The 72,089-nt window shown below is 40.4% G+C and overlaps 1 protein-coding gene across 1 annotated transcript; it reads left to right on the forward strand.

Moving 5' to 3' along the window:
* Positions 1 to 34,614: 34,614 nt before the first annotated feature.
* LINGO2 (leucine rich repeat and Ig domain containing 2) lies at positions 34,615 to 36,459 on the forward strand. The gene has a single exon (XM_042874119.1). The coding sequence runs from the start codon at positions 34,615 to 34,617 to the stop codon at positions 36,433 to 36,435; it is 1,821 nt and encodes a 606-aa protein (XP_042730053.1). The 3' UTR covers positions 36,436 to 36,459.
* The last annotated feature ends 35,630 nt before the right edge of the window (positions 36,460 to 72,089 follow it).

Here is a 72,089-nt window from a genome sequence, read left to right on the forward strand (position 1 = left end):
GGCAGGGGTTTGGAACATGGTGATCCTTTAGGTCTCTTCCAACTCAAGCCATTCTGTGATTCTGTAAAATTAGTGTAACAAAACTGACCATCTGAAAATGTGTCCCTGTTTTCCACACTCGAGTAGAATTTAAAAATCTAGGAATTTCTTATCACAGTTTTTCTTTTTTAATCATGTTTCAGCTTTTCTTGGAAAACTACTCTTCCAGGCACTGGAATCAGACACTCATAAGCTTTTAGCTGAGTACAGCAGTTAACAGAGGCTCACACTTGTAGCCATTTGTTATGTTCATGAAGCCCTAATAGGCATTAGTGTAATGTAGGTTTATTTTCTTTTTAAGAAGGATAAACAAGTTATCAAATATGAATCAAAGGGTGTGTTTCATCTTCTCCTCCCCTACCCTCATCTCCTGTTTTGAAACTGTATTTTTTCAAAATTGCTGTTCAAGGGGTGCCCCAATTTCTTCCTCTCATTCATCTAGTGTAGTCTGATACTCATGCTTGAAGTGAATTCCTTATTTAATGTGCTTGTTGATTTGCTCACAAATATGGAGCACGTATTTGTATGAATTTTTCAGGGAACCGTGCAATCTAAATCTCTTACCAGCAGAATTTAGAGTAACTGGGATATGGGTAGAACCTGTCCATCCCATTGTTGCTGTGCTGTGACGCAGAAATGCCAGTGCCTGCCAATTGAGCAGTTCTACCTGCTGTTTCACCTGATCTTGTACAGCAGTTACAGGACCCTCCAGCTTTCTGCTTACATGACACAGGTGCCTCAGACGTCACAACCAACATACTTTGTGTTGGACCTACTGCAAGTGTAATACATCTGAGATGGTTATGCTGTGGTTTCAAATATGTATGCTGAGGACAAAGGCTTCTTTCTTTTCCTGTAACACGTTAGGAACATTCCGAGCCCTATTTTATCAAGGCTAAGTACTCATAAATAATGATAATTTATTTAAATAAAATAAATCAGCTCCCTCAGTTAAGCTCATTTTGCTGTTTCTCCTTTCCTCCTCATGATTCCATGCTCATCATGCATTCTTTTCAGTCAGTGGATGTTCACCAGGCTGTGCCATTACAGGTTCCACATGAGCAGTCTCTTTCCATGTGTGCAGCACCAGAAGGTTGTTTCAGATGTGCCTTAAATGCTGCATCATAAACAAGATAGACATGGTTGTGCGTCTCTTTCAGGAAAAGAAGAGAACTTGAGGGGATGGCACTGAGCTGTGTCAGTCAGGAGAGTCAGAGGGGTTAAGGAAAGGCTCTGCCTCAGAGGGTGATGGGCATGGAGGAGCTCCCCAGGGCAATGGCACAGCCCCAAGTGTCGGAGGCCAAGAAGCATCTGGACAGTGCTCTGAGATATAGTTTTGCATTTTGGGTGTTCCTGTGCGGAGCCAGGGGTCGGACTTGATGGTCCTTGTGGGTCCCTTCCAACCCAGGATGTTCTGTGATTCTGTGAAAAAGAAATTTGTTATGCTTGAGCAAGGACAGGCTCCCAGAAAATGTCTTTTACATGCCTACTTAGCTGAAAAAACTGTTAATAGTACCCTGTAGTGTGTGTGAAATAGGAGTGACTTTGAAAACTACCACTGAGCATTTTGACTAACAGCTGCATGCAAAGAAACTCGTGACAGAAGGAAGGAGATTCAAAGAGTGTGTTTGTGCCTCAGGTGGCATCTGGGCCCAATCTTTGTGTCAGACCCCAGGGGAGGGAGGCTGGCCATTAGCTGTGCTGTATTGGAGGTGGACATCATATGGAGCTTTTTGTAATCTGAAAAGAAAGATGCCTCAAAACAACATGCAAAGCTTGAGTCAGTACTGTGGAAAAAACTCTTTCTTGCTTCTTTATTTTGCTTTCTTGAAACTGTCTGCAAAAATGTCTGAGAAGCAAGCAGTGAGTTTGCTTGCAAACCAGCTCTAGCCCAGACACTGGGTACAGATACAGCCACAGCTGGTAGAAAAGATCTTTGTACACAGAATCACAGAATCACAAAATGGCCTGGATTGGAAAGGATCTCAAGGATCATGAATCTCCAACCCCCCTGCCAAAGGCAGGGCCACCAACCTCCCCATTTAATGCTAGACGTGGCTGCCCAGGGCCCCATCCAACCTGGCCTTGAACACCTCCAGGGATGGGGCATCCACAACCTCTCTGGGCAGCCTGTGCCAGCATCTCACCACTCATAGTAAAGTACTTCCCCCTGACATCCAACCTAAATCTTCCCTCCCTCAACTTAAAACCATTTACCCTTGTTCTGCTGTTATCAACCCTTTCAAAGAGTTGATTCCCCTCCTGTTTGTAGGCTCACTTTAGATACTGAAAGGCTGCAATCAGGTCACCCCACTGCCTTCTCTTCCTCTGACTGAACATGCACCACATTACAGTCGGTTGGTGAATTTTTAGAGCTGTCCTTTCATAAAGAACTGGCAAAATCCAGTTCTTCTCTTTATGTCCCAAGCATCACAGGACAATATTACAGATGGATAAGCATCTTTTCCATAACAGAGGTGCTGCCAGCGTGGATGAATAAGTATTTATGGAGTCTCTTCTTCTTCAGATAGGTTTCTCAGGGTTTGCAAATAGCTTGCATAGCATGTCTTCAGGAGCGTGGGATGTTAGAGGGAGTACCTGTGAGTAAAAGGGAGCAGATTAGAAATATGCATATAATTCAAGGGAGAATTTACTGCTGGTCATTGCTCTGCAAGAACTGGAAGACAAAAGGTTGCTTGTTACCTGCAGTCAGTAGCAGGCAAGGCACTGAGTTACAACTGATGGCTATGCTACAAACACAGAAGTTGGTCCACAAACCAGGATATAAAGAGGGTTGCTATGTTCCTTTAGCCAAAGTCCATTAAAATTAATGTGGATCTCAAATAAAATCAAAATATTGAATCTTGTGTACAGTTTATGACTGAAATTATGCCTTCTAATAATTACCCATACCAGAGCTCTAAAGTGACTGTTCTACAGTTGTTCCTACCTCTTTATTGTTGATAAGAAATACTATTAATGTCCGAGAGCGTGAATGAACCAATACTCCTGAAAATTATTCAACCCTCTAGAGCAAATCATGGAATCATAGAATGGTTTGGGTTGGAACAGGCCCTTAACAACATCTAGTTCCAACTATGCTTGATGTTAAAAGCAGGAGGGAAAAATATTTGTCTTTCACCTGTCAAGAATTTGAATGAATCAAAGAGCAGCAGAGAGAAAGAAGACCAACACTGAACAGACAGCATAATGTACGACCTGAGCATTTTCATGCAACTGCTTTGTATTAAATTAGGGAATTGGGTGGGAAATGGCTGTATTAGCCAAAATGACTGATGTTTCTCAGGGTAAGAAAACACTTTTTTGCCAGGCATCCAAGTTTCAGCTTTGCTAAAACAGTTTCTTTTTTGGTTTTTTTTTGTTTGTTTTTTTTAATGGCTCTCACAAAGCGTGAAACAGGAAACAAAATTCCAGTGGGACCTCCTAGAGCTGCATTCCAAATTACCATTAAAATTCCTAATTGGTAGAAAACCCCTGGCTTTGTAGAGTAAAGAAGCAGGCTGCTTTGTGCTGATGAAATCCCTCCAGAATTCTGAAGGGCACCACCTCATTTTTTTGAATACATATTATGTCCTCCTACTTATTCAATTAGTGATTCATGGAAATTATACCTACTAAACACAAAAACATCCATGGATCTGATTGCTGACATGAATATATTGGTTACAAAGATAGGGATAGTAGCTGTAAATTGAATGACCCTTATTGCTTGAAGGTAAAACATGGTAATAGGGTGACATTTTCTTTGGACTTCTGGATCCCTGCAAGATAATATCATTTATTTTAGAAAACAGAACACGCTGATTTAGTATATATTTTGTTGTGATAGTAGATAGCAGAGGAGCTTTTTTCCTATCTAGTGTAGACAGCATAGTTCTATGGGATGCAGTGCATCTCCATTATTTTACATAAGCTGGGAATAATGTTCCTTGAATTTGTGTCAGTGCAGGCAGATATCTCCACTCATAGAATCATAGAATCATAGAATGGTTTGGGTTGGAAAGGACCTTTAAGATCATTTAGTTCCAACCCCCTGCTATAGTCAGGGACACCTCCCTCTAGACCAGCTTGCTCACAGCCCCATCCAACCTGGCCTTGAATGCTTCCAGGGAGGGGGCATCCACAGCCTCTCTGGGCAACCTGTTTCACTGTCTCACCACTCTCGCAGTAAAGAATTTCTTCCTAATATCTAGTCTAAATTTTGCACTCTTTCATCTGCAGCCTATGCTCTGAGCAGAATAGCAGCAGCAGCTCTTGTTTGCAGACTGGCACAAAAGGCATGGGAGAGAATGAGTGAAGGGAGGGGAAGCAAGCATTGAAGTATTGTTACAGTAAGGTTTTGTCAGGCACAGTAAAAATTGATGGAGGGTAAGTGAGACTATAACATAAAGCTTGAGTAGGCAGCATCATGCATTGAATGTAAAAGACAACTGCATGACAGGGAACCATGGCTGACACCCCCTTTTTCCATCTCCTCTTTGAGTGTGTGTGTTGGTGCTAGCAGCACTACTCCAGCTCCCCATCTTGACTGGATAACTGCATCTGGGATTTCAAACACAGCACACTCCTGATTTGTCATTTTTGGGACTTGATTTCATCACTGAAGTGCAGATTCACAGAGAGTGCTGTGTTTTTACTATTCACTGACTGGGTAATTTCAGCTCTGTCATTTTCTCTGATCTAAAGATGGCATGGGACAGATTCTGCTAGCACCGAGAAAAACTGGTTTTGTGCTGTCCTACAGTTAGACTCAAGACACTTACCCAACCTGAAAAAGCTCAATTTTGCAAAGCTCCAAACAAGCATTTGTGTGAGTATTGGAACAGATGAGAGCCTCCTGATGAATTAGGCATTTCTTTATATAGCACATAACACCTTCTGTGGACTTAATTTTATGAACCCAACTGAAATAGTGAAAGTGATACAGAAAGAGATCTGTATTAAGTGTCACAGCAATAAATCTAAGCCTATCACGTGTGACAGCTGAGCAGAGGGTGGATGCTGGGATACCTGCTTTCCATGATCATACACCCCCACATGTGCCTGTAGCTTTCAGTTCTGCTGACCTTGCTTGTAAGGAAATGCTTCCGGAACTGCAGATTTTCTGGCAGTACATATCAAGAGCAAGTCTTTAACTAGATTGTACTAACTCATTAACTTCAATCAAAGGTGTAATCATTTTTTCTGAACTAAGCATATTATTCCTTCAGGAAAGGAAGGTGGCTAGAGTAAAGTCCTGTAGTTCTTTACGATGGCTGTAAATGCAAACTGGTAGATATGGACTCTGCATGTCTTGACTTACCCCATTCAGAAGGACACTTAGTCCATCTGTAACACCTGTTAGCTACAGTTGACTGCCAGTGCCTAAATTTTGATTATATTTAACATTTTTACTCAAGAGAGGGGGTGTGAGGACAACTTTTTAGAGCTTCCCTGTCTTTGAAGTTACCTGTGGGAAAACAGTTTTTAGCTGCGGGTTTGGGATGTCCTGTTTTATTTTATTTTGGGGTTAGTTTGGGCAGGGGTTTTCTGGTTTATTTTTCCCTCCTTCATTTGGTGGAGATGACTGGTGTTTGTAATTGGACTTGGGCATTTTTATTCTGAAGAGAATGGAGATTAAGTGTGGCGATATCTTGTGTATGCTCCATGGTGAAGTCCCTCTGGAGGAATTACAGAGAATTAAATGCAAGAAAACGAAACATTTTAAACAGTAGGAAAATGAGTATGCACTAATGACGTCACTTCAATGTCTCTGATTGTAATTATGCATTTACTAGAATTATAGAACCATAGCATCACCAAGGTTGGAAAAGACCTCCAAGAGCATCCGACAGTGTTCCTTGAACACCTCCGGGGACACTAACTCCACCACCTCCCTGGGCAGCCCATTCCAGCACCTGACCACTCTTTCAGAGAGGAATTTTTTTCCTAATACCCAACCTAAACCTCCCCTGCCCTGAGGCAACACTTCATGTCTTAAATTTTATCTTGAAAATCTTTCTGAGTTGAGGACTTTTCTGTTTGACATAGTTTTGATATAATCCAAATCTCCAGAGGCAATTCTATAAGCTTCCTAGCTTGCTGTTGTTTTTGAAGTATGAGCTTTATAAAGTATTTCATTGTGAATATACTGTATGAGTACTTTTCTTCATCCACATAGATTTTTTTTGTATTTTTTTTCTATGTCCATTCTTTTTATTAACCTGTTCCATGTGTTCAGAGTGTTTTTGTTCCAAAAAATCTGAAGTTTGACTCTACTTTCAGAAAGCTCAGAGGACTTTTGTTATTATAGCTCATGAAAATGTGACAGTGCATTCCCTTCTTTATGGATGTGCTTTAATTTGCATTCAGGCTCCTTATTATATTAGACAAATATGTTCAAGCTATGTAATTTCTCATGTGTTTGCTCCTCAGAAGTAACTACTCTGATAGCACTGGGAGTGAATGGCGCTATCTTTCTGTTTGATAGACCAAGACCTTATCTTCCCTCTTTTCATTCCGATTGCTTATAACAGAAACGGGCTTCTCAGTGAGACTCGGAAACCAACAAGCTTTCACCAAGAGTTGGGTCCAGTGTGTCAGTTCTAGTGGTTTTAGTGGAAGCTGTGTGATGATGAGGTATAGTGTGTGGTTGAATGTGGTGTCTGTAGATGATAAGCCCCTTCTGTGCATTTCTTTCTCACTGCTCACCCTTGCCCACTCTGACTCTGACCTGTTCATGGCCAACATGATGAGAAACAATGAGAAATATTTTCAGTATATGTTCAGATGAGAAACAAACAATAAATATTGCATTGCTTACTTTTCCCATAAGAATGCTTCTGGCTGCAGTGCCGCTTTCACACTCTCGCAAGATCAAAGAGATAAAGATAAGAAACATCTGACTACATGCAGTTCTTGCTAATAAAAAAGGCCTTACAGCATTATGTGTAGCAAAAGCAAAAGTAGCACTGGATTTTTTCTTACTGCCCAAACAAAATAACAGACTTCTGGGCTTCCCTTTGCCTGAGCAGGCAGCACTGCACCATTGGCATGTGCGTGGTTGTTGGTGCTGTGAGGCTCTTACTGCGCCCATACTGCAGTAACGGTGCTGAGCAGAGAGAAGAAGGCTGTGGCCAGGTGTGTCCCCAAATCCCCTCCTGAGCTGTAAAACCTTCCTAAACAAGCCAGTGGCCTTGCTTCATCTCTTTCTTCCTCTAAACTTGAAAGTTTAATGAAAAGGATTAACATATTCCTCCTGCTGTCTAAATTATGGATTTTGCCTCAAAAACTGCCATTAAGAGAGAGTTTTCTTCCTATCTTTGTTTAATTTAGCTATTGTATGCATGGGCTACTATTGAGTTGTATACAGTAGGAATAGTTTCCCCAGCAGAGTAATAACTTAAGTGTTTAGCCTGGGAAAATGCAGTATTTTGCATCTTTCATCTCTTCTGCCTGTTTTTCTTTTAAGAAAAACAGAGAATCTTGTTGCTTTTTTTCCCCCAGTCCCTCTATTTTTTTTGTTATAGTTTCTCCCATGTCACTATGATTTTGCTTTTATCTTTTTCCCCCCTCTCAGTTGCTTTCCTTTTTCTTCTCTTTGCTATTTTGTTCTCCTGTTGCTTAGCATACAGCTTCATTCTTAGATTGCCTCCTGCAGGCAGTGACCTGTCCTTTGCTGGAGCTTGATCCCTTCCCACAGCTCTGCTCCATTGAGGGCTATGGAAATCTGCCTGATCTTTGAAACACAGCACCTTGAGAGGCTGTCAATCATGCCTTGCTGTGTGCCTGTTGACAGGAGCAGCAAAGAAAAACTAAAAAGAATAAATAAATGAAGAAGAAAAAAAAATAATGCTGGGAACTATGCTTCTGAGCCTGATGGTTGTTAAACTAATTGCTCTATATTGGTCTAACAGTTTTCTTTGCAATGTTAAAGTTGACTCCCAGAGAGGCTACTTGTTGGTCTGTTGATTTCTGGATGCATGATACATTGGTAGCTGTGAGGCTTTGTGCTATCCTTTGTGCTCATCCATGTGTTGAGACTTTATCCTATTCTTCATCACACGATATTATTCTTTTTAAATGCTGTGTCTTGAATTTTAATTGCATTTGATAGTACAGTTAAATGGTTCTTCCTAAATGTCTCAGTATTACTGATGAGGGAATGTCAACAATGAAATGAGATGGCAACTCTGGCAGGATGGGAGGCTGCCTAGCTTGTTTGGTACGATCATTATACATTGGACACAGGGTCTTAAACAATGGAGAGACTCACAGCAGCATACTGTTACAAATATCATTAGGATCAGCAGTTTTAACTGGCCATCGCTCTGTGTTAACCACTGTTAACTGGAGTGAGTAATGCAGTTTTGCATAATATTAATTTTAAGTCCATCCAAAAGAGGATAAGGAATTAATGGAGGGAAGAGTACTGTAAGAGTGAAGAAGATTTGTAGCATGTGGGCTTTTCAAGAATATTATTGAAAAGAATTTACAGTAGTTCTGAGGTAATGGTTAAAATTGTTAAATTTATGATGACGAAAAGTTTGCTTTCATCAAGATTTGTCAGTAGAATCCCTCTCTGCATTCACAGAAAGAAGATAATGACTGTGGGTGAGTAATGCATCCTCTCTGTGTCCTTGTTTTAGCAACTTAAAGAATTCAAGGTCACGATGAGCTCAAAAGAGTGTGTTCCCCATTCTTCCCTTCTTTTCTCTGACAGGGGTTGAAAAATTTCTCAAGTAATAGTGATTTCTTAAATATTTCAGTATTCCTCTTTTGCCTGAGAACTGTGTACTGCAAAAAGTCAGTACTGAAAATCTTAAGGCATTAACCACTTACTTATTTCCAATGTGTTTCACTCTTATGCGTGCATTATAGATCAAGACCAAGAGGGCAACAAAAAGCACCAAATAAAAATCTATTGTTATTTACTTTTATAGCCATGGCACTAAACTGTTCTGCTTTGCTGATTTTAAGGGTTGTAATGTCTCAAGAAAAGCCTGTTGTTGAATCTTGACAAATTCAAATGGTATTGCACAGAACGAAGAGTAAAAATACAGGACTTTGCTAGTACAAATTTAAAGGCTTTTCCATTGGATGAAGTGAGGTATACAAGTAAGAATTATCACTTGTAAGGGAAAATGAACTGAATATCTTCCCAGGCCTGATATTAAAGACCAGACCTTGCAGCCAAATGACAATATACATGTGAAACTGTGTCCTTGTCACGTGTATTTTGAAATGCCCTGCAGGGAGAAAACTTGAAGCAAAACTTCCAATTGCTGATATCTTTTGTTTCTCTGTGGGAGCGACAGTTCTGTTGTGTCATATTGCAATGCCTTTCTGTGTCTTCATCTTTCTGGCACAGCTATTTCTATCACAATGTACTGTGATTTATTATTCTTATAAAATAAGCTGTCGCTTTTCACCAAGGTAGAGATAATGATGCATCACAGAGGGAAGCAGTCCAAGTTGTAGAAATCCCAGCTCAGAGAAGCAGGATATAGGAAGATTCCAATTCCAAAATGAGGCAGTGCTTAGACATTTTGGGCATCAGTCAAAATGCCACAGAATTTGGAGTTGTTTTTACTTCTTTTTTTCCTTTTTTTTTTTTTTTTTTTTTTTTGTTTTGTTTTCTTTTCTTTTCTTTTCTTTTCTTTTGTATTTCAGAAAGGAAAGAAGTAGTTCTTTCCTAGGGCAAAAATAGACCCAATGCAATCTGAGAATAAAATACTTGTTTTTGTGAAGCTCTAGTTTATAAAAAGCAATCTAGAGAGAAGCAACTGCTATTGCAATATTGTCAGAAAAATAATCATTATTTTTCTTACTGTACTAGAAGAACAGTAGTCCTATCGAATGGCAGGGGTGGCATTGTGGCATTCCTGTTCTGTGGAAGTAGACTGGAGCACTGGCTGAGCTCTGCTCCCAGTAATGCCAGAAATAAAAATATAGTTTGTCTGAAAGTGGAAACAGGGTCTTTGAAAGTTACATGGTTCATGATTTTTACAGTTTCTTTTCGGGTTCCTTGGTATATTCATCTTAGCAGGCAGTACTAAAAGTACCGCATCTCTGCCCTTTTCAATAAATGTTGCATTATTCAGCTTGTTGCACCAGTGTGATGGAAACCACAGAAAACTTCCCGGCTTTTGATTGAGGACTGTGTGGTCTCAGAAAGCCTGCAGTCTCAAGAAGCATTTGCCAAGGACATATCTGGTTTATTTAATGAGCAGGAAGCAGTGCAGTTGACTAGCACTGACCTTGCCTGCAGGTACCGCATCCCTGAATGACTGCAGGGGAAAAGTGATGGACGGGGGGCTGAAGTGATGCACAGCTGGGCAGGTGATGCTGTGAAGTGCAGTTGTCTGATTTGGTAGCACCGTATTTTCTTTGGGCAGGTTTATGAAGCTGCAGGAGCACGCTGCTGCCGCAGGTTAGCAGGGACACCTAGTGGCTCTCCTAAATTAAACGGGGATTGCTTCTGCCCTTCGTTATAAACTCGGTAGGATTTCTGAGGAACAGCTAGCTCTCAATGGCTGTCTGTTTCAGTGTTACATCTCAAAGCTTTTTGCAGCATTGCCTTTTTACCTCGGTTCTATGAAGCAGGAAAAATACCATGTGTTTTAAGTACTGTGATTGATTTTCAGGAGAAGAAAGACTGCAGTTGACTGTTTTGACTGCTTGCATGACTACAATCAGGATTTGCAGGAACAAACAAACAGGAGGTCACTTGAGGTCATGAATTCCACAAATCAACTTAGTTATTTCATCAAAATTAAAGGAAGGCAATCTGTCTGTGCCTGTAATTCTCATTGTTTAATGTTACCCATCTTAAATGCAATGCAAATCGTGAATTTCTTTTGTCACATAGAAATTGCGCATGATCTCACTTTTCTGTCTTCTGGGACTGAAGAATTTCCACAAAATCAATAATGCTTATGAGTCTGAGACACTTAAACATCTCCTGAGAAATCTGTACATATAAAATGCCTTTCCTGTCAAGCCACAAACTCAGCTTGTGGGTGAAATTTAGACTGGTGCACAACCACTTGTACAAGGTCACCTTGTCCTACAGAAGATGAAAGCAGCACAGTACAGATTGGGCAGGGATCCATCCAGTCCAATGCTATCTCATTTGGTAGCAGCACCTAAACATGTCCTAGGGATAAATGTCAGTAAGTTGGAGCCTACCAGGCTCCTGAATGTGGCCTAAAGAAACTGGGACAAGTAAAGTTGTCAGGAGGTTAGCACAGTTCTCCAGTTTGAGTTGTGCAAGGGAATGCTCCACATGTGGTGTTACCCAGCCTCCTTCAGCAAAGCTCCTCGAGACCAAACCCAAGGTGAAAAAACAAGACTGGGAGCACAGACCCATTGGTGGCAATTTTGGGATCCAGCAGCAGGGCACCTTTGGTCCTCAGCTTTAAAGTGAAAGGTGTGCCATAAGAGAGTCTCATTCACTGGCTTTTAAACCAAAAAGGAAATGAAGTGTCTGATCCCATTTGGTTGGATCAGGACTTGGTTAAGTCCTGCCCAGACCCTACGGCAAAATTTCAAACCACGTCTTTCTCATTAGGTAGTACAGATGATTTGGGTTTTGCTTCTGTGTATCCATACAGAATGTGATTTATGCATTGCTAGAGAAGTCTGAGGCCATTATTTTCTTGCAAAAAAGATCTTTTCTCAAAACAGAAGTCAAGTCTGTGGAAGTTATCTTCCCATTATTTCACTGGTAAAAAAACAATGATTGCACAGACTGTAGTTGGTGGCAAATTGATGCCTCTGATGACATCAGTTCTGATTTAACCCTGTCAGTTGCTGACCTTCTAGGCTGTATTCTCAGCTCCATTGAACTGTGTGTAGAGTGACGAAAGGCTCCACGTGTCAACTAAAGACTGAGGATGCAGAAGCTCTGGTCCGCAGGAGCAGCCAAAGTGCTGGTGTTGTACCTCTAATAGGGGACCTGAGAACTATGCTTGGGAATGAAAGAAGTTCTGTGCTCTCATTTTTTGCTCTACTTACCCCCAGAGCAGGGTTTTTTTCAAACTACAATGAACACATTTCTTTCCTTACATATCATGCAGCTAGCAGCGTTTTGTTCCCTTCTTCATTAATATTTTAAATACTAACAAGGTTCATTATGTTACCCCACCACTACTGTTCATGAAATTCTGGATTTTCATGTTTGAGTTTTACTTTAGGGTATTGTGTATTTATTAACATTATGAAAAGTTACTATTGTCAAGTTTTAGAAAAAGGAATGTATTCAATTCTTCTTGGCAGCATCTCTCTTCCTTATGCAGCCATTACTTATGCCTCCATTACTGACGCCATTTTTTGCTGAAGTTATTATTGCCAGTGCGGTTTAATTCTGGCATTGTGCCTCTGTTTTAGATACCAATTCCAAATAATGAATGGGTTCTCTGTGTTAAGAATTTTATTTGCTAGACTTGAATTGGAGGAAGCAGTCCAACATCGTAGATGTTTTGAGATTTCTTTATTCTACTCAGCCTGAAGGGCTCAATGACTTGCTTGCTTTTCTCTCTTTTTTTCATTTCCTTTAAAAGTATTCAGTCTCACCAGAGGTGTAAAGGGATTTTGAATTCACATGGGAAGCAGGCAGAGTGTATGTATCAAAATACTTACTCATCGATGTCTAGGTAAGTTAAAGATACTTCAAGCAGTACAGCAGCTGTTTAGAGGAATAGGATCTAAATCAGAGCTGAGAATGATGTCTTCAGCACTGTATACTTTCATGCATAGAGAAGTGTGTATTTCCAGAGGATTTGTCATGTGACTGAATTATCCAAATATATTGAAGATTTTCTTGCATCAGTTCTGGAATTTATAATCCTCATTTTCACGTAAGGTAGCAGGTATTCCTGTTAGCATATTAACAGGATGTTTTGAGCGAAATGTGATAGAAGGAAAGGTTTATAAATTATGTGCCAGTATTATCCAGCAGGGAATGAAGCGCTGAAAAAGCCAATGAAATGGAAGAGCAAAGTGCTGACCTCTAATGCTTTCTTAATTAAAAATTTTCTCAGTTAAAGTCCTTGTAGTTCCAGGAGCTGATTGATGCTTCCCACTTCATACCGTGTGAGTGTAACTTCAAATTCGAAACAGGAAAGTGAAGCTTTCACTGCAAAAGCTGCTAATCACACAGAAACAGAAAAAATAGTATATCACCTTGTCATATTAAGGTGGTAGCATGCAAGATCGGCTTTTTGGTTCTTTGTTACAGATGCTTAGTCAATTTTATTGATCATACTTCAGACTAGCAAGTGCAGCACATCCTCTACCTGTCTAAGAGCAGTTCCTGAATACATGGTAAGTGCTCTGCCTGAACAAAGAGCTAGCACCAGATGGCATGGCAGGACACTGCCTAAAATCTTTATGCACCAAAGCTGCAAAGATTTACTTTTCTGTGAAGAAGGGCATATCTGAAACTGCTTCAGCAAGTTCAGACAAACACATGAACTGCTCCTTAGCAATGGAAATCTTTTTCAGACTGTGGCATGTACAGTTTTGTCCTTCGCTGCTTAGATCATCATGCTTAGTTAAGCTTTTAACTACCTTACTAGGTTCTGATAACCCTATGCATTTGAAATGGATTACAGATCACTTACAGATTTATTTTGTATTTAAGGGGATTCACTGTGGGATTTTTTCATTTTTTTTCCTTCTCCTTCAGTTCCTAGACTCACTGAATAAGTTTCAATTACTTGTGTTCCAAGATTTTTATAAGGCTTATTATTTATTCAGGCACAATACATTTCACATTTATATTACCAGCAGTATTTACCAGCAATAAAATACTTTTGGATCTCCTTTTGAGAGATGACAGAGGCAATGTTTCCTGACCAGATGCTGTTGTGTACGTGCAGCTGTGCCATGCTGGGCTTGCTCCTGAAATGGCATCATCAGGTCTTTTGACTATATTGTGAATGTTAGAGGCCATTCAGTCAGCTCGAGTCTGAGTGCTCCTGAAATGTAACTGAACACGACAACTTTGCTGTCTAGACTCATTTGCTCAGATGGTATTGTGGTTTCTCTCCATAGCTAAATAAAACATAAGCATTGTTATGAAGTTAATAATACAGGGAGAGTCACTGAAAGGGAGGGAGTGCACTGATGTGATTGAAGTGGTGATTCAGAGAAGCAGACAGATTCGGGGAGGATGCACCAGACGACAAAAGCTCTCGACCAGAAGGTCCTCCCACCAGCACCACCAGATTGTGAGAAGGGGTGCAGAGGACACACATGCTATCCAGGCAGTGGGAAGTGGAAAAGACTGGTACACTTAAACTACTCTCCACTCACCTCCCCTGTGCTTTTTAAGGATATGAAGCCTTTCCAAGTTGCAGTCATTAGCCAAATTGCTGTTTGGAACTGTTTGGGGGAATTTCAGGTCTGTGCTAAGATTATCATTCCTCTCTCCTTTTCGCCTTCATCCTACTCCATGTGGAGTCAGTGATTCATTCTCTGTTCTTCCCTCCATATGGCAGGATGTATTAGGAAAGAGGGAGAAATGTTCAGCATATTCTTTCAATCTCAGTGGAAAAAACAGCACTTGCAGCTTATTTTCCCCTCTTCATATCTGCACATAAACCAGAAGGTTTTCTGCCTTCCATGACAAGGGCTGGTCACTGACTCCTGACGGTACACTTATTTGAGTGATAAGCAGATAGCGGCACTCTTTGCAACCACCAAAAATCCTCTCTTGTGTTGTTGATACAATGTAGAATTCAGTAAAATGTTGATCAAATTCCAAGTTGCATTCACTTAACATCTGCTTGGTGCTAACTTCATCCTATAAACTCTAGTTCATGAGATCTTCACAGTCAGTGGTTGCACATCGGTATTTGGATGTAGTTACCATCCAGAAAATGAGAGAAATTAGTTAGTCTGAGCATTTCTTAAAGGAAAACACAACAAAGGATGTGAAATATCAATAAAAATCAGCTTAGCCAAAGTTAGAGCTGAGCTAGAAAGGAAAGGACCTCCCTCTCTATTGACTGCAAAAATATACCAAGCCACAGAACCAATGAAAATTTACCAGCATAATTTCTTTTCACTAAAACAGCAAGGAAGATATTGACAAACTGTCTTAATTGCCTTGTGGTTCAGCTTCTCAGGCATCAGACTTCCTCACTGTGAATGGAGCAGGCAGCCAAGTAACTCTTGTTTAAAACGTGCTTTTGCTAAAAATAATATGGAGATATGCCAGTATGCAAAAAGGCTATGCTCACATATGTGTGGATAGATAATGCAGTTTCTTCAGCAATAGCTTTTCAAGAATTTGAGTCAGAACTTCACAGTAGAAACATTACCATTGCCGGTCCTTATGTATAGGCAGTGTTTTCATAGCACCATGGTGCCACGTAACTGAAAATCCCGATCTCGCAGAATCTTACAGACCTTCTTGCTCTACCTGATCTTGCACAGAACACCTTTGAAACGAGGGCCCCAGAATCACATAGGTTCCATGAGTTTGTGTGCTGTGTTTCAAAGCCCCTGTGCGGTGTGAAGCAGTCTGCTACAAAGGTTCAGCTGCCCAGCTGTCCTCTGATCAGTCACCAAACTCGCTTCCATTTGATATGCGCTCACAAATCAAGGTTATTTCATGTCTGTGTGGCTTTCAGGTAGAGGACCAGACTTCTGTCACTCTCAGCATGATGCTGTCTGACAATAAGTACCTCACCTGCTCATGTGCTCTCCTGGGGTGAAACTGGAGCTGAAAGAGGTCAAAATCCCTGTTCATGGCTTTGATCCAGAGGAACATGTCCTAATTCACATACGAATTTCATAGAAGATACAGAAGGAAACATGACTGGGAGACAGCAGTCTGCTGCTTGCTCAGCTGTACTAGTTAAAGGCTTTGTGCTGGCATATAGTCTTTATTGTAATTCTTAATTCCCTGTAGGCCATGCAACCTGCATATTGAAATTAAATCACCTCCCAGGAATAAAAGTTTCTTTATTTACTTTCATTTCATTTTATTTTTAATTAAACATTGCAGAGTGGCTAACTTCCTTCTGCTTCCGCTTCTTGGTTTTAAACATTAGTTTTCTGATGTCTTTTGTGGGAGCACTCACTTCATCAAGACCTGAAAGCAGAATGCAGAATAAGGCATTCTGAATCACTGATTCAAAAAATAGATATAATGCTCATTATTAACTCTGTGTTCTTCTCTGTCAGACATTGGCAGATAATTGAAGAATGCATTTTGTGTTACCCAAGTGATTGTCAGAGCTCCCAAACACTGAAAATGAAGCTTGGGTAGCAAAGAGAGTTCTGAATCACGGAGCTGAGATTCAGTGTCTTTCTCATCTATCAGTCGTCTACTGAAGATGCTTTTATTTTATATGAGAACAGATAGCACAGTAATTCTTTGCTGTTTACTCTCTGCCATGTATGCCATTACCAGTTACCGGCTCATCCCAGACTGCTAGCAGCAGCCATTTAGACTTCAGCTATCAGACCCTCCCTGCAAATCACAAATTTAGCATGAAGTAATCCTACAGTTTTACAAAAATAATGTTGCAGTCTTTTCCTCATCTTTCAGAATTTGCATGATCATTATACTAAGTGCATTCGTGCACTTAGGGAAGTTCACTGTTTTTTTTCTTTTTTTCTGTCTGATTTTTTTTTTTTTTTCTGAACTGATTGCAGATGGAACAGAAAGCACTTTCAGAAAGAATTTGGTTTAAATGGGCCGCTAAAATAAAGATTTTCTATCATGAAGTGAAAAATAAGTAAAAACCCCAGCCAGTTCTGGGAAGGTGAGAAAGAATGACCTACTGAGCAAAGAGTTGCCCTCAACCTGACTAATTTCTTGTATCTGAGTCATTCTGTCAAATTCAGTAGCTTATCTTCTTTTGAGTACTATGTGATATTGCTGTCTTTGAAAGCACAGAAACCTGTGTGAATTAAAGGACTTTTTATTTGAACTCAGGTTATATAATAAAGAACAAAGGAAAATTCAGTGTTCTGATCTGAGCTACTCACTGCTGGTAGTATTAGGGGGGAAAATAATTTATTTTTTTTTTTAATGAAGTTGTCTCTTCATCTTCCTTTATTACTTGAGAAAGTCCTGTCCACCTACACTGAGGTTGTACTAGGTACATCATAGTTGCAGGAAAGCTTGCAGGATCAGGAAAGTCCTAGCAATGGCTGAAATCCTAATTTTGCTTAGTATGTGTCTGACTGTACGCTTTGTACACAAGCATGCAGCTGCTGGCATAATTGCTTACTTGAGGAAATTGATTGGAATTTTGTTCACAGCACTTCTGATTCCAGTAATACCACTGGCAGCTTGCTTTGACTGCATTGGGAACAAGATCCTCTTCATCCTCTTACCTAACAGGGAGTGAAGCTAGTCCCCATCTTTTCTGGAATCAGTTGTCCTTAAAAAAATGCATCATTTCAGCAAGCCATGCCTTCCTTCAGCTGTGGGACTGCCATCCGACAACATGCTTGTGCGGAGTTTAGCATGGCAGAAAGATGTCTTGCACCAGTGACAGCATGAGATCCACACTTGGTTTGTGACAGGTGTCTTAAGGGTTGGCAGTGCAAGCCACAGCTCTACTTCAGCAATGCTGAAGTGATCCACACTTCCATGTGTTTCAGCCCAAGATCCCTTCTGGAAAGAAAAGTCTAAGAGCACATGTATGTTTGCACCAGGGAAGAAAAGAGTTGAAACTAGGTCTTCTGAAGTGTCAGATTGTGACCTGCATTTTGGTCAGGCACTTTTTCAGGTAACAAAATATATTAAAGATGTAAGTCCTCACATCCTTTCAGCTTAGTGGTGCACTAAGAAGAAATGCACAGACTCTAATGTGCAGGGACAGAATTCATTTTGCTTTTAATACTTCTGAAGAATTGTTAAAATACAAATGGCAGTCCCTCACTAGACAGAGTTCTGTCTGTTTTGAAAGAGCTGAAAGGGAATTTCGGGCCACTGCTGTATTATTCTTGTCCTTATTCATTTCAGTACAGTTGCATATAAGCAAGAAGTTATGATAAGCCTTAGGAAAGGAAAAAAACAGCAAATCATTTTTATTTTCACTTAGCCAGCACAGGCCATATTGTGGAAACACTGAACACCTTTCACAGTTCTGTATCATCTGTTCACGTATGGTCTCAATTTCCTTTAAATTTATAACTCAGTTCTGTGAATTTACAGCTGTATGCAGTATGGAAACAAAGACTCATTTTTCCTTTTTCTTTCCACCTGAGAACAAGAACAATTAGGGAGAAAGATAGTCTTGAGTCCACCAGGTGTTAATTTCTGACTCTTAATCCCACACCAGCTGCTTCAACACCAAAATGAGGAGTGGGCATTGCTGCTCTTTTTTTGTTGTTGCTTTTTTTTGTTTGTTTGTTTGTTTTTTGTTTTTTTGTTTTTTTTTTCACCTCCCTTACTTTCATCTGAGAACCTGGTGATTCCCCTGAGCCACATTACCACAATGTTTTTTATATAGTTGGAAGCAGACTCAGGAAATCAATCGGAAAAACATAGAAGGCTTTGGAAAAAAAAAAAATCTCACATGGAAGAAAGGGAGCTGGTTTTGTATTTCTGTCATACACAATAAAAAGGATTACTGCTTTACAGAGGATTTTCTGGGCCATGAATTGTGTAAAAGATGTTGAATTAAAATCTGGCCACACAACAAAAAAATGGATTTACTGGAGAAATCAGAGCAGCCTAGTTGATCTACTTACATAATACATGGCAACAGTTAGAATTTATGGGTGTTAATATGGTGTACATCAAAGTATGAATTGCTGGTTTAGATTCACCAAACAGATATACTTTAGTGGAGGGAGTAGTGAATCTTCATAATTGCTGGTATGGATACCTGTTTTGCCATTGTTCCTTATAAGTGAAATGACTGTCTTTCTCAGTCAGTTAGTCATCTCCCTTACCAGATCCTGATCTATGAATAGCTGCATATTTAGCAATTTCATGCCATATGGAAAGCTGGAAGTGATAATTCCAGTGAGATTTATGGCAATGTGTAGCAAAGTTTCTCTACACTACAGATCAACTGAATTCAGTCTGTTTGAACAATCAAAATATCCATTTCACTGAGTGTTTCAAGAATAAAGTCTTATCTGAGTACCTTCTGCAACCTCAGTGAGATTTATTTTGATCATCTGAAAATAGGATCACAGAGATCATTTACCAAAAGTCACCTCTAAATACACAGATGCATTTCAGCTGTCCAAACTTCTCAATCAAACCAAGCATAAGAATCTTTGATTTTGAGTCCCCATGCCAGATTTACTAAATTAGATGCTATCACTCCTGAATGAGTGATACAAACATAATTATAATTAGCCCAAATTGGGGAATTGGCAGTAAAGAAAATTTCACTTGTCATTGACACCATCCATGCACATACTCATGTAAATAAATGCTATTAGGATAATTCTTGAATTCTAGATAATTCTAGCAATGTTTGTCATTGAGTGGATAAGAAAGATCAAGACCAGTGAATTTTCAAAATCAAATGAATTATAACTTACTGCCAAGGAATTTGGAGAAAGTCACATTGCATATTTCAGAGCTGCTGGAAACTGCCAGCATCTATTGCTTCATGGATGTCCTTTCCCCTCCAGATGCAGAGGGCAGAAACTTCCCCTGAAGTAAACAGATAAATGCCTCTCCTAGTATGCCTCAGATTTTGCATTTATGATAGCATCTGCTCAAAAATGAAACACACACAAAGTGTCTTTCACTGAGGAGGAATAAGAAAGGTGTCCAGTGTACAGCTTCAGGGGTGTCCTTCCTCTTCATATACTCTCCTTTGCACCCAATGACCAATGGCCAGAAATACTGAAAATATGTAATGCTTTCAAGAGTGAACCAATTGCCCTCTCTCAGTTCTCATCTTTTCTTCAACTGCATGGTCTATGTTACATTTCAGATTGAGATGGTGAGAGTGAAATATTACATAAAGCTTTCAGCAAGAGGAATATCAATGCTTACAGTGAGCTTTCAAATAAGTGAATTTCTGTTGATAGCAAGGGTGCTGCTTTCCATCTGAAGATCCCAAATGATATCGTCTCATTGGAGTTTCTCACAATCGTCTTTGATATTAATGAGTTTTTAATTAGGAATAAAACTGAGACATCATTATAGATAGATGTATCCATGCAGATTCAAGCATTCTTTCTTTTTTTTTTTTTTTTAAATTAGGCCATATGAAAGTGCTTTGACAAGAGAAAGATGTCTTAGTATTAATTTTATTTAGGACAAGGACAAGTGTGTTATTGTGGGAGTATTATTACAGATGGTATAAACAGCCTTCCCTTTTAAAGATTTTATTTTTGTGTGCGCATGAACATAAAACCAGTTAAAAATTGCCTACTAAACTGTTTCTTGCTAGAATATTATGTTTTTAATGAAGCACAACGGTTGTCTGAACACATGTAAGGCAATTGCTGCAAATGTCTTTTAAAAAGTTCATTGGAAAATAGTTTCTCATCAAAAAACACTGACACTCGGTCATGGGCTGTGTCGAAGTCAAAGACTAAATTATAACTAGTCTGTGACATTCTCTTCCTGCTTTTTGTCTTTCACATTCTCTTCCTGTTTCTCTCAACATGATGGTTCTGTTCAACTCACACTGACAACATGAGATGTAAGGAGTAACATTCTTAAAGTCATGCGTATGACTAAAGCAGTGATTTAATGGTCATGTCTTTTTCACCTGTTAAGATCACAGACTCATAGAATGATAGATTGGTTTGGGTTGGAAGGGACTTTAAATATCATCTAGTTTCAATCCCCTGCTGTGAGCAGGGTTGCCAACCACTATATCAGGCACAAGATTAGGCTGCCTAGGGCACCATCCAACCTGGCCTTGAATGTCACCAGGAATGGGGAATCCACAACTTCTCTCAGTAAAAAATTTCCCCCAAGCATCCTTGCTAGTTTAAAATCATTCCCCCTTCTCCTATCACTGTCAGACCATGTAAAAAGTCAGTCTCTTTCCTGATTATAAGTGCCTTTCAAGTACTGGGAGGCCACAATGAAGTCAGCCCAGAGCCTTCTCTTCTCCAGACTCAACAAACCCACCTGGACATAGAACCATTGGCAGCAATCCTCTGCCTGTGATCATCTAACCAACTCCTTATCCACCAAATAATCCAGCATTTGTATCCATCTCTCTCCAACTTAGAGTTAAGAATGTGGTGTGGGTCCATTTCAGAGGCTATGCAGAAGTCCAAATAGATGACATCTTTTCTCCACCTTTTCTTTTGTCCACAAATGTCATTGTTTATTTCTGAATGTCCTGCTTCTGCCTACAGGAAATATTCAACGCGGTTCACAATTTTATTTTTCTCTGAAATGCATACATTATAACCAAAGCAACTTTAAGTAGCAGCTTTGTATGGTGTCCCTGGGGTTTCTTCCTTTTCTCATCCTTTAAGTGTCTATAGTTAGGTCTACTGTACAATTTCTTCCTGCAGAACCTATTAGTGTTGACGAATTAACTGAAATATATCTCTTCTTTGTTCCAGCTCTTGAGTGCTGGCCACAATTTTCTGCTATGATAGTCACTCTGAATTCAACAGCACTGGGTCAACACAGATCCGTCTTACACTTTAGGGCATTCTGACAAGGACTAAGAAATCTGTTTATTCTCTTGTCTGTACTTCTAAGGTACCAAACATAATGCTGTACCTGCTGCATTGTCCCTACAGACTCTATGACTACTCTTGCAGTCTCCAAACAGCATCTGAGAGCTCAGATGTTTCCTTCCAAGCTATGTACTCTGAAGGCCTTGTGTATGATGAAGTCCCCAGCGACCACGTCTCTTGTTTTGACTGGTAAGGTTTCTGTGCAAGGTACAAATAGAACAGCTGCTAACACACTTATCCAGGTGGAAAAAAGAATACAGCTGATGCATTTCTCTTCTCCTTGTATTAGCCAAAAAAATTCTGTAATTAACAATGTGTTACAGCCTCACAAGGTGAATCTTACCTCCCTACAACTATAGGTGCAATACCCATATTTGAGTTTCTTGTCTTAGCACAAAACAAAATGTATTGGCTTCAATCTTTTCAAACTTCTTGTTTGGTATTTAGTTAGTTTCAACTCGTTGGAACAATAAATTTTAAGTTGCATACCTCCAGCCAAAACCTTCAACTGATAGACCAGTGTCACTCTCATAAAACCTATTTGCTTTCCATGGTGTGTTTGGCTGGAAAGATACAAATATTCAGGGCCACATGGCCAAGTACATTTTGAGTGATGTCACAAAGCAAAACCAGCACTTACAGCACTAACTGGCCAATCTTTTAGCTTTCCTGGGTGTGCTCTGTTTTCAAATGCATTAGCCCCTTCACTTCCTGTATCTAGGTTCTGTGCAGCTGTCATCAGAAAACTGCACGGGACCAAGGCTGCTCAATTAAATGGTTTGAGACCCTCCTTGGTGGCTGCAGTCACAGCACTAATTCTGCCATGCCCCTACCCTTCGGAGGACAATGCAGTTTTGGCCTGCCTTTTGTCATGTTAAGTATTTATCTACAGTTGTCACCTTACATCACTATACAGATGGCACATTAATCTCTTTTCCTCCCCTAACAGCCTGTAAGTTCATTGTCACCTACTTTTCTTGCTGTGTGTAGATAAGATCATCAACATAACAGGGATCTCTCAGAGCACAATCTAAAATGAAATGGTACTAAAATGCAGAAGGTTTTAAAATGTACTGATATAGTTATTGATCTCATTGCAAGTGGCACAGACAGTCATCACATCACCAGAATGGCTCATTCATTCTGACAGGCATAGACATCTTCAGGCTTTGAAGTCCAGGTATTTCAAGAAAACATCCATTTGTAACAGTTTACATCAGGATTCTTTCTTATGATGTCCTAAATCCTTCTGGAGGTGCCTATGGCTTTCTAAATGGATTACTGAGGTAGGATTCAATTATGCCTGAATATACTAGTTCTAGAAACATTGCACCTGGCAGACGTTTAAAGGTTTCTTATTAGCTTTCTAGTAGCTTTCCATTATCCAAATTTTAACTCGTGGAAGCTCAGAGGCATCTAGATGTCAGAATTAAAATTTCTGAGAGAATTCCACTCCCTTTTTTCAATAGAAGAGATCCCAACCAGGTAATAGTGGTGTCAGTTTTCCTGTCACAGAATCACAGAATCACAGAATCACCCGGGTTGGAAGGGACCCCAAGGATCATGTAGTTCCAACCCCCCTGCCTAGCAGGGCCACCAAACATACACATTCAGATCAGGTTGCCCAGGACCCCGTCCAACCTGGCCTTAAACACGTCCAAGGACGGGGCATCCACAACCTCCCTGGGCAGCCCGTTCCAGGGCCTAACCACTCTCCTAGTAAAGAACTTCCCCCTAACATCCAACCTAAATCTTCCCTCCTTCAACTTAAAACCATTTCCCCTAGTCCTGCTGTTATCAGCCCTTCTGAACAGTTTACTCCCCTCCTGGGTGTCCCCTCCTGTCACGCCAGGACAGTTTCATAAGAAAGCCCATTTCTTTCAACAGGAAGAAAGATAGTTTTTTAATGTAGAACTGATGATGAAAAAATCTTCACTTCCTTCTCTTTAATCAGTGCAGTTACTCTTCCTACTGATTTAGTTCTGAGTTAATTTATTCAGACTGCATTAATTAGCACAGGCATGGAAAGCAAGGATAGTGTTTAACACTTTAGAATCATAGAATCATAGAATCACCAAGGTTGGAAAAGATCTCTAACATCATCCAATCCAGTCCAATTGTCCACCTACCACCAATATTTCCCACTAAACCACGTCCCTCAGTACAGCATCCAAACATTTCCGAACACTTCCAGAGACGGTGACTCCACCTCCCTGAACAGCCCATTCCAGTGCCTGACTACTCTTTTAGAGAAGAATTATTTCCTAACGTCTACCTGAATCTCTCCTTGCTCAACTCGAGGCCATTCCCTCTCATCAGTAGTCAAATGGGAGAAGAGGCTGACCCTCACCTTGCCACAACCTCCCTTCAGGAACTTGTAAGAACAGTAAGGTCACCCCTGAGCATCCTCTTCTCCAGACTGAACAACCCAGTTCTCTGAGCCACTCCTCATAAGACTTGTGCTCCAGACACCTCTTCAACTTCGTTGCCATTTTCTGAACAGACTCCAGGGCCTTCACATCTTTCTTGCAGTGAGCAGCTCAAAACTGAACACAGTACTCAAGGTACAACCTCATCAGTGCTGAGTACAGAGAGATGATCACTTCTCTGCTGCTGCTGACAACACTATTTCTAATACAAGCCAGGATGCCATTAGCCTTCTTGTTTACCTGGGCACACTGCTGGCTCATGTTCAGCCAAGCGTTGACCAATACCTCCAGGTTTGTTTCCTCCACACAGCCTTCCAGCCAATCTGCCCCAAGCCTGTAATGTTTCCCAGGGTTGTTGTGGCCAAAGTGCAAGACTCAGCACTTGGTCTTACTGAACTTCATCCCACTGGCCTCCGCCCAACAATCCAGCCTGTCCTGATGCTCTGTAGGGCCTTCCTACACCCATGCAGATCAATACTTCCTCCCATTTTGGTGTGATCCACAAACTGACTGAGGGTGCACTCAATGCCCTCATCCAGCTCATCAGTAAAGATATAGAAAAGGACAGGCCCCAATACCTTCCACTGGGGAGCACCATTCGTGATCAGTCAGCTGGATTTAACTCTGTCCACCACTGCTGTCTGGGTCTGGCCATCCAGCCAGTTCTTTATCCAGCAATGAGTGTATCTGACCAAGCCACAGGCTGCCTGCTTCTTTAGCAGAATATTAATAGAGACAGTATTGAAGGCTTTGCTGAAATCTTGACTGTGTCAACAGCCTTTCCCTCATCCACCAGGCAGGTCACTTGATCATAGAAGGAGATCAGGTTGGTCAAGCAGGACCTGCCTCTTATGAACCAATGCTGGCCAGGTCTGATCTTACAGCAATTCCACACATTCTGTGTGATCTCCCTCAAGATGACCTGCTCCATAACCTTACTTGGCACCGAGGTTAGGCTGATAGACCTGTTGTTTCCCAGATCCTCCTTGTAGATGAGAGTCACACTGGCAAGTCTCCAATTCTCTGGAACTTCTCAGGTTGACCAGGAATGCTCATAGATGATAGAAAGTGGCTTGTCTGTCACCTCTATCAGCTTCTTCAGTATCCTTGGGTGGATCCCATTCTAGCCTCATGGACTTGTAGCAGTCCATGTGGAGTAGCAGGTCTCTGTTTCTCCCTGAATTGTGGAGGAGTTATTCTGCTCCCCATCTGAGATTTCTAGGTCAGGGTAGAATATCCTGGATAACTAGTCTGACTTTTAAAGAGAGACATAAAGAAGGCACTGAGAACTCAGCCTTCTCCTTATCCTCAGCGGTCACGTTCCCCTCCACATCTCTTCAGCCCTCCTCTTACTGTTAATATGTTTGTAAAAAAGTTTTTTGTTCTCTTTTACCTCAACAGCCAAGTTGAGTTAAAAGCTAGGCTTTTGTCTTTCTGATTTTCTCCCTGCACATCCAAACAACATCTTTGTACTCCCCTTAGTTGCCTCTCCCTTCTTCCACAGGAGGTAGATTCTCTTTGTTTCCTAGAGCCTCGCGAAATGTCCCTGTTCATCCATGTCTTCTTTCTCACCAGCTCATCTTTCAGCACAGAGAGACAGCCTGCTTCTGCTCCTATACAACTTCCTTCTTGAGGAGCGATCAGCCTTCCTGGACCTCTTTACCCTTCAGGACTGAAACCCAAGGGATCCTCACTACCAGCGTCATGTAATAGTTCAAAGTCCACCCTCTGGAAGTCCAAGGTAGCAGTTTTTCTGCCCTCCCTTCTGGTTCCACTAAGAATCATAGTCACTGGGCCCAAAACAGCTCCCAACCTCCACACCTCCCACCAGATCTTCTCTGTTTATGAACAGCAGGTCTACTGCAGCACCTCCCCTGGTAGGCTCTCTCATCAGCTGCAGAAGGAAGTTATCTTCCTACACTCTAGAAATTTCCTAGACTGCTTCTTTTGTGCTGCACTGTATTTCCAGTATGTATCAGGGAAGCTGAAGTCCCCCACAAGAACAAGGGCTGGTGATCACACAACTTCTGCCAGCCACTTTAAAATGCCTATTTGGCTCTTCATGCTCTTCATCCTGGTTAGACTGTCTATAACAGACCCCTACCAGGATGACTGCCTTGTTGGCTCTCCCTGTGATCCTTACCCAGCCCCGAGCTCAACAGTGTCAAAGCCATTTCTATCATAGGGAGCCTCACCACCATCCCTCCTCCTTCCTTGCCTTTTTCTTCTGAAGAGCTTATAGTCATCTGTTGCAGCACTCCAGTCATGAGAGCAATCCCATCGTATTCCTGTAATGGCAGCTAAATCATAGTATGCCTGCTGCACAGTGGCTTCCAACTCCTCCTGTTTGTTGCCCATGCTATGTGCACGTAGATGTACTTTAGCTAAGTCCCCTGCCTCACCCCCAGTCTCATCTTCACTCCCCTAGGCTCATCTCTAGAAGGCCTGGTTTTATCCCCTTCTCCCTTCATATGTAGTTTAAAGCCCTTCAAGCAAGCCCTGACAGCTCCTAGACTGTGATCCATTTCCTCCTTTGAGACAGGAGAGACCCATCTGCAGCCATCAAGCCAGGTGCAAGTAAACTGCTTCATGGTCAACAAAAAAAGTCAGGATGGGGGTTGCCTGTGATGCCAAGCTAGGACTTCTTTCCACTCCTCCTCTTCCCTTATATTGCCTTTCTCTGCTTGATGATGGCAGGGCAGGGGGTCCACAACTGTTCTGGGGGGTAACACCACAGTGTTCTTGCAAATTCAGCAGAGAATTACTCCACCAATCTATCTCTTGTTCACATTCTCTGATACTCCTTTATCTCTCCACCTCCTCCTTGAGCTTACCTCCATACTGAGCAGATCATCCCCCTGCTCACACTTAACACAGGTAAAATCCCTACAACCTTTCACTGGCAGCCATAGGCTTCAAGCACTACTTGCAGCTAGAGACTTGAGCCACCACTTTTTTAGGAGGGCACTCTGTCTGAGTTGCCACATTGTTTTTTTTTACCAGAGCTTTCTGCCTAATGGCAGAACGCATCCTCTTGCTCAGTGTCCTGCTTATAGCAGAAGGGCTAAGGTTGACTTGCCTGGACATACCTTGAAACACATTAAGGTCCTCTCTGAAATGAGGTTATTACTCTTGTGACTGCTGCATTCCTAAAGAGCAAAAGCTGTTCTTTTCCTTTGTTGTCACATGATTTCCCCTCCCACACTACAGTGAATTTGTCTTTCTTCCTGTGATGCCATTCTCTGAAAATGGAACATTAAAATCTTCCAAGAATCATTGGTGAAACGGAGCTTGCTGGATTTTTGCTTGATATCACTCGGGGTTAAAATGATTTAACAAAGAAAGATGTGAACTCTCTTAGTATATAATAGATGTCATGTTGAAGTTGTACATCACTCAGTGGACACCTGCAGAGATGCTTTACACCAAGTCCAGACACAGCATTTAGTTGCATCAGTTTGGTGCTCTTCCAGCATTAAGTGGTCCCCACAAAATATAATGCAGCATACACTACTGAGGAGTTCCACTGTTTTCAAAGATTTGTATCTCTGTGAAAGATAAAATCTGTATCTTTCCCCATTTTGCATTCTACATTTAGGTGTATCAACACATCTGTAGTCATGGTAACTGCACTATTCTTGTCTTTCCTACTGAGTGTTTATCTCTTATTGACATCACTTTTCAGCAGTAAAATGGAGATATTACTTACTAAAGATCAGTGGACAACTTGGTAGAAGTAATTTTAAAGAACTTCACCTTTCAAAATGTCATTTTTGAGTTAGAAAGGAATAGATGGCAGAAAATACATTATAGTTACAGAAATTTGTTATTTTTTAACCAAATTTTTTTCCTTGAGAACTTTTTAATGCAAATATTTGCAATTTTTATGAGCTACTTAATTGTGCAAGTGTGATAGTGTTCTTACCTTTCCCTGAATGATTGATTTTCATAATTAACCTATGCAAAAAAAAGAAAAAATCTGAATTCTTTTACAGTTCTTCACATAATTGTTCATACAATTCCTTCTGTAACCCTTTTCACCTTCAGCCTACCAGTGGTGTCAGTGGGAATGTCATTGTCTCTTCTTGAAAATATCAAACTACGTTCTTTTCCTGTTATTTATGCATGAAATGTCTCCTGTGAGATAATCCTTAAGGTTTATTATCTTTTCCTTCAAATTTCTTCTCAAGATTCATTTCTCTGTGACAAACACAAGAAACGTCTAAATTGAGCTGATGAACACTGAAGGTGTATTGGTAGTTTCCTCTCATTTTGTTTTTTGGTTCCTTTTTTTTTTTTTTTTTTTTTTTTCCATTCTCTGTATTGTCTTCTATAATGGCTATTGGCCTGAGTCTAAGAAGTATAACCTGAGTACAATTGTAAATAAGTACCAATTCTCTTGAAAATAATGTAATGTGACAGAGGCCTCTGAGTCAGTGTTAGTGCATGAAGTTTTTCCTGACAAGGCAGTGGAGAACGATCCCAGGACAGAACAACAATTGAATAAAATCTCTGCTTCAAGTCCAAGTGTATTGGCAGCCTGATTTTGTTTTGTTGTTGTTCAATTTATTTCAATCTATTAATTTCTGGAACGCAGACAAGCAGCTACTTAATGTTTGCAGTTTATTTAAAAGCTGAGATGCTTCAGAGATCAATTAAGAAAGAGAGAGCAGAATCTCTGCAAGACCAAAAAAGGCTGATTGAAGAGGCAAGACATTTATGTACAATACTTACATCATTTCTGAGATGGTCCAGCGTAAGGAAAATAACTCTCCTTTGGAGAATGTGTAAACTGGCTTGGCATGGCCTGTGGTAGAGCTTGAGATCACAAAGCTTAGGCATTTTGCTAACAGAAGATGTGGTGAGACATAGACTTCCTGACGCATTTACAACAAAAGACCCAATGATGAAAATGTCAAGATTACAGAAAAGGCCAGTCAGAATTTCAGACCCCATGTAGCACTGTGTCTCTAAGACCATTCCTAAATATCTACTATTTTCATGTTTCTCTTTTTTGTCCCTCAAGCCTTCTTGGCTCATCTCTGCCATCCTCCCAGCTTGTTCTCATCAATCCCCAACACAACCTCCATTGCTTCTTACAGCAGTCCAGCAGCAAGGACTCCCCTCTCTTCTCTCCTACCTGGAAAGCTCTGTGTCAGAATCACAGGAGAGATCTGGGAAACTAGATCAGAAGGTCTCACAAAATGATTCTGTGTGATGGGTAGCTGAGAGATGAAGCTGCAGAAGAAAAAGCTTCCCAAACCACACTGAGGTTTGTAAAAGTTTGCATCACACAGGTGAAATCTTTACTGCCAGTTGTAGCAACTCACACACAGAACTACTGAACAGACATGAGTAAAGTTGTGTGGCAAAGATTTGAGCACAAGTGTTGTTGGCACATTGCTTACTGAAGATGATCACATGATGCAAAGACAGGACCCTTCATTCTCCCCGCTATGTGTCCCATGCTCAAAAGTACAGAAATGTTAAAACTCAGCAACTGAGGCAGGAAGAAACAATCTCATACAGGAAGAAAAATTTACTGTCTCTAAGCAGAGGCTCGTAACAATTGATCTGGATGCATTACTATTTGAGCAATGGGCAGGATTTGATCTAAAATCCCTTCAAAGTAGGACTGTTTCTGAGGATCAGCTGGTAGATTTTAGTAGAATGAGTCAGACATCTACAATGCAAAACTTCACCCTAGAAGGCTTATTTAATGCAGTTATTTTTTTTAAAAGAGAATCTTAGAAGGTAAAGTATTAAGTAACATTAACATCAGGCAGAGGTGTCATCTCTGATATGATACCCTGGGTGTTTTAACTGCCTGAAAGGCTGGAAGGTGGGGAGAATGGCTAAAGACATAAAAACAGGTCTGGCTCTCATTCTGGCTAAAGCTGGTCAGGTACGCTCTACCTTTTATCTATAAGGGCTTCAAAATGAGATGGAGGAAAGGGGAGACATAGTACAAATATAGCACATTTGCATGGCTTACGCATCGCTGTGTATAATATTCAGAATTGCAGTGTTCTGGTGGAGAATCAGTTTGCTTTTTCTTATTTGTCACAATTCTTCAGTTCAAAAGCTATGGAGCACTGATACAGACAAATCTTTGTAAAGTATTTATGGATTCAAAGCTGCAGAATTTTGTTCAAAATTATTTGCATTTCAAAGCAGCAGGAATGACTGTTTGGGTGAGTTCATACAGAGCTATTAGTTAATAACTTTTATAAGCTTTCTTAATTGCATGGCTGAACTTTGATTGAGGTCCTGTGTTGAAAAAGAGCCCAGCCATCAGTAACTTGACTCTTGACATGGGACTTAAGAAACAGAACCAGTGAAAGGCAAAAAATGAGGGAGTTGATTTTTATTTTTAATAAATAATTTCATGTTATATATCCTTTCCCAAAACATATTGAAGTGTGCTAAATACCTCCAGAAAGATGGAGAAAGCAATTTTGCACATCCCCATTTGTTCAAATAAGTTCATATAAGTTGGATCATGTAAGCATATAAGTTGGAATTGGACCAAACATCAACAGGACTGGACATATCAATTTGGGCAAGATGACCTTTAAAGGTCCCTTCCAACTCTAAGGCTTTTGCGATTCTATATAGAAACTACTGGATCATAATTACTTATTAATTTACTAGTATGTTTATACCAAAAGGCTATAATCTTAGAGAAGCACTCCATAGTGCAAGGCACAATGGAATTTTAGAACAAAAATACAACAGCTTCAGATTACATGTATGTATGTACGCATATTTGTATGTTTGTATTTTCTTATATGTATTACAGTGAAGAAAAATTTTACTGAGGGATGCAGAGAAATGATGAAAAAGTAATGCTGCTGGTCTTTAGAGCAAATACCTACACTGGCAAAGTATGCAGAAATGGAACATGACATGTTGATCAATGACACCAATAATTCAGCACAGTGTCATTGAAATTGCCAATGAATTAATATCCCATGAGTCTAAAGAAATGTGGATCACCATTAAAAGCATTGTGAGGTGCAAAAAAAAATTATCTTGCAGTGAAAAATATCATATGAATGTCTCATTCCATGAAGTGTTTGAACACTGCAGCATTGTTATTTAATGAATGTATAATAATCATCAATGGTAATCACACTGAGGCAACACGTACACTGGGGACAAAGATGCACACCCTCAAAATGATCTCACAGTGAAGGAGCAGAGGAGGCTCTGTTAGTGATATTAGGAGACTTGTCCTGAAAATGCTGCTTCACGTTCATTAAATCCAGATTGGATGATGCACAATCACTGGTAAATTCTCCCAGCATTCACCTTTGCTGGACCTTTTTACCTTTCCTGTTATGTGCATAAGGATCTGAGGTAGTGTAACATTTTTTTCCTATAATGAAGTCATTTCTGCACAAAGCAGTTCAAATTTAAGGATGTAGCCACAGGTGAGAGTAGCAGGATGTATGAGTATCTGTGTCAGAGTTGAAATAATTCATTAAACTTATGCTTTCTTTTAACCTGTACTTGTTGATGCATTTAATCTTTGTTTTTCCAACTTGCAGCTCCATACAGATGTGTAATTTACTCCAGATTAAAATTCAGCTCTGAATCTGGCTTGCCTGCAAATGCATGCACATACACACACACACGTGCATGCCTTTATAGATAAACACATACCCATCTTCATCTTTGTGCACATGTTCTTGCAGAAGGTAACTGTTAATGTTCAAAATGCAACATTAACACTATCTTCCTTTATTTCAGCCACCGTCAAAAAATGCTTTTATCACCTTTCATACTGTCCACCTCCTACTTCACACTCCCCAGAAGTTTTACTTACCAGGTGGTTTGGATAGCTGCAAAAAGCATTTCATATTTTTGCCATCCAGAATGAACACTCCAGGGGTGCTTGTCTTACTCTGAACCTGTTTACTTTTCTCTTCATGCATTAGGTGAATAAGATGGGAAATGAATTCCTGGCATGCAGAAGTATCATAACGAAAGCGTAAAGCTCACAGACTGAGCTCTGAAAGTACTGATCAGAGCACCCAAAAGCCTCTTTGATCTGAATTCACTGCAAACACCTAACTCACAGACCCCTATAGATTTCCAGTTTTAACTTTGTGCCTAATGAAGTGAAGTTTATCTCTGAAAAGCTTTATCACAGCTGGACATAACTAGAAATACTTACTTGCAAGACTACAGCGTAAGGGGGAAACCAAATGAATCTCAGCAGTTTGTCTTTCCAGGACAAAGCTGAAACGTGCTTTCATAAGTATTATAATAAAGAATAGTCTTTATCCAGGACCCCAGACTACGCCACAAACACAGCATGCATTTTGCCTCATATCTCTGCATAGAAGTGTCAGGGTAGAAGGAAGAAGCCACGTCAGTCAAGAGCGAGATTCTTCCACAGAGTTACGAAAAGAGTGTTCTGTGAACCATTTAATTATTGTTTGTAGAACATAACTTACATGCAACTATGAAGAAATTTATTGTTCACCCAATTAAGCTTTTAACACTCAAAGCACAACAGCTGTTCATTACTCAGTTACAAAAATGCTAATGCTATAATGCTTACAATGCAATTTCTGTTGAGGACTGTTAAGGACAGAAAAGATAATTAGATCCAAATATCCACTCTTTGCATGTTAAATCCCCACCCTTCTGATTGCCCACAATCTGAGAGGGGCAGCCCTCCTCTGTCAGACAGGGATGATGTGATGAGTTGTCACACCCAAGGTGTTTGCCAGGGGAGCATGGTGTGGTTGCAGCAGTTACTGGTGGCAGATTCTTCTTCTTCTTCTGCCTGGGGTTTCAAACACCATGTTTGCTAAAATAGTTAGGTTGGATCATGCATTTAATTATGCCATTTTTGCATAAGTCTGTGAATATCCCGTACCATACATGGGAAGATTTCTTTTTAGGATCTAATCCACACAGTTGCACACAGATAAGCAAAACTTGACTGAAATTTAAGTTGAAAACTTAAGCACTGAAACCAGCACTGAAAGTGCTGGTTGTCAGAGCTCAAAGCTGCAGGTCAGGCAGTAATTTGGGTAATTTTATCATTATGCATAAGACAAACTAAGCACTAATCATCTGCCCAGACTGAGGGGAAAATACAAGCAGAAGTGATGTGAACGATTTTATAGATACAACTGAAATCAAGCTCAAATTAATCCAGTAAAGGCTTCACAAGGCCCAGGGTACTCTGCAAAGTCATTTGATATTATGAAGCCCAAATTTCAGCATTCCACTTGGCTTCATCAAATGGGCTGGGCCTCAAGACTGAGGTATTTTCTTGCAAGCACCTTATTCTGCGTGTGAATGATATATGTCTTCAGATGAGTACCTGTATTGTTTTATTCTCTTGTTTTGAAACAGGCTATTGAGTGTCTTTGTTTAGTAGCTAACCTTAAAAAAGTTTCTCAACTTTGGTGACTAAACCTGTGTTTCATTTCATGAATGATAGTTAATATAATAGGGTCTGTCTTGTCTCCTACTACCCTCAGTTTTAGCCCAAGGGCAGGAATTAAATACATTTCTTGCTCAGTGTGACTTCCTAACCAGCTGCTATGTTTCTTTAGACAGTTTTTTAGTACTAGTGGTGGCAATGGTGATGAGGAGACGGTTGGACTGGATGATCTTATAGGTCGTTTCCAACCTTGTGATTCTTGTGTGATTCTTGTGTGCTGCTTAAGCAGAACCAGCTCATCTTACCTTGCTTCTCTCTCCAAAGCTAATTTACCTTGCCTTGGAAATATAAGGATGTATCCTATAAAACCATCTCAGATCTTTGGTACTCAAAATCAAATAAAAACTCTGTGCAGTAAAAGCAAAGAATCATTTTTTTCTCAATACAAATTCTAATCAGAGATGCAACAATTCTTTTTCTTATCTGAGCCATTGTGTATGTGTATGTGTGAACAAGCTCCATCTACTTATAACTGCAGTTCATGTGATAAATGTTAAAAGGAATCTTTTTATTATCAAGGAACTCTTTCTTGAAGATGATAAATACATCGTTAAGGTTTGCCTTAAAAAAATGACTAGAACAAGAAAGCCTAGATTTATATCACTTCATCGTGATATAATGTTGTAAACACCTCACAAATATGATTAGCTTTATTTGCAGAGTGTTTGATGTTTGTCGCTGCATTAGTTATAGCAGTCTTGTGGAAGCCCATTGAGAGTTAGAAAGAAAAAAAAGTAATGAATTTTACTATTTTCAGTAGGAAAAGCTGTTTTGTTTCCTCTGACGTCTGGAGGGGAAACACTGGATAAAGAGATCCTGTGACAAGCCCAATGCTAGTGAAGGAAAATCTACTTTTTTGTTGCTGTTTCTGTCCACAATTGTTTTGTTTCAAATGAAAACACACATGCCTGCTTTGAAATAGCACTTAAAATAGATGTCTCCTTTTGTTGCAGACTTAACTTGTCTCCTTTCTCAACCTCATCCCTACAGGCCCGTGACAAAGGTTTAGACCGGACCGGTGGAGTCATGCTTCACACAGCTGTATCTTGCTGGCAGCCATTCCTAGGTTTGGCTGTGCTGCTAGTCTTCATGGGCCCCACCTTTGGCTGCCCAGCCCGCTGTGAATGCTCGGCACAGAACAAGTCCGTCAGCTGCCACCGGAGGCGCCTGCTGTCCATCCCAGAGGGCATTCCCATTGAAACCAAAATCTTGGACCTCAGCAAGAACAGACTGAAGAGCGTCAACCCCGAGGAATTCATGTCATACCCCTTGCTGGAGGAGATTGACCTCAGTGACAATATAATCGCCAATGTGGAGCCTGGAGCCTTTAACAATCTCTTCAACTTGCGCTCCCTGAGGCTGAAAGGAAACCGTCTGAAGCTGGTCCCCCTCGGGGTGTTCACTGGGTTGTCAAACTTAACAAAGCTTGATATAAGTGAAAACAAGATTGTCATTTTGCTGGACTACATGTTCCAAGATTTGCATAACCTAAAATCCCTGGAGGTTGGGGACAATGATTTGGTCTATATATCACACAGGGCCTTTAGCGGACTGCTTAGCCTGGAGCAGCTCACCCTGGAGAGATGCAATCTCACGGCTGTACCCACAGAAGCTCTTTCCCACCTCCACAACCTCATCAGTCTTCATTTGAAACAGCTTAACATCAACGCTTTGCCTGCGTATGCCTTTAAAAGATTGTTTCGCCTGAAAGGCCTGGAGATAGACTCCTGGCCACTCCTGGACATGCTGCCTGCCAACAGCCTGTACGGTCTCAACCTGACTTCTCTTTCCATCACCAACACCAACCTGTCCGCAGTACCTTACACTGCTTTTAAACATCTGGTTTACCTGACACATCTAAACTTGTCCTACAACCCCATCAGCACCATTGAGGCAGGAATGCTTTCTGATTTGGTACGCCTGCAGGAACTCCACATGGTGGGGGCCCAGTTACGTACCATCGAACCACATGCTTTCCAAGGGCTCCGATTCCTACGTGTGCTTAATGTATCCCAAAACCTCCTAGAAACCCTAGAAGAGAATGTATTTCATTCCCCCAAAGCCCTTGAGGTCCTTTGCATTAACAACAATCCTCTGGCCTGTGACTGCCGTCTCCTTTGGATTTTACAGAGGCAGCCCACTTTGCAGTTTGGAGGCCAGCCACCGATGTGTGCTGGCCCAGACAGTGTCAAGGAGAGGTCATTCAAAGATTTTCACAGCACAGCCCTCTCCTTTTACTTCACCTGCAAGAAGCCCAGGATACAAGACAAGAAGCTGCAATACCTGGTCGTGGAGGAAGGGCAGACAGTGCAGCTGATGTGCAATGCTGACGGGGATCCGCAGCCCACCATATCCTGGGTTACCCCACGTCGGAGGCTGATCACAACCAAGTCAAATGGAAGAGCCACTGTGCTGGGAGATGGCACGCTGGAGATCCGATTTGCTCAAGACCAGGACACTGGGATCTATGTTTGTATTGCAAGTAACGCAGCTGGGAATGACACCTATTCGGCCTCCCTTACGGTAAAGGGGTTCACTTCAGACCGTTTCCTTTATGCCAACAGGACCCCTATGTACATGACAGACTCCAACGACACCAGTTCCAATGGAACTAATGCAAACACTTTCTCTCTGGACCTTAAGACAATATTGGTGTCCACAGCTATGGGCTGCTTCACATTCCTTGGAGTGGTTTTATTTTGTTTCTTACTTCTTTTTGTGTGGAGCCGAGGGAAAGGCAAACACAAAACCAGCATTGACCTTGAATATGTCCCTCGCAAAAACAATGGTGCTGTAGTTGAAGGGGAGGTTGCTGGACCGCGAAGGTTCAATATGAAAATGATTTGATGGTGTTCTGCTAGCAGTACTTTTTCTGTGGCATTATAACCAATTAAACCAGCCTGGCATGTGGAATTGCTGGGTAAATGCAGCTTAATGCAGCTGTCACTGTATCAAAAGGTTACGTGGAAATCAAAAGACTCTTTGTGGTTGTACAGCAGAGCCTCCAGACCTTGAGGCAGATATGTCAGGGCCTTTCATAGAACTGGTAAATTGTACTAACTGTTTGCATTGCAAATATTGGCATTCTGGGGATATCAGCAATGAACCGTTGGCTCATGCTCATGGACAATTGTTCAACATTTTCTACCACTACAAAAAGAAAAAGAAAAAGGAAAAAAATAAACCTACAGTGTAGGATTTACATACTTAAAGAAAAAGACACATTTGTCTAAAGCATACTCTACAGTGAAATTTGTATCTATAGATCTCATTTGGTAAAGAGCCTTGCATCATACCTTCTAGTTGGTTCAACACCACAAAAATTGGTAGTCTTTTGTTTTTTGTTTTTTGTTTTTTTTCTTTTTCTTTTTTTTCTTTTTTTTTTTTTTAAATACATCTATACTGTGTACATTTTAAAGCAATACAAATGAGAGGTTGTGCTTTTAGATATCCACCAATACTGACCCAAGTGTGATGTCACCTCCCTTTTAACTACCATCTAACTCAAATTAGACTCCTGTAGTTACCAATTAGAAACAACATTAAATATTTTTCTCCTCATGTAGAAGGCCACAGATGAATAGTTGAGAGCAAAAACGCTCAACTCTATTGATCTTCTCTTCATATAAATATAAGGCATGTGCCTAGTTTTGATACAGAATGGAATATTTTTTATATCTGTGATATCACACTGGACCAGTTTACTGTAACATAGCCCTGGAATGCATCCAGGGAAGGCAACCCACCAGATACTGCTGGCGTAGAGGAGCTGAGTTCTTGATGAGTGAGACTTGTTTTTTGTTAGCCCTGCTTTAATTTCAAAGCTACTGTTAAATTCTTAAAATGTTAATCTGTATGGGGCAAAACTGCAAACTCCTTGGGAAATATGGTCATCTTGCTATTTGAGGATTGAATTAAAATATAGAAAAACATTTCCGCAAAGAATGAACTCTTCTCCAATGCCAGTAAACTAGGGTTGTTCATGCATAATATGGGGATTATAATACAAAAATGTTTGGAACATGATAGCCTCAAAAAGGCTAACATACTGCCAGATATAATGAACCTCTAGCCACTGTCATCTTCATCTTGTATATTTGTAGATAACACATAAACACAAAGCTAATTTCCAAGAACAGATTACTTAGCTATTCTTGATGCCATTTTAATAACTATGTGGTTATGTTTCTTTCAGGTGCAGTATCTTAGAGCAAGAGGGGCAAGTTTCTCCAGGTTTTAGAAAGTATTTTTAATGGAGAGAAGACAGAAGTGGAAAGTCAGTTCAGTTCAGTTAAATGCTTTTTGTTTTATTCCTCTAAACAAATCCTCAAAAGGCTCAGAACTAAAACTTTATTCTTTATTCTTTATTGTTGATGCCACTGTTTTTATTTTGAAAATCTCAGCAATGGGAAGATATGGAGTTTTTCAGTGATCTCTCAATCTTTTTTAGCAGTTACAAGCCATAGGTTTACTGCTAAGTGATTGATAACAGTTTATAAGTAATTTGAATAAACTAGAATAAATGTAATAATGACTGTGTACGTGTTTAGCCGAAAAGAATATGAAATTGTTGTAGAATAGAACTTTCAGATTAATATGATTTAAGAGTTCTATTATCAATCTTAAAATTAGATTTCAGTGCTCTGAAACTGAAGTCAAGCTGACCTGCAGTGGGACGCTGGTGTTTCTAAAAGTACGATCCGCATTTTTTGGCAGAGATTTTCTAAGCAGGATAAAAATCTTCCCCCGTTATCAAGGGAAATGTGCCAAAAGTTGTACATCCATCTGAGCTCCTCAGGTGTATCCTTAATATAGCTGTAGGACCCAAGGTCAAGGCAGTTTTGAGAATCTCTATTCATAGTGGCTGTTTTTTTGTTGCCTCGCTGCTGTTTTTAGGTCACCCAGCTGAGGAAGATGCAAGGGTTGTTAGAATTTTTTTCACCTTACTTGCTTTGAGTTGGGTTTTGTAGCTTTCTTTTTTTGTGTGTGCGTGTGTTCTGAACTAGACAGCTAGAGATTTATGGAGATGCTTGAGAGTGATCCTCTTTGTTCTATGAAAGTTTGTAAAACATTATTATTAGACAGAATAACCCCTGACTAAACACTAGCACTGGGGAAATTGTTTTTACTGATACAGTAACCACCGCACTGAAGCCCAAAACTCTATTGTACCTTAATGTGGGCAGTTAAAGAAACAAATGGGGATAAAACAAAGTGTTTCTGAACTGCCCATTAAAGACATTTGCATGTGCCTTTCCCTTGTAATTGTTATTTTTCAATTAGTAACCTATTACCCCTGCAGTCATTTCATGTTAAATGTTAAAATCAATATTAGAAGCAAAAATTCTCCTCAATTCTGGACAGTTGCAGCAGATTATTTCATATTAAATGTCACAATAAAACAACAAAAACAACAAAAACTTGAAAAAAATTTAGCAAAAAATGTGCTTTTAGGATTAATTATGAATGGCTGAATTCCCCTCTACCTTCTAGAATGATTCTAAAAAGTGATTGCATTATTAGTGTACTGCAAAGATTTCTGAGCATTAACATGCTTAGTTGCCTAAGTGAAAAATGTCCTGGTGATGGAAATTACTGCTTGCTCTTGCAGAGCACTGCCTTGCAGAGCTGCCAGCATTGTGTGTATTGCCCTGAGTTCAGTCAGTATACAGGCTGTTTTTAACAATCAGTGTTTGCTCTCTGCCTCTAGCATTGTTCTATTTTTTGTAGCCTACTGATTTCATCGTGGACTTGACAAAGCCTATCGCCCCTCCCAAGGAAAATGAGAAGAGTAAGATTGTCAGAAAGGCTTGGATCTTGCTCTGGATAGTTGTGTATGTATTCCTGGGACACAAACTCACTGTGAGGGAATGCAGTGCCGAGGTCAGACCTAGACAACCACCCTTTTGGCAGTTCTTTTTCAATATATAATAAAAGGACAGTAGCTGTCTGCACACATGCTCTGCCTTTTACTTGCTCACAGTCACTTCTCTGTCTGCTTGAGAGATCAAGGAAACTGCAGTTTACCTTTTTACAAGGGAGTATCGTATTGGAGGAAAAGAATCAGGCTGCAAAGTGACACCTGTCACACATGGCTCCCCTGTCATTTATTTGGAGGCAGGGAGACAGTGCATACCTGTCACTACAAGAGGGAACAAAGGTGTTTTCCCTCCTTGTGTTTTGTGTGGTGGCTTTGTACAGCTTCATCTGGTCTTCTCTGCTGGTCAGCACAGCAAGACTGAGCAGCAGTAGTTTTGCTGAAAGAGATAACAAAAATGCTGAAACCAGCAGAGCTACTTAAGAAAGCAGGTACACCATTATCTTTGTCAACACAGCTTGTAAGATCTGAGCTGAAGTAGGCTGAATTGCCTATTAATATGTTGGGAAATCCACTTCCACAGACCAATGCTCCATTCTTCTCTTTCATAATGGATGAGTACTTGTTCTTTCTGAGAGTAGAAAGAGGACCCTACAGGCAATGTCATGGGGAAGGAGTCTACAACGATAAAGGGAGAATGAAGAATAACCAGTGCCCTAACTTACCTATATAGAGATTTGGGACTGGTTTTCAATTTTTTCCTTCCTTCTTTCACATTAACTTGGGAACATCCTTCTCAGAAAGGCTTAGCTTGAGACATCACCTTGATTAGATACAGATGGGGGAGACTGCTTTTACTGTCTGTTCCACCCTCCCTCAATATTCACACATACTCTCAGTGTCAACACAGCCAGGAGATTCTTAGACCCTAGAGACCTGTTGATATAATCTGATTTTTTAACTAAACACTTTATAATGAAGAAGAGCTCACTTCATGTTATTGACACACTACTATTCAAGTTTTCTTTTATTTTTGATTTTCCTTATTTCTTGCAGCATGGTATTGCATCACCCATGGTGATAGCAACGATATTGTCATTAAGGAAAATAAGGAAGCCAAATTGCACACTCAGTTCACCAAATTTAGTCAAAGTATACGAGACACAGTAGGAAGTCAGCATTAATATATAATTATATATTATATATATGCATATATATATAATTATATAATATATAATAACATAAATGTTGTGATTGGAGAAGAAAGTGATATAGAGGAAACATGGAATGTAGGCCATGTTGCACATTCAGCACATCAAAGATACATATCAAATCAACTTTCCTACATGACACCTAGACATCTGTTTTAAGCAGTGGACTTTTCCAGAAAGAAAACTGCAAGATGTGAGAATGCCAGAAGCCCACATTTAACCCACAAAAATATGAAGCAATGGTTGAAAATCTGCAACAACAATTAGCTTCTGGCTGCCCAGCAGCAACAGTGCATTATGGGAAAGACAGGTAAGAAACTGCAGTCAGTAGTCATTTTTGTCTCATGTGCTACATCATCTTGTGAAAAAAGGTCCATTAAACAGTAATAAAATGGAGATTTTTTTTTTTTTAATCAAAAATAGAAACAGTTGTGTGGTGGGACAAAGTTTCACTTTCTTCTACAGCAGTAGAACACAGCAAGAAGTGAGAAAGAGGAAGCCTATTTTGTCTGTGTTACTTAATCTCTTTCCTCTGAGTGATCCCAGTTTGCACTGGGCTAGCATGATGACTGCTCTGCCTATTCCCATCTTCTTTGTTCAAAATGTGTTCTTGACATGGAGTTATAAGAAAAAGAGTACTGTCAAGCTGTCCCTCCTCCGCCAGCTGTATCACTCGTCTTCTCAAACACATGAACCTGCATAGCAGTAGTGCTTTAGGAGTCAAAGTCCACTGCAGGTGATCTCTAGTCTTACCCTAAGAAAGACAAGGCATGGGCTAGCACTGGATACATGCATTCTGATTTGGTTTCAGTGGCCTAAATGGTTGCCTTTCATGCTAAAAAGATATAGGAGAGAGAGCTAAGGAAGGAAGAAGTAAAAAACAATTTCATACAGTAATTTAAATGTTAATTAACCCTGGAGGAGTAAAAGGAGTGTCTTTCTAAGAATGAAAGGGCCTGAATACTGGAGAATAACTGAAACACTGAATGAGATTTTTCAAGTTAGCTAAGCAGTTTGGATACCCTATCATTACTATCACCTGTAATGAGAATTACAAACTCAGTTTCCCTAGGCAGCTTAGAAAAATCCCAACAGGTTTGGTGATATGTGCTTCTTTTGTTTTCTAGCTCTGCCCTCCCCTCTTCTCAGTTGCAAATGACAGTAATCCCAAATGAAGATCTTTGGATTCAGTTGTTTCACTGTATGCTCATGTGCTTTTTGGAATCTAGATCTCAAAGCACAATCTTAAATGCTCTTCAAACCAAAAACAATTCTAAAAAAGGATGAAGCTTGGATAAGCCTCCTCCTGCAAATGAAATAAACAAGTGTCTGTGAGGTTCTTGCTATTGCTACTGAGATAGCTACATGCCAAAAGCAATCTGCAGGTTGAATGACTCTGAGTCTTTCTTTTCTTTTCTTTTCTTTCTGTTTTGTTTTGCTTTTTAACTGGAAGCAGGTGGTTGAAGATAAGGCCAGCTGGAAATAGAAATCTTTATTTATACCCTCAGCAGAATAAATAAAGAGCTGGCATAGGCAAGAAAATTCTTGTTATGACTTAAGGACACTTTATCCTTCGTATTCAAATAGCTTGTAGAAGAGTACAAAAGAGCAGACTTTTACCTCGTAATTTCATTATTTGTATTTGTTTGAACTGGCACCAAAATTGTCATGAAACAGAAGTGTTGGAGCAAGAGACTAAAACCAGGTTCTCTACTCTAGCGAGGCAGTATGTATCAGGAGAAATCCCCTCAACATCCGTTACGTGACTCCGTGGTTACACTAGAAATCTGATAAAGGAATGTAGATTTTTTGCTCATTATGAAGGGGCTACAGTGGGAAATAAGCAGAATTTATGCTTTAATTAATTCTCACCTTGTGGCATAGCTTCTGTTCTGGATTGCTTTAATATCTGTCACTGTTAATTGAGCTGGAGAATTAGCAAATATAGATTCTGGGAAGAAAAAAAGTAAAAGAAAGCCTCCTTCTATGTGTGGTATCTGCAGGTCAGCAACACTACCTGCTTTCACATAAGCCAAGAACGAGTTGAGATTTCAAGGCAGCTGTGAAGATGGTTGTCAACTTGTACAGTTAATAATTTTCACTTTCCAGAAAGCAAAATGCTATGGCTTCTTAAGGCATTCATTTATGTCATTTTGAACCTTAAAAACAACACTTGGTCCTCATGACACTGGGCACTGTATAAATAGGTAGTAAATGACAATAGTGATCTGGTGAGCTTACAGCCTTATATGTAGGAAGATGGCTTATGGGCAAGTACATAACGATAGCAAGTCTGTCATTTGTTGGGGAGGGAATACCATAGTGCATAAATATTAGAATATCATCACAGTTACTGAAATCTATTTGCAAGCACATGTAGTTCATATGTATGTGTTTGTGTGTGAAAAAAAAAAAAAAAAAAAAAAAAAGGTTATATTTGTTTTGTTCTTTTTCTTACTTCAAGTATTAAATGTATATTGTTTTAAAAGGTGAAAAGATTAACCAGAAAAAAAAAAAATGTGTTGTAATTTATTTTAATATATATGGTCATGATTATGGATGGGAAATGAATTAGCACTGCTGTTATGATTCATGAAGCACATGACAAGTCAGGTTTGTCCGTAAGTTCGCTTCATGTTTCAGCAAAATATGGTAATGAAAAAAGAAAAAAAAGAAAAAAAAAAGAAAAAAAAAAAGCTTTGTTTGTCAAGACAGTTGTTCTGAATGTCATTTTAAAATTTACTTTAGGGCTTATGTCATGATGTGTATCATACTTATCCAAAATGAAACCCAAATAAATACTTTGTGGAGTGGCAAAATTTACTGAGGAAAGTGAAGAAAATTTGCACTGCTTCCCTTATTGTAGCTGGTCACCTTTTTTCAAGGGGTAGTGAAAGAAACTAAACTGAGGGGAAAAGAAAGAAACAACAGTTTTCTCAGCACCAATCGCAGCACCCTCAGTGCCAAGTCTTCACAACAGGTTATCCACTCAGACCAACCACTCCTGAACATATAAGCCATTCCAGTCAGGAAGAGAAGACTCCAGCAGGCATTTTGCATCTACTTACTTTCACTCCTCCTCTATGGCATGGAGACCACAGACACAGAGAAAAATCCAGGTCATATTCTGATGTGTTTTGGCATTTACTCTCCATGCAGAGTGTGAGACAGCCTGTTGTTTCACCATCCTTTGCATAGCATGTGCAGATAATTGGTGGAGATACCAGTCAGTCTAATCCCACCACATTCCAGTATAATGGAAATAGATTTCACCAGCTGTACATCACTGTTTTTACAAAGGTATCTGATTCCAAATATCTGTTTCTGAAACACATTTTGTAAGGAAAGCACTGGTATTCAAACTACCCCATAACTGCACCACAGCAATTAAGTGGAGAAAGGCATACTGCTGAATTTGAAAGCTACTCCCCGCCCCTGAGGCTTGCCTTGACCCATCAAATCTGTGTCAGAGATCAACTTTGTAGGACACAGGCCATAACCTAATACTGCTACTCTCATTCTCCCACAGCTAGGTGCTTTCACAGAGAATTTTACTTATGCATCTTGGGATAATCTGAAATAAGATTCATAAGTCATGAACTCTATATCCTCTAAACCGGGATCTTGTTCACTAGGAAGGGAAAATAATGTTGGTTTTGCTACCTCAAAAGAGGAAGAAGCAGGTTGAAATCCTGCTGGATTGCTGGGAGCAGAATCAGATGGGCTAGATGTCAGTCCTCCCAAGCTTCTTGAAATCTGTTGTATCATTCTGCACTTGCATTTGATACCCTCAAAAGGTTTTGACTGACTTGTACCACTGTACCTTCCTCTGCAGTAGACTATCAAATGCAGTAAATCTGTGGGAAAAACTTAATGATAGATTATGTTAAAAATCTACTTAATTTTTGTGTTATTTTCTTTCGATCTGATCATCTGATTTACAGACTGCAGCATGCTGCAGTACTGACTTCAGCATGACATGAAAAAACAGGCATCACTGAGAACACTGCATTTGCCAGGGGCAGACAAGGTTTCCTGGAAAGGCTCTTCTACACTAAGCTTCAGACTTCTTTTGTGCAATGCACGGTACTTCTCTGGACTACTTGACATTATCTCAAGGGGAGAGAACAGAGGGTGCTATACAGAGTTTCCAGTTATAGTGAATGAAACCACTAGTCTACGCCATGACTAACAGGTAACGAAAAGCATTGTCACATTGGGCAATCACTGACAATTTCATTAGGTCAGAGTCTCAAGAGAAAGATTTGTGCTCTCCAGAACTACACTTTTCTGGACCAAAAAAAAAAAAAGAAAAAAAGAAGAAGAAGATGAGAGTAATATCTGCTAATATCTGTAGTTAATTACTAAACAGATGAACAACTCTTTAGGTGCTCATAAACACCCAGAATTCTCTAGGATATGGTCATTTTCATAAATTTCTGAGAATTTTATACTTCTATAGACTCACTACAGAAGACCTGTATTGTAATTAATATAACATCCACCTATACTGGATGGCAGAGTAAATTAATAATAGTAGTCATCCAAAGTATATTTAAAAAAAATGCTTAGCTCTAACATTTTTTGTACTTTGAAAGGCTGTCACACTGTCTATCAATTAATAAACTCAGTACACAAAGATTATGTCATTATCACACAGGGAAAGGTGTACGGTGCATTTTCTGCATCACAAAACCTTCCCACGTGCAGATATAGAGAGCTGGCTACAAAAAATAAAATTAAAAATAAAAAATAAAAGGGGCTTTATTTATCTCCTATACTACCTGGACTGGGTGAGGGGAGGCTGGTAACTCATGGTGGGAAAGCACAGTTGGTCTGGTGAATCAAGAAATTCTGAGTTATTGCAAAGGACTTGGCCTTACTGCTCAACGGACTTGGCAGTAAGGGAGATTTGGTCTAAGCTCCTTTTTCCCTAGATATAGGAAATTCTTGAGGGAAAGCCTTATTCTGCCTCTGTTCTTGGAGGGGTAAATTTTCAACTTTAGTAATCAAGGGGAAAAGTAACAGAGTAATAAGTTGATGAAATACAGGAAGGGATTGTAGAGAGAAAAAGAAATTAAAACTAGTGTAAAAAATTAGATGACTTAGCACCTACTGTAAGTACCTGTGGAATTACATGAGTCTGCAGGAGCTGGTTTATTAATTAATCCCTAGGGAAGAAATTCAGCTAGTTAAAGCTATAATCACCAGCTAGATCTTACTTACCTCGTCAGTCCCTAAAGTGGAAGTTATATTTTTCTGAGCTGTTTTCCAATTACTTTGCTATTTATATAACTCAGAAGCACAAGTGATGGAGAGCACACTTATTTTATTAGAGGAAGACAATGATCATACATTTAATCTGTTACTTTTGCTATGAGAGCTATTCACTGTATGTACAAAAACTAATAGATTACATCCATTATGTAAAGTATTGCTATCACTGAAACCAAACATCTCCTTTTAAAAAGATGCCAACTGCATCTATGCAGTGCATCAGTTCTTATGCATTGCAGAAAATGCTTTTGGGTTTTTTGTACAGACAGGAAGCATATCATGCAAATACAAATTCAAATACAGACCCTTACATGAGAGCCTGCACTTTAACGGACCTTCTGGAATCTCGTTGTCATGGCTTTAGTGAGTTTGGCAGGCCATCACATTCTGCTAAAGAATACCAGCTCAGCATTGCCTAATGTGGAGTAGTCACTGCTGCTGGCTAGTAACACAAGCATAAGGTTGGAACTCAACACTTCTGAAATGTAGGCAAAACCTCTGGGACTCTAACTCTCTGGAAAATATAATAACAATATTCACCTTTCAAAAGGAATATTTTACCATTTCTCTTGGTTTTGTATATAAATTGTTATGTAGTAATAGGCATTGTTATTAAAAAAACCAATTTTTTTTTTTTTTTTTTTTTTTTTTTAAAGAAATGCAATCTTCGCTGCCCAAAATGTTCCAGAAGATGACAGCAATGTGGTGACAGAAATGGTCTGCCCTGTGGTCAACATTTCTAACAACAGTAAAATAGATGCTCTTGCAGAAGAGTGAAGTTATATGAAAGAAAACTGTCGCGAAAGATGCACACCAACTAGACTCTTGTCTTTTTTGCAATTCAGTCGTGTATTGCATAAAAGGACCTCTTAATGCCTCATATAATTAGTGTTTTTGCAATGCCTGATAAACGATTCATCTCCTAATGAATCTATGAAAAATTTTCTCTTTGCCTTTGATTATAAATGAGAAATGCTGAAATGAATGCAAACTACACATCATCGGGTTGTCAAGTGTGTCAACTCAAGTGTTGAACACTCGGACTACTTACATAAAAACATTTCCATTTGGTCCTTATACAAGACTGCCAAAGTAGGTTCCATAGTTTCTCTAATTCTTAACCAAAGTTTATTGAAACAAACCTAGAATTCCCATAGACTCTCCAGATCTTTAACAGGTAAAGTACTGAGTATCTACTTTTCAGATTTCCAGTGCCAATGTCTATCAAAGGAAATTTGATCTGATGTTTGCTTTATTTGCCACAATGCTGAATTGTGTCAACTTCATATTTTAATCTAGATTGGTTTGCTCATACATGATCCAAACACTTGGAACTGCCCTATTCCCAGCTTCAGCTCTAGGACAGAAGCCAGAAGAATCTGCTTTGAATGTCACTGAAGCGAATTTGATAGTTATTGACCAGATACTGTTCCATGTTCAGCAGTCACTGGGAACTATTTCTGAAGTATGGGCTTATCTGGCACAATTAAAAATACCAGACTTGCTCTTGGGATTAAGATTAACCGGCATGCATCCATTTTATCGTTCAAGACTACCATCCATTTAAGACACTGGAAGGTGCATGTTCAAGACAATGAGAACTGAAGGGAGTGCTTACTGAAAGTGCATGCCATCGTTGAGAAGCACACACACAAAAACATATATGAGAGATTAATTTGTCCTTTAAGTCTTAATATACTGAAGCAGAAACTCAAAGCAGTGCAAATGGAAAGACAGTACAACGAAAAAGCATTTTTCTCTAATGGGCTTTACAGAATAATGAAAAGTGTGAAAAGTGGATGACATGTGCTTGTTGATGGGTAAATTATTTTCTCTGTGGGAGCGTTCCCTCCAGATCCTGTCTTATCATAAGGATTTTCCTCTCTCCTTGTTCAAAAATGAAAACTACAAACCACATAATTTCATTGCAACTACTTTCTTAAAATGCAGTCTGTTCGAACAAAAGGTTGACCCTTCCTGGATTTTCAGAACTACTGTAATTGCTTTTCATAGAAATTTATTTTAATTGTAATGCTGTTCTGCTACAGCCCTATTGTCTGTGTCCTTCTGAATTGTCAGTTAATTAAATGAAGTAATAAAAGCTGGAAAGCACATTGTTGTAATTGATTTCTACGTTGCAATTGTCTTATCAGAAACAGGGTTATGAATTTCACCTGTTGAGGCACAGAAATAAAATACTAAACAAAAAAGAAAAAAAGAAAAAAATCCATTGCTGTTTCACTTCTGTTACTTACGGCAAAAGTTTGAGGCTGTCATTTGTCTCCCATCTATTTCAGAAATGTCCTCAGCATTCTGGTGAGTGTACTGATTAAAAGCAAAGAAAGATTTTCATTCATATTCCAACAAGACTGCATATACTGTATATATAGATCTAATGTCCTTTAATTAGGCTACTTCTTGCCGTATCAATGTCTTCTCCCATCTTTTCCCTTCACATTCCAGTAAGTCTTTGACCAATGAGTCCCGCATGCAGTTTGACTGCTTCAGTAGAAAGCAGAGAATGACTTGCCAGCTGGAAAATCTTCTCAAAATGGATAAGACAATTGTCTGACAGCCTTTCCTTCAATAGAAGGAGAAAGCAGAAAGAAGCACTGAACTTCCTTTTAGCCAGTGGACAGTTTCCACTAAACTTTCTAGAATTCAAGGGAAATCAAATAAAACAAGAAAGGCTTCATTAAATATATCAATAGCAAAATAGGTGAATGTGGGCCTGCTGGAAAATGAGGTGCATGCCCTGGTAACCAAAGGACGCAGAGAAGGCAGAGTTACAGAACACCTTCTTTGTTTTTTTGCTAAGGCTCCTCCAGAATCCCAGACCCTGGAGAAAACTGAGTCTGGGAGAAGGAAAATTTCTCCTTTGTCAAGGAAGATCTGGTCAGAGATTGCCTAGGCAAACTCAACACACACAGATCCATGGGCCCCATTGGGATGCACCCATGAGCGCTGAGGGAGCTAGCAGAAGTGACTGCTGAACCATTATCATCCATGAAAGATCATGGAGAATGGAAGAGGTGCCTGAGGACTGGAGAAAAGCCAGCATTGCTCTGGTTTTCAAAAGGGGCAAGAAGGAAGACCTGGGAAACTTCAAGCCTGTCAGAGTCACATCTGTCCCTGGCAAGGTAAAGAAGCAGTTTATTCTGAATGTCATTTCCAAGCATGTGGGAAGAAAGAAGTTTATCAGGAGTCGTTAAAATGGATTCACTAAGGAAAAATCATAATATTCTTACTGATGATCTTGATGAAGGGATTGAGTACACCCTCATTAAGTTTGTAGGTGATGCCAAGTTCAGAGGAAGTGTTGATCTGCTTGGTGTAGAAAAGTTCTACAGTGGGATATGGACAGACTGATTAATGGGCTGAGGCCAATTGCATGATGTTCAACAAGAACGAGGGCTGGGGCTTGTACTTTGATCACAAGAGCCCCATGCAACCTTCAGGCTTTGGGCAGAGTGGCTGGAAAGCTGCATAGAGGAAAAGAATCTGAGGGCCACTAACCTCATCTAACACTAGACCAGGGTGCAAAGTCACTCATATTGGCATACTGGAAGTGTCCAGTAGCCACATAACCTGCACAAGAGCAGAAACCAGCAGGTCCAAGGTGATGAAAACCCACCAGCACTCTGGGAACACAGGCACAAACAGGCCAGGTGCTGGCACACATGGCTAGGAACAGCCTGGCCCCACAGATCACACACAGCCTGATTCCAGTGCTCAGGAGGGCACCAGAGACACTGACTGAACCTCCACGTCACATTCCCTGGTAGCAAAGCAGTCAGCAGATGATGGTGCCAAAGCTGCTGGCACTTCTCAGGACACGCTGGGGTGCCAAGGCCACTTATGTCCCACCCTCATCAAGATGGTACTTTCAGCTCTGCACAGGGCTTTCACCTGCAGCTGTATCATGGGGCAGAGAGATCAGAGGCACGAGGCTGCCAGAAGCAGGCAGCTCCCTGCAGATAGCAGTTCCCAACCTGAGGATGGGGAGTTCTGAACAAGTCTCTTCTTAATTTTGTCCTGGCTGAGGCTGTCTGATCAGTGTGTTCATGTGTGTTTGGTATCTGAGTGCAGCTAATGGCATCAGAACATGAGGTGGATGGTCCCTGTGTCTGTGATGCCAGCGATTGGAGTGTGATTTCTGGCTAGCAAAGGATGAGTCGCATGAGCTGGTGAATGTGTGAGGTGGCCTGTGAGGAACAGGCTGAAGCACTGTGAGGGGCAGCCCTGGTGTGAGTGTACTAGTGTGTCTGTAGGGATGGGAGCACAGACAGACCCCTCGGGTCCAGAAATACCTCTTCTCTGGTTGGTTTGTCTAACACCAGGACAAGGAAGCACTTCAAGAGTCTTCAGGATTGCTGAAAGAATTTGGTCTGGCATTTGTAGTAGAATTTGATCTGGCATTTGTAATTTCAATCTTAAAATCTTCAACAGCGAAACACAAATCTCTTCCAAGATTCCTGAATTTCTTCATAGAGGTGTTGAAAATTCTCACCCCTTTCTACTCTCACTACAGAATGTGCAGCGTCAAGAATACAAGCTTCAAATCTAGTGAGACATGCTGCATTCTTACATCCAGAAATCCCACAGAAAAATGTCCCTGTTTTCACAGGTAGGTCCTGGAAGCTTATCTCAGTGAATGATTTTGGCAGCATCACAGAGATGTTAATTCTTAAGGCAGTAGCACTGGTTACTGGTTAACGCTCCTATCACAATTTCATGTCCAAGCTGTTTAATGCTACAGCATTTGCAGCCAGGGAAGAAGTGCCCCTGGTGGATATTGAGCTGAGACAAAGTGTGCTGTCCACAGACAGCCTTTCTGGGTCTGCTCATTTGTACAGCTGTGGGCTGGGATGGAGCTCATTTTCATTCTAGATGCTGGTGCAGTGCTGCACTTTGGATTTGTGATGAAAATGATGCTGATGACACGCCAACAGTTTAGTTACTGCAGCACAGTGTTTGCACAGCGCCGAGGGCTTCTCTAATTCCCCCACTGCTCTGCCAGCCAGGGGGCTGGAGTGGGAAGAAGAGAGCAAATGACCTGTTTTCCTTCACTTGTGTGTAGCTCTGCCTTTACCCCTTATGCTGTTTGTCTCAACCCACCAGGTCTTTTACCTCAACTTTCCATTTCTCTCCTCCACCTAGCTGTAGGGGTGTGAGCAAGCAACTAGATGGTGCTGAGCAGCCTAAATGCAGACCGTCACAGCATGTCATAAGTTTTCTAGATGAGTCACGAAGGCCCATGCTTCCAACTGGGCCCTGCCACAGCTCACCCCTACTGGGGCTTCTCCAGCTGAACTGGTTGGTTGCTCCTAGGGACAGCCTTTGTAAGCATAAAGGTTTGGCCACCACCACTCCTGACTCTGCCCACAGCATGTCAGATCTGCTTCTCATCACAAGCTCTGCTCCTCCTGCTTAGGATGGGGATGGGACTCCCTCTCTCTCCCTGCACTACTTTTCACAGTGTTTTTTGGTGGCTTTGTCATGGTTTTCTCTCTGCAAAAGGTACGTCAGCATGAGACTCCACTCTGAAGCTGAGACCTCTCTTTGAGGTCTTCAAGCCCCATGACTTTGTACTCTTCATAGAAATTCTAAGATATGTCATACTCAATGGGCTGAATGTGATTATAAAACATTCAGATTTGTGGTGTTTGAGCTTAATCTTTTGAATTGCTATTGCATTTATTCAGAACATAACCCATTACTTGAAAGAGAAAACTCTGTGGGACCAAAGTCCAGCTCTATGGATTTCTGTTTAAATCATACTTCTGGCTCCACTTCCCACTCCCCTGTGAACTTCGTCAGGAAAGAATGAGAAGTACAGCTTTCCTCTGACACGTTAATATCTAGAATTAAAATCTAAAATCTAGACATAAGGATGAAATGAAAATTTCAATTATTTCTCTTAAGACTTTGTCCCAAAGATGGGTTCTTTCTCTAAAATTCATAGGTGTAACAAATACTATCTCTAATTCTGGCTGTAAATGACAAGGAGGTCAATGGATCCAGAGCAGTGAGCTTGATGCAGTTTGCCAACTGCATGACAGTTGAGTAGAGAGGTTGGGAATTACATCACAGCCACCTTGCCAAAACCCACAGAACTCAAATGCATGGTCTATGATCATTTTCCTCCTGTGGCTCTCTCAGTAATACCACTACGCTACCTACAGATTCAAGCTAAGTGTTTGCCCAGATCTTGCTCAAAATCAAACTAACAGAAGTCTTTCATAATTGTTAAGACAATTTAAAAATTGTAGCATAAGCTGGTATCAAGACTCAAAGAGCTAATGTAGCCACAGCAAATACACAACAAAAAAGAGGGAAAGGGCAGTAGTTATCCCTGGGAGTTTCCCAGATAACTGCCTAAAAGTTGCCCATCACAAAAGTCCTGTCGGAAACTTTCTATCATTTTAGGGAGGTTTGGATGTGACCCTTGAGTAAAACACTCTTGAATCAGGGAGACTGTGAACTTTCTATAAAGACAGCAGTACTCAGCCAGCACACATGATGAGCATTTCTCAAAAATGGCTTGCTGAATTGGGTGTAAAACAAGTTTTTAAAGATGCAAGATGAGGTAAGGTGGCTGCAGCTGGTTCTAACAAAGAGTTGCAGGCTTGTCTGTCTAACCTAAGCACAACCAGGTCTCACAGCAACTGATAACCTCATCTGCTTTCTGTATGCTGCAACTGGAGAGGGGAGCAGAGAGCACGTGGCACCTCCAACAGTCAGTTTATACTCTCTCATGCAGATGAATCACTGATTGGATTGTGTTTGGATGGTCCAATCTAATGACTGCAAATTATGATTTTGGTAAAACTTTGTTGCTGATGCAAGTAAGAGGGATTTCTTGATGGCTCTTTTCCAAATGGAACTGGGATGAGGGTGACTTAGGATCGGTGTTAAAGCAAGGCCTCCGAGAGAAAGGCTCAAACCTGATAGAGAATCTAAGCAGATTTCTGTATTATGCTATAGAATATTAAAAAAAAAAAAAAAAAAAAAAAAAAACACCTCCACTAATTTATCCCCAAGTGTAACACAAAGTTTAAGTCAAAGTATGGACTGTACTGAAAGAAAACAGTTTTCCATCAAGTCTGAACCACTTTCAGCATTCTCACAGCACATGGTAATTCTGTAGAAGAGATGCAAATTCATTACTGATACAAATCTGTAGAACTTCATCAAACTTACTAGGGCTCCTCTCTTTTAAACTAGTTGAGGATTGTGTCTCAGATCACTTAGTCATAACAACATGCTGTAAGCCAAGAGAAAATTAGTGGAGGAAATAACATAAAATTGGTGCTTTACTCATTTTCTGTGATAAACAACTTATCGTAAGTATTTAAAATCCATTATAACTTTTTATTTATTCTTAAACACAGTGTACTAATTTTTTAATGCTAAAAACATTCAGTCCACTTATTTACATAATTGCTGCAGTGCATTCTGGTAAAAATTGTGACTCAAGATACTTATAACTGGTGGCATAAATGCATGTTTAGTTAAATTAAGAAGGAAAACAACAGAAAAAAAAAAAGCCTTTCAATGCAAAATAAAATATAATAATTAACGCAGAGAAGAGGAAAGAAAAATGGCAATTTGGGCAGAAAAAAAAGCTTTCCATAAGAAGTGAATGCTAAGACATCATAACAGTCGGAGTAAATGTTGAGTAAGATGCTCTGGGTAAAACAAATAGTGTTGCAGTGTTGCAATGATTAAAATATTGTCTATGTTTAACTGTAATTGGCAGCAGAAGTGTGGTTTTTTTTTTCCTAGAGATGAGAATAATGGAAGTTTGAAAAAAAGTGATGCAGTCTGGGAAAATGAATGATTATTGCAGCTTTTCTGTCATTAATTTATCTGTTAAGTGTATATCCTCCCACATAGTTGAGCTCTGTTCCAGATGTGCGTATGTAGCAGCTACAGACTTCTGGGCTCTTAGAAGAGATGAATTGAATGCACTAACACTGCCTGCCAGCTGAGAGGAATTAGGTAAAACAATGGCTCCTATCCTGCTACACAATAGGCTTTATTAGAGACTTGTCATTCCCTCTTCTCACATATACAGATGAACTGTAAACCAAGGGGGAGAAATGAGTCTATAAATTGGCCTAACATAGGCCATAGAGTTTCTTATTCCATCTTTCAACCTGTCTTCACAGGAGATGTGCTTCAGCCCTGCGATCATCCTTGTCATCCTCTCTGGACCCACTCCACCAGCTTCACATCTTTCACATCTGTGTTGAGGGTCTTAGGCCTGGATGCAGTACTCCAGCTGAGGTCTCATAAGGGCAGAATCAAGGGGGATATTCCCCTCCCTCTCCCTGCTGACCACCCCTTGTTCTGATGCAGCCCAGGATGCAGTTGGCCTTCAAAGCTGTAAGCGCACCTTGCTGACTCACGTTAAGTTTTTCATCTACCAGGATCTATGAGTCCTTCTCAGCAAGGCTATTCTCAAGGGCTTCTTCTTACACAGTCTGTATACATATCTGGGAAAAGTTCTAAGTATTTTTTCACAGGTACACTTGAACATACAAATGTTGCAGAGTATAATACAACGTGAAGAAAAAGAGAGATGAAGTTGAAACCTTCATGGTTCATGGGTAAGAGCATCCTTTGCTGGGCACAAAGAAACCTGAAATAACTTCATAGATACAGAATCATAGAATGTCTTAGGTTGGAGGGCACATTATAAAAGTCATCAAGTTCCAATCCCCTCCTGTGGGTAGGGTTGCCACCCACTAGATCAAAGGACCAAGGGCACATCCAACTAGACCATGAATGCCTCCAGGAATGTACATCCACAACTTCTCCAGGCAACCAGTTCCAGTGTGTTACCACCCTCTGAGTGAAGCATTTTTTCCTAACTGCTAACCTAAATTTGTCCTCTTTTAGTTTAAAACCCTTCCTCCACTATTAGACTATGTCTAATTTGTCTATTAGACCAATCACTCTCCTTCCTGCTTATAAGCTCCCTTCAAGTACTGGAAGACTGCAATGAGGTGTACCCAGAGCCTTTTCTTCTACAGACTGAACAAACCCAACTCTTTCAGTCTTTCTTCCCAAGAGAGGTGCTCCACCCCTCTGATCATCTTCATGGCCCTCCTTTGGACCTGCTCCAAAATCCAAAATCTCTTTTCTGTGCTGGAGGCCCTAGACTTGGATGTGGTACTCCAGACAGGACCTCATGAGGGCAGAATAGAGGGAAACAATCCCCTCCCGGCCCTGCTGGCCACCCTTCTTTTGATGCAGCCTGGGATAATGTTGGTCTTCTGGGCTGATAGTGTGCACTGCTGGCTCATGTGCAGACTTTTGTCCACCAGGACCCCCAGGTCCTTCTCTATAGGGGTCTTCTCAGTGAGTTCTTATTCCAGTCTTGTACACATCTCGGATTGCCCCATCTCAAGTGCAAAACATTGCACTTGGCCTTGTTGAATCTCATTATCTTCATGTGGGCCTGCTTTTCAAGCAATACAAAAATAATCCAGTCCAAGAATTAGCTCCACATAAGGCCACCCAAAAATCTGATTTTCACAAGCAGAAATGACTTACCTTTGCTTTTAAAGGACAGTAATGGTCAAGAAACATGTCACAGAGTATCTCATGTATGGGTAGCTAACTCTGAAATGACCTGTCTGGGCATGGTCTGGATAGCCATAGTGGGGCTAGAGATGTGCAGGAGGTTTTGCTCAGTCTGCAATCCAGCAGTCAAGACTGGCGTATCTGTTACCATCTGGGACAACCATAGTTGCAGATACTTGCAGCACAGAGATAGTGGAGGAACTGTAAGAGACATAGAGCACTGATGTAAACTGTAGTGCTTAAAATAACATACCTAATTTCAAGCTCAAATTAAATCCATATGTATTCAATAGTGCTTTCGAGGTGCATTGGTTAGACTTTTGTTTAAACATGATCAAAATAGCACAGATGTTTACATTCAGGGATGCACTTCACCCTTGTGAGGTAAGAAAAAAAAGAGTTTCTGTGCTTGCTTCCATCTCGCTAAGTTATTTCATTCACTCTTTCTAATAAGTTAGTAATGTGCATGCCACATATAAACCTTGGATCTTGATGCCACATATAAACCTTGGATCTTGATACATCAAGCCAAATAATACAGGCACTGTGAGGTATCAGTACACAGCCCACAAAGACCATGTTTACAGATTGTGTAGAGACAACACCATGAAACAAAACAAACCACCAATGGTTCTGTTGATTTTAGTACTACAATTTGTTTCATAAATAAGCAAAAAAGGTGGCATTTCAAAAATAATATTTAAACATTCAAAAATCACAGCTGTGGAAGAAAGTGGATGATGACAGCTGTGTAATCAGTGTAATCTGAACTTGCTGTTCTTCATGGATAACTGCAACGCTACTGATCTGCTGTGAGAAGAAAGAAAAATGCTACTTTTCAGGAACTCTAGTTACTCTTTGCCTGCCCCAATTCTAGAGTTGAAAATTATTTACTTTCTGATTTGTTTATTTTTAAACCACAACTGGGTTTCAGTGCTTAACAGAGGCACTAAAATCACACCTAGAACATCATGGATCAAAGCTGCCATCCCAGCATAGAAGCGTATTTACATAATCTCTCTTCAATTCTATTGACTTTCATACTACAGGAAAAGGAAAACGTTAATATACAGGTCGGGGGGGGAGGCTGTCATTTGGCACAGTGACATTCCTGGACCAGCTGTATCCTCCTGGCTTTGTAGTGGACTTTATATTACGTGTGATTTGTTTGTCTCCTACAAGCCCAGCAGCCTTCAATGCTCTCCTTGCTCATGACAGGATCAAGAAAGCCTTCTATATCCAAGTGTGTCAACTTGATGCTTTTCCTCAACCTTGAGTTATTCTCTCTCATATTTTTTTTTAATATACTCGGAAAAAAAGAGTGTTTACAAAGAAACTGACAGAAGCCTGGGGGCTAGCAAGCAAGCCAGATGTTCTTGGGCTTTCTTTGTTTCACAGCCATTATTTTCTTGTGTGCCCAAACTGCTAATTCTAATTTTAATGTTGTATTTCTATCAGCAGACACATTGCTTCTGACAAAGGACTTGCAGTGCTCCCTTGAAGGAGATTTTATCAGTTGTTGTCTGGTATTGTCAGCTGCTGTCACCCCACTTTGTTCAATGGCACCTGGCAGACAACTCCATTTCTCAGTGAAAGCAAAACTTTTCACCGTATTCTTACCAAACTTATGCAATTATCCTTATTCCTTTTAAACATGGGTGGCATCATTCCTTGTCAGTGTGAAGACTCCTGAATTTCAGTCCTGAATGTCTTTTGAGTGGTTCAGTGCTGTATAAAAATATCGGTGGAGTCTGTCATACGAAATTTTGTTAGAGGTGGGTAAAAGAAACCTCATTATATTTATTTCAGCTGAGAAAAGAAATATAATTATTTATCAAGAAAAAAATATTTTACATACAAGCAGTAGTGCTTTACAAGTACAGTAAAGTACAAGTACAGTAGTGCTTTACAAGTTTCACACAGTAGTAGTGATGTAGAGTCTCAAAACTGAATCACAGAATCACAGAATCACAGAATCACAAGGTTGGAAACGACCTGCAAGATCATCCAGTCCAACCACCCTCCCATTCCTATCAGTGCCACAAGCTACTAAACCATCTCTCGTAGCTCCTCATCCAGGCGCCTCTTGAACGCAGCCAGGGATGGCGACTCCACCACCTCCCTGGGCAGCCATTCCAGTGCCTGACCACCCTCTGAGAGAAAAAGTTTCTCCTAATATCCAACCTAAACCTCCTCTGGTACAACTTCTGGCCGTTTCCTCGGGTCCTACTATTTGCCTGGGAGAAGAGGCCAGACCCTTTTGCACCACCACCTCCCTTCAGGAAGTTGTAGAGTGCAATGAGGTCTCCCCTGAGCCTCCTCTTCTCCAGACTGAACAATCCCAGCTCCTTCAGCCGCTCCTCATAAGACTTGTGCTCCAGACCCCTCACCAGTTTTGTTGCCCTTCTCTGGACACGTTCCAGGGCCTCAATGTCTTTCTTGTAGTGAGGGGCCCAAAACTGAACACAGTACTCGAGGTGCGGCCTCACCAGTGCTGAGTACAGGGGGATGATCACCTCCCTGCTCCTGCTGGCCACACTATTTCTAATGCAGGCCAGGATGCCGTTGGCCCTCTTGGCCACTTGGGCACACTGTCGGCTCATGTTCAGCCGAGCATCAACCAACACCCCCAGGTCCCTTTCCTCTTGACAATCATCCAACCACTCATCCCCAAGCCTGTAACGCTGCCTGGGGTTGTTGTGGCCAAAGTGCAGAACCCGACACTTGGCCTTGTTAAACCTCATCCCATTCATCTCAGCCCAGCGATCCAGCTTACCTAGATCCCGCTGCAGGGCCTCCCTGCCCTCAGGCAGATCGACACATCCTCCCAACTTGGTGTCATCTGCAAACTTACTCAGGGTACACTCAATCCCTTCATCTAAGTCATCAGTGAAGATATTAAACAGGATGGGCCCCAGTACCGACCCCTGGGGGACACCACTTGTAACAGGTCTCCAGCTGGACTTCACTCCATTGACCACCACCCGTTGAGCACGGCCCTCCAGCCAGTTCCTTATCCAACGGAGGGTAAAACTGTCCAAGCCATGGGCAGCCAGTTTCCGCAGAAGGATACTGTGTGAGACCATGTCAAAGGCTTTGCTGAAGTCTAGGTAGACTACATCAACAGCCTTTCCCTCATCTACCAGTTTGGTCACCCAGTCGTAGAAGGAGATGAGGTTGGTCAAACACGACTTGCCTTTCATGAACCCATGCTGGCTGGGCCTGATCCCGCGGACAAGCTGTGTGATCTCTCCCAGGAGGATTTGTTCCATGACCTTCCCTGGCACTGATGTCAGGCTGACAGGCCTGTAGTTCCCCGGATCCTCCTTACGGCCCTTCTTGTAGATGGGAGTCACATCAGCAAGCCTCCAATCCTCTGGAATCTCTCCAGTCAACCAGGAGCGCTGGTAGATAGCCGAGAGCGGCTTAACGATCACCCCCACCAACTCCCACCCTAGGATGAAGCCCATCCGGTCCCATGGACTTGTGACTGTCCAGATGGAGGAGGAGCTCTCTAACTGTCTCCACCTCGATCTCCGGGGAGATATGCTGCATGTCAGCCCAGATATCCAGATCAGGGCACAAAGTGCCCTGAAGATAGCTGGTCTGACTATTAAGGGCAGATGTAAAGAAGGCGTTGAGGACCTCAGCCTTCTCCTTATCATCTGTGGTCACATTCCCTGCCGCATCAATTAAAAGACAGAGATTATCCTTGGGTTTTCTCTTGTCATTGATATATTTGTAAAAGGATTTCTTATTCTGCTTTACTGCAGTGGCCAATCTAAGTTCGAGATGGGCTTTCGCCTTCCGGACTTCCTCCCTGCATTCCTTTGCAACTTCCTTGTAATCTCCCCTAGTAGCCTGTCCCTTCTTCCACAGGACATAGACTCTCTTTTTCTTCCTGAGTCTTGACAGTAATTCCCGGCTCATCCACACCGGTCTTCTCCCCCTACGGCTCGCCTTACGGTATTCAGGGACAGCCTGTTTTTGCGCCTTTAAGATTTCCACCTTGAGGAGCGTCCAGGCTTCCCGGACCCCTTTACCCTTGAGGAGTAACTCCCAAGGGACCTGTGCTACAAGCGAACTGAAACTACCTCCTGAAACTATAATGCGTCTCCAAAGGTAATATCCATTTCACTTGTTCACCATTCAGTCTAACACTGGTATGAATGCTATGGTTAGACAAAGAAGAACATAACGTGGCAAATGTAGAAGTCAGCTAAAAGGTCAACAACACAGCAACTCAGAGATTCTTATTTACCCCCTGTGAATTCTGTTTTACAGAGGGAGTTGCTAAGAGAACAGTATTTTTGAATGCTAGCATAAAAAAAAATAAAAATAAAGATAAGTAAATAAAGCTATTTCAGTTTCCTCCTTTCCCTGTCATACAAAGTACATTGTTAAAAATCTGCTACCTACAGAAACAGTTTTGGACAAGAATTTAAATGACACAAGGAAAGTTGGTTTTCTTTTTCTTATCTGAAGAGAGAGAGCTGGAGAAATCATGGAACCACGTCTGATTTTAAAAGGAACAGAGTTAAATACATAAAGTCACATCTGAATTTTGAGGTTGAATAAGAGTGGAATTTTTGCTGTTCTTGTTAAGCTTTCATTTCTCCTACATTGTTTTTCAGACATTGTGAGAGTACCCTGGAAAGGAGGCAAAATATATGAAGCAGGAAGCCATGAAGCAGGATATATAAAAGAAGATATATATACAAGAGAAGAGCTGCCACAGGTTGTTGAGGAGTTAAAGTGTGCGTAAAGAAGACCACTGGGTTGACTGGAGCCAAGCCTAAGAGCTAGATATTGCTTCTGAAGGGGTACACTGAGGTCAAAAAGATGTGCCTATGAACTCTTTCTGGTTCTAGTCTATCAAACCACTTTTTTTCTTCATTAGGTTGGAAGGGACCTCAAGGATCATCAAGTTCCAACTCTCCTAATACAGGCAGGGTCACAGGGTTGCCAGCCACAAAATCAAGTGCTAGATGAGATTGCTCAGGGCCCCATCCAACCTGGCCTTAAACATCTCAAGGGAAAGAGTATCCACAACCTCTCTGGGCAGCATGCCAGCACCCCCCTCACCACTCTCAGTAAAACACTTCCCCCTGACATGTAATCTAAATCTCCTTTCTTTTAGTTTAAAACCATTTCCCCTTGTCCTATCACTATCCACCCACGTAAAAAGTTGGTTTTCCTTGTGTTTATAAACTGCCTTTAAATATTGTAAGGCTGCAATGAGGTATCCCCACAGCCTTCTCTTTTGCAGGCTGATCAAGCCCAGTTCCTTCAGCTTGTTCTCATAGAAGAGGTGCTCCAGAGCTCTGAACATATTTATGGCCCTCTTCTGGACCTGCTCCAACAGCTCCACATCTTTCCTGTGCTGGGGGCCCCAGACTTGGGCACAGTTCTCTAGATGGGGCCTGATGAGGACGGAGTAGAGGGAACTCACCTCTCTGTCTCTGTTAGCCACCCCTCTTCTGATGGCACCCAGGACACCACTGGCCTTCCAGGCTGCAAGCGTACACTGCTGTCCTATGTTAAGGTTTTCATCAATGTGGACCCCTAAGTCCTTCTCCCAGTGTGCATACAGATCTGGAATTAGCTCAATCCAAGTGCAAAACCTTGCACTTGTTGAACCTCATTAGGCTCACAAGAGCCCATCTTTCAAGTCTATCAAGGTCTCTCTGGATGGCTTCCCTTCCTTCTGCTGTATCAACCGCACTGCTCAGCTTGATTTCACCAGCAAATTTGCTGGGTGTGCACACAATCTCATCATCTATGTCACTGATAAAGTCTTAAAGAGTACCATACCCAAGATGGATCCCTGGGGGATGCCACTCAGTAATGACCTCCACCTGGACATTGACTGCAACCCTCTGGCTGCAAATTCCAGCCCGTTCCTTCTCCACTGAACAGTCCAATCTTCAAAACCGTATCTCTACAACTTAGAGAGATCTGCTAGACTTAGCTTGACAAGTTGAGAATGCTATTTTACATTCTAAAAATACCATCTTCATATAATAATTTTTTTCATTTCAAATCTTTCTGGTCTTCATAAAGCTGCTCCATACAGGAGGAAGTTCAGGCTTAGATGACTGAGAGCTCCAATAGACTTGAAGAGCTGTCACAGAAGAGCAGATAGATGGAAAAGGTTGGACATAAACGGCAGAGTCCACGTGAGGGCATCTGTTATGTAGAAAATAGACCACAGCTGCAAGAAGAAGAGGTAAAGCAGCCCAAATGGGTGCTGACCTCCTGTCAGTAGGTTGGAGGCTTGTCTGACTTCATTGTGACAGCCTGCCTCTGGAGCTCAGCCTGGTCTCACAAGATGTTTTCATACCTATTTTTGTAAGCAACAATGAAATCTGGTAGAGTTTAGAGTGTGTAGATGGGATCCCCAAGTGGGAAATAAAAAATGTGCTTTATCAATCCACTTCTTAAAATTTATGATTAAATTTTTAAAACTTTGTGCTTCAAGAATACAGAATGCTCTTTAAACCATGCTTGGCCAATCCTCATATAGCTTCTCTGTAAATAAGAACCTGTCACATTCTATTTTTGGGACATAAGATCTTTTGATCCTGTGCAGATAAAGATTTTGTGATTCTCTTACTAGCCTTTGTTTATGGAGAATCTGGGACTGCTTCTCTTTGTGGTTACTGGAGACAGGACTTTATTGGCTGAAGTGATAAACCTAGCCTCCTTGTGTTTAGTGAGGTCAGCAGTGAGTACATAATATGTAAATACCTTTGGAAACTCTGGCACTAATGAAAAAGGCTATATCATTAAATTTGTCATTGGCCAGATTCAGTTGCCCTTCAGAGATGAAACTCAACTATTAATTTTTGGGCACATGCTTGTAAATTTCCTACTGTTACAAGGCACCTCAACAAGGATTTTTAGTTTGTTCTCCCACAGAGATCATGTGTAGATCACTCCAAAAGTAATGCCACCTACTTATTTCCCTGGAAACTACAACAGATACAAAGAGCACAATAACACAATTTGATATAGCAAATTCTCAACTCAAAAACACAGTTTTTCAACATAGCCACTCAGTTGTGCCTCAGTAAGGTAATCCAGCAGACCATTATTTACAAGTCTTCTCCCCTAGTGGCTTATTCACATATTATGCATATGCATTATACTTCTACCCCCTGCACATATGATTAGACCATCATCTGGTATAAGTTAGCACTATGATTTCTTTATGTAGTATCTGATGAGCTGAGGCATGGACTGGAAAGCTGAAGGAACATTCTTCGTCTGATTTCTCTGATCTTCTGAGTTCCTAACCATTTCAATTTATAACTAATGGATAAGATTCTACCAGATTTACTAGTTCTATCAATACAGTGATTAACAGTCTACTCTTTTTCTTAACTATGACTTGTCCACGCCCAAGGCTCCCACTTATATATTTAAAAGCATCTGCAAACTATTTTACTTATGGTCCAAACAAAATATGCTGTTTTAAATACTATGATATTGGATTTCCACAAACGAGACTCCATGTTCTTCTCTAGACATACCATTTTTCTCTTCACTGTGGAAACAAATCAGTCTGACGCAGAGAAGATAAAGTTGATCATTAACTAAATATTTATCTGTGTAGGGACACTCCTCTTAGGTATATGCAACTCAGGTATGCTTATTCAAGAGGCTAAAAATTAAAATTTGAAAAGGCCTGTCTGTGATATGCTTTTCTTCCAGAAAATTCTGATTTACAGATAAGCCAATGAAGTGATATTAATGTAAAAGGAATATCAGATTTATGGTCTCATTCTACATTTTTGAGATACTATTTCCCTTCCTGACATGAATACAACTGGGAACATGTCAGGATGGATTCTGGATGTACTAGGAGTGCTGACAGCTGTATGAGGCCCATCAAGTATAATTTACTATTGACAAAGGCAGAATGATGGTTTAGCAGTCCCTGAGTGTATTCAGTTTTGAGGAAGTACTTGCAAGATACACTAAACAGTATTAATCAGACTTTCTCAGAAAGTATCTTGATAAGTAGTGCTTAATCACAGAATGCTCATCAAAGTCACATATTTTGAATTATACTGTTTACAGCAAGTTGCATTATACATAAAAAGCAATGTTTAAGTATCACATAAAATTTTGTTCTCCAATAATCAAAGTTGTATGCTCTTAGTGGAGAGAAGAGTCACTCTAAGAGAACATAAGGCTTGGTATGTATCTGTATGTGGGAGGAAGCCACAGAAATTTGTTCAGGCTCCTAATGTAGTTCAGTGCATCAGTATGAGTTAAAACAGAAAGCAAAATTCAATCTGGGAAGAGAATCTTAGCAGCTGTCTAAAGAAATAATAAAGAGGAATTCAAAGCATTTTGAAAAAGTGCTTCTGGAAGACAGCGATACAGAGGTCACTTCCATGTTTGTTTGTTTGTTTGTCTGCTTTAGGCACATCTATTTATTTCCTCCTTTTTCTCAAGCACGTGTGCTTTTATTACAATAATCTCTTTCAAAGGCACACTCAGAAAAATGATAACACAATGCCATATCCTGGCCAAATCCTCTGCTTTTGCCTTTTGCTCCTCCCCTAGTGGTTAAAACTACATTTCCCTTGACCCCAGAGAAAGTAAAGAATCTTATCGCAGAAAGCTTAGAATGCTGACTTTTGAAAGGACTGAAAAAAAAAGTTTCAGGGCAGAACTGGGACCATTTAGAGATGAGGCAGGCAAGGTAGTCGATGTCATTAAGTGAATGGGTTTTATCTTGAATTTCTGATCATAGGTGTTCTTTCACTGATAGCGATAATTCATTTTAGAAGAGTTAGAAGAGGCCTCTTCCAAATATTTGTGTGCTATAAAGTAATTATCAGGCTTTTCAGGCTCTGAAATAACTATTGTGCAAAAAAATCTCTTTTTAATTGTGGGAATTATTTCTTTTTTCCTGTTACAACTTTTCTTATAGCTTCTGTCACAAATACACTATTTTTAAGACAATTCTTTAATGCCTTATCTTTCTTTTAAAATTATTCAGATTTCTAATCTTAGTTTATTTATGAAAAAAAAAAATTATTCTTCAAAGGCGTATGATTTTACTTAAGTAAGCTAGGCAGTTCCAGTTCTAGAATTAGTGTTGCTTGCAAGTTCAAAAGAATTTTTTGTTGAACATTTCATCTGTGAATCTAATGATTTTAAATTGCTGATCTAAATGACAGCAGGTGAGCCTAGAGAAGCAGTGCTTGTGAAGATCAGACTGAGCATATGTCATGCACATCACGTTGGACTATTTGTTCTATCAACAACCAGTGTCCATAGCTTTATTTATATGAGAGTTCAAGCGTTAGCAACACAAAATACCATATCTATTAAGGGATTACATTTTTAAACGTGGTTAGGCAGTGGAACAGACTCCCTGGGGATGTGGTCATAAGCTGAGCTGCCAGAAGTTCATGAAGCATCTGGACAGTGCTCTCAGACATATGGTCTTATTTTGGGTGATCCTGTGCGGAGCCAGTGTCTGGACTCAGTGATCCCTGTGGGTCCCTTCCTATGTGGGGCATACTATAATTCTATGCTTTGGCCCAATTTACTCCTTGCCTGTGGTGGTTTCCATTAGGTTAAAGTCCTGAAGCCATGGTCATAACAGCTTGCAGATGATTATTTGATTCAGTAATGGAAAATACAATCAAAGTGCTGCTAGATGTGCCCTTATCTGTGCTGATTTCCTTTTTTTGATATAAGTGCCAGCAGTCTGCATTGAGGATGAAAATGATTCAGTTTGTATTTAAGATCTCTCTGGTGCTATAAGTGTTAGATCTATAAGTCATGGCGATGGTTGTTTTTTTTTAACAGATCAGACCAAGCTAAAGATCTGATTCCTGCCAAATTATTATGCAGAATTAAAGCTAGTTTTAATTATAGGTTATTGTAGACTCAGTATACATGATCTATCATAAAGCCTGCTGGGACAAAGTTACCTTTCTCTTGCCCAAAAAGTACCTTTTATTTTCTTTTTCTTTTTTTTTTAGTGTATCTGAAGTGAAAGTTGTTCATACTGAACATTTCAAATCTAGGGACCAGGCACTTTTAGTCTTGTATTGGGCATCTAATCCCATGCTTGTTAAAGATCTAATGAGGGCACTAAAGAAAAACTGAAATTACAGCAATCTGTGGAACAGTTCCTGTTTGACTGGAAGAGATCTGTCTACACTAATGCAAAGGCATTCACCCTGAAAAAAAGCCACTGCACCCGTATTTAAGAAAATTCCTCTTTTTACAGAGAAAAAAATATGTCATTGAAAAGGTATAAAATGCAGTAGACAGTTCAGTAGTAGACAAAGGTTGTATAAAATACTATTTAGCACAGTAACTATATGAGTGGGTGTTTATAACAATTTGTTCCCACTTCCAGGTTAAATTTAGCTGCTTGGTGCCAGATTAAAAAGCTGTTATGACGAGTATTATAGCATCACACATTTAAAACAGACTGAAGCACTGGCAACCAAAAAAATTAGGTAGCTTGTACACTAGCAATAGGTGTGATGGCTGCTTGCAGAGGATCCTGGTTTTGGTCACTCTCAAAAGTTACTAGCCTATGAAAAATGGTGAAAGCAAAATCATAAGAAAATCCAACAGGATAAATAGTGAGTAAAACAAAAGTTACAACATACAGGCTTGAAATTCAGAGGTAGATTTAAGAATTAGGCATGAGAGAGTCAATGGAATGAGTGATGAGATTGTTTTAATCATTCTATAATTTATCAAGTATTTCAGATAATGATCAAGGCTTATCTGTGAGTGATTGCATGTTAACTATGAGGCACTTATAGGCTGTCCAGGGACAACTGCCTCACAAAGACAAGGGCCTTCCTTTTGCATGGTTGGGCTGATTAATAATATTCTGAGGCTGCATTATCCAAGATCAAGTGCTGGTAATATCCTCTCTCCTATTTATACCATTTACAATTTGATTAGTCACTTCTCTTTTTCTATGAGATATATCTAACATTCTGCTTTAGAATGAATACTCAGGGGTAGCTCTGAATCCGTGAATTGCCATTGTCTTCTTCTCTGATATGATGAAGTATGAAAGCCTGTTGAGTTAGGGGATGAAGGGTAAATATGGGCTGGCTTTAAGGGAAGCCAAGACAAAAGAATGTAGCAAGCAGGATGTGCAGTAGATAAGGGTTAACCATTGCATAGGAATGTGAGTAAAGAGAGGACAAGATAAGGGTTAACTATTGTATAGCAATGCAGGTACGCAGGATGTGAGGCCAGATAGGAAAAGAATGTCTTGAAACTCTATTGTAAATGAGAAGAAAACATCACACAAGGAACAGGTCGGGATTGGATAACTTTGGTTGAAGACGATGAGCCTTCATCCCATGACCACCAGAAGGAGACCCCCACTGCCCACAGTGGTGCAAGAGGGAGGGACTGTATGCTGATGTGTTCTCAGAAATGTAATGAATATGTATACGAATTCCAGGGAAAACACTGATTATGTATTAGTTCAGCCTATATCTGTACCAAGCTTTTGTCCTACGGTGTGCAAGTTTGGAGGAGCTATCCCCCTTGCACCGAGCTTGGAGCCAAATGCTGAATAAAAACATACCTGCTTTACAACCTAACCCTGGATTATAGAGTTTGATTCCGTAAGTCACTGTAACCCTAAAAAGAAATTCAGATTCCGGTCTGACCTGAGGGGCCTGCAGAATGTCTTTACCAAGAAATTCAGAGAACTGGTACCTCAAATTTTTGCTCTTAGGAAATGTAGCTGCAAGGATAACCAACACAATGTGTGCACAGTGCAACAGATGTTATTTGTGCTCTGTGAATCTGTGTTTGGGCAAATTCACCTGGACTCCAAGATTGAAATTCTGAGAAGAAATATGAAGAATAACACAGAATATAATGGATGCATCCTGTGACTGTGTAATTCAGAAAGCTGCACTGTTCTGATTCAGACCCTTCCAAGTGGGATAAAAAGCCTTCTCATCCAGATACAGGTCAGAAACTGGAGGAGGTAGTCAGAAGAACTTCTGGCATTAAGGCAGTTTTGTCTGCGTTCATACTACAAGGTTCATCAGCTGAATGTACATGAAATTCGTGGAGTACAAACTCTGTCCCTAGGCCACCTCTCTGACTGAAACTGCCCCACAACTTTGACAGATTTTCTGTACAGAGTCCGCCATGCAGTAAGAGCAATGAGTAACACAGCTATATTCTCTTTAAGGAGACTGAAAACATCTTAGAAGGATGGTTGCAATAGCAGTATTAATTTCTAAACTGTGAGCAATGTCATTGGTGCTGGGGTTTTTGTACCTCTCCAGAAAATAAACAGCAGAGATTCCCAGTGTGGAGAATAGCAATGGGTACTTATCCCAACTGCCCCATCCAGGACAAAGTGCAGCTTAAAACCCCAGATTTTCACTGATGTAATAACACTGAATACCATGCACATTAAAATGGGAAGTCTCCTCATGAACTTTCTAAAAGAGAAAGGACTTGTCATACGTCCTTCATTAAGAACATGGATTCAGGATTTCTTTTTATCTTTTAAAACCATGTGGAAAATTTCATCACAATACTTACACCTATTTCTTGCATGCTTGCCATGACAGCCAGCTAGGTGTGTTGCCAGCCCATATCTTGCTAACACCAAGTTTGCTTCAGCAGTGCTACTCATAAGTAGCCATTCTTCCCCTTCTCCATGATCTTCTTAAGCTTAAAGAAGTTCTACTTATCTTTTCTAACCAGGATAGTTGTGTTTTCCTTTTCCCTCCTTCCCTTCTGAATGTAAACATCACAGTGTGGTTAGACTAACTCATGTATTATGCATTTATCTTGTATGGTGAACATTATGCATCATGTATCATGTTTTTACTTGTGACAAAAACCACATGTGCACTCAGAACAAGTGCAAAAATCAAATGATTTGGAGAAATTAATTCAAGTGATGCCTGAGTATTTGGAATTACTAAGACTGAGGTTAGCAAGTGCATGGTCTGAGGTCCAAAGTCCCAGAGAGAAGCATGCACACACATAGAGCTAAGGGTATTAATAAATTCAGAGTTTGTTCTGACAGAAAATGAAATAAAAGAACATAAAAGTACAAACATCCATATTTTGCTCTATGGTTCCTTAAAACTATTTGTTGGTAAAATAAAATCCCCACTATAAAGAAAGAATTATGTCTTTGATCAGTCCTCTGTTAATTTTGCGACTCTCAGTTTCAACATATGGTAAGCCTCTACCACCATACCACCAACACCCACCTCCGATGCTGTGGGCCAGCATCATAAAATAGGAGGCATTACTTTTGTAGCAACCCTTCTATGCCTAAGTTTTGGGGTGAATGGTAGCAAGGTCCCTGGTGTCAGATTTGAACCTGTTTGCTTTCCCTTGTTTCCTCATTTCTTTTGCTTCTTTCTCTCTCTGTGCTGTTGCTTCATGCAGACACAGTATTTAGATCTTAAAACTTGCACTGATTCTTATGGAGGCTTTTTAGATTTACACGTGTTAATAAAATAGAGCAGAGAATAAAATATTGCTGCTAATCCTGGGCTGAGTGCGAGATGCAACAGACAGCCTCTTCTCCTGGGAACAAAGAAAAGACTCCAGAGTGCTGTTCCTTTGGAAGTCTCACCTGCAGAAGTATCATCATCAGGTGCTTGAAGGTGTCCACAGGAGAAGACAGTATTGCTGCACCTGAGAGGATTTTCATTATCATGCATTCACATCTCGTGTTTGTCACAAGTATTGCAATCCTTGAACTGACACAGATGTGTTCAGCTAGGAGAAGCCTTTGAGACAGACTGCCAGCAAGGACTATCGATTCCTTACTACCAGCAGCTCCTGCCTGATTCGCCCTTAGGCGTGTCTGAGCAAAATGCACTCTTCAGCCTTTGGATCTTCAGATCTGCTTCAGCCTGCATGGCTCTGAGCTGGTGAACTGCCAGATGTGAGCTGGGAGCTCATCTTTGCACATGGGGGCTCAAGCATGTCCTCATTAAGGCAAACTGATGTACCGTATGCAACATCACTTATCCCTGCATCTTTTCAGGCACAGAATTTTAAAGAAAACTTCTTGTTCACACTTAATAACCACTGTCACAATGATTAAAAAGCACTACGGGGAAAAAATAGATATATTTCAGAAAATTGGCTTCCTTCTACTCTGGATTATGCCCACACAAATTACAGTACGAGACTGAGGGAAGATGATAGGTGTAGGGAAAAAAAGGTGGATAGCAAAATTTAACACAGTCATACTGTGATCACCAGATGCAGGACCAACTCTAACTGTGGGCCCCTGTGTTGTTAGCAGCTGCTTTCTGATAGGCCTGCTCTGTGGTCTTTGTTTAACTCATCCTTGTCTCGAACAAAAGTAATGGCTGCTACATAGGCAGTATTTCTGAACAGCAAAACACTCTGGTAAATTAATGTTGCCTTGAGTTCAGCAGTTGCAGCCTTGACAGATCCTTCTTATTATTTCTTCAGTCTTGAGCACGATGATAAACAGTAGAGTCAGAATTTACTAGACAAGTCATCAGTGATTCTCAAGGAAATTCCAACTCAGTCTTGGCTAGCAGTAAGCAGGGCAAACCAAATATATTTTAAAATGCACTCTCCTATCATATATTTTAATACAAATTTGATCTAGTGGCTTTGCAAGTCTCTAAAAAATTTAGGTTTCCATCATTAATAATTTATGCTAAAACATCTATTTGTCTATCTTGGTGTGGTACTTCACCTTTTTTTTTCCCCCCTTCTTTTTCACAAGTGAAATCTGCCTGTCTGAATAAAATGGGTATTAGTAAATCATTGTTTGTCTGCCCTGAAGGAGAATACAACAGGATCAGACAATTCTGCATGGAAGAGAACTAAGTACTGATTTGAAAGTGAATGATACACAAAAGAAGGGGTTTTTTTCAAAAGCACTGTTGGAAATATTAATTAAGATGCACTCACTGTTAGTTCTCTCTGAATTCTGGTTTCCCACAGCTCTTATTCTTAACCTATAGACATCTGATGAAGAAATAACTAGCTGCAAATATCTTTTTTTTTTTTTTTTTTTTTTCAAAGGGAGAACATTTTACAAATTATACAAATGGTGTGTATGTTGTATGTTGTTCTCCTTTGTCAGTGGTCAGGATTTTAGTCAAGTATAGTCTCTATTTTGGATTTGCATAAACACTGAAATGGAGAGTCCAGCGTGCTTATGGAACTGTCTGGAAGAGGGCAGCTCCCTTATGCAAATGGATTTGATGCCAGAGGTCAAGTCAATGTTTTTATGACTCCAAGCATCTTTTCCTACCTAAAAATGAGATGGAAACTTTTTCTTATCTTGTATACAGCTGGTACATTGTAAGCTACCAGATGCTCTTGCAATGCATTTAAATATGTGGTTTTGTTGGCATTTGATATATTGTGTGAGATTACAACTGTCACTATTTTTGCCTAACCTAAGCAGAGGCTGGATTGTGCCACATACATGTAACGATCTTGGCCTTAATGTCCCCAGGGCTGTACCAGTGATGGCTCTCTTGTCAAGACAAAGGATCACTGCATTGCAAAGCTCAAATGCCTTTTAATCTTTTCCTGCAATCTAGTTCACAGTCAGTGGTGAATGTGCTTTTAAGAAGTAATGAAAGAAGAGAGGTAATTCCAGCAGATGGAGTGCAATACTCAAGCCATTATACCAAATCACAGTGAACATGGTATCCAATTCAGACTATTTGCATTCAAAAAAGACCTGTTAAAATCAGAAAAGTTGCAGAAAATGATGATTAGCCTAATCAGAAATCTGAGAATAAAATTGCGTAAGGTTAAGGAAATAATTATTTAATAAATTAAATGAAGTCATTGAGACTCAGGATTCCCCAGAATTCTTTCTGATTCAATCCTAATAATTTCCGATTCTTTTAACTCCTACTTCCATATTCCAATCTAGTTTCCTGTCTATGTACATATCTGATATGGTCAGACTGGTCTGCCAGTTCCCCGAAAACTTAAAAACTGCTGTTATATAAATTGTAATGGATCAATGTCTGAAAAGACATCAGAGAAAGAGCTCCAGGAGATCTTGAAAAAAAGGAGTGGGTATGTGCAGAAAAAAAGTACATGGGTGTTATCGACAGCAAAAGCTGCAAGGTAGGGTCAAGACACCACTTGTGCAGCCCAAGTATGAATTGAAACTAACATTTATATGTTCTTTTTTCTTCACAGCCGGTAGCTCAAGGGACACGAGATGAAAAGTAGCTGAGGATATTATTTGGCAGTGGAAAGCAGCCAAGCTGGACTGAGACTTGAAGGCATTGGTTCATCAGCGTGGATCCCAGCGAATATGGAATGGGAGAAATATAGTGACAGTGGACCCAAACCCATGGAAAAAATACAATTCTAACTTAGAATCATAGAATCACAAGGTTGGAAATGACCTAAAAGATCATTTAGTCCTCTTCTGAGCTCTAATGGGATTGCCTCTTTGTTGACAGTGTTGGATAAGAAGACTGCATGTCCACCAGATCTTTCAAATTTCTACTTTTCAAACACTTGGTGCAGAAATTGCATTTCAGTTACAATTGGCCTTCACAATTTCTCTGTTCCCACCCCTC

This window comes from Lagopus leucura, unplaced genomic scaffold (genome assembly GCF_019238085.1).
Source record: "Lagopus leucura isolate 7727_CA_CO unplaced genomic scaffold, USGS_WTPT01 Super-Scaffold_54, whole genome shotgun sequence".
Taxonomy (NCBI): Eukaryota; Metazoa; Chordata; class Aves; order Galliformes; family Phasianidae; genus Lagopus; species Lagopus leucura.

Bases quoted from the DNA above. Each gene is read 5' to 3' on its own strand.
- LINGO2 (XM_042874119.1), top strand. From the start codon at position 34,615: ATGCTTCACACAGCTGTATCTTGCTGGCAGCCATTCCTAGGTTTGGCT.